This window comes from Micromys minutus (assembly GCF_963924665.1).
Source record: "Micromys minutus genome assembly, chromosome: 28".
Classification (NCBI taxonomy): Eukaryota; Metazoa; Chordata; class Mammalia; order Rodentia; family Muridae; genus Micromys; species Micromys minutus.
In genome coordinates, this window is record NC_137963.1 from 17,895,070 (window position 1) to 17,966,129 (window position 71,060).

At 46.5% G+C, this 71,060-nt stretch overlaps 3 protein-coding genes across 4 annotated transcripts in view; 1 reads left to right on the forward strand and 2 right to left on the reverse strand.

The window, feature by feature from the left end:
- Positions 1-6,863: 6,863 nt before the first annotated feature.
- Positions 6,864-14,048, reverse strand: GNG10 (G protein subunit gamma 10). Its single transcript, XM_080940124.1, has 3 exons — positions 13,948-14,048; positions 9,892-10,023; positions 6,864-7,645 (listed from the first exon to the last, which is right to left on the reverse strand). Exons 1-2 carry the CDS (start codon positions 14,026-14,028, stop codon positions 9,898-9,900), a joined length of 207 nt encoding a protein of 68 aa, XP_080796250.1. The 5' UTR covers positions 14,029-14,048; the 3' UTR covers positions 6,864-7,645; positions 9,892-9,897.
- A 4,476-nt stretch (positions 14,049-18,524) lies between these two features.
- Positions 18,525-40,260, reverse strand: DNAJC25 (DnaJ heat shock protein family (Hsp40) member C25). Its single transcript, XM_080940123.1, has 4 exons — positions 39,881-40,260; positions 25,649-25,801; positions 23,072-23,542; positions 18,525-20,986 (listed from the first exon to the last, which is right to left on the reverse strand). The coding sequence occupies exons 1-4, from the start codon at positions 40,205-40,207 to the stop codon at positions 20,864-20,866; spliced, it is 1,074 nt and encodes a 357-aa protein (XP_080796249.1). The 5' UTR covers positions 40,208-40,260; the 3' UTR covers positions 18,525-20,863.
- Positions 40,261-64,416: 24,156 nt separating this feature from the next.
- Positions 64,417-71,060, forward strand: part of PTGR1 (prostaglandin reductase 1) — a 15,597-nt gene continuing 8,953 nt past the window's right edge. Inside the window, exons 1-6 of one of the 2 annotated variants that reach the window (XM_080940203.1) lie at positions 64,417-64,468; positions 66,265-66,380; positions 67,167-67,212; positions 68,165-68,221; positions 70,101-70,268; positions 70,711-70,828. In XM_080940203.1, the coding sequence (XP_080796329.1) occupies positions 66,275-66,380; positions 67,167-67,212; positions 68,165-68,221; positions 70,101-70,268; positions 70,711-70,828 (495 nt within the window). In that variant the 5' untranslated portion in view covers positions 64,417-64,468; positions 66,265-66,274. Of the gene's footprint in view, positions 64,469-65,535; positions 65,666-66,264; positions 66,381-67,166; positions 67,213-68,164; positions 68,222-70,100; positions 70,269-70,710; positions 70,829-71,060 lie in introns of those variants that run through there. The other variant, XM_080940204.1, reaches the window with a different exon arrangement.

A 71,060-nucleotide genomic window follows, 5' to 3' on the forward strand; every position in this document is an offset into this window, starting at 1 on the left:
TCAGGGCTGGAGAGGTGGCTCAGCAGTTAAGCCTGCTCTTCCAGAGGTCCTGATCCAATTCCCAGCAACCACATGGTGGCTCACAACCATCTGTAATGAGATCCGATGCTCTCTTCTGGCCTGTCTGAAGACAACTACAGTGAACTTATATATAATAAATAAATAAATCTTGAAAAAAAAACCACTCTTTCAAACTAGGAAACATAATGGAATAAGTAAACTAAACAGATATTCTCAGAACAAGACAAACTTGGAAATATTTAGGATAATCAACTTCATTGTTCATTACACAGAGTTGCTATCTAGTAAATAGCGCTCTAAGTCTCTTGGCTGGGCAACAGCTCTGTTTGCCGAGTCCTTGGCGGGAAGCCGGCGCCATGTTTGGGTGCGGCACAAACGGCTCTCTACATTTCCCCCTTCTTTCTTAAATAAAAACATGGCCGATCAACCATCAGGCTCTTGTTGGACCTTTAGGGTTCAAGACCATGATCAGCAATAATTTTGGGTAAGGCACCTTCCTGCGTGCAATGGGAACGAGCCCTGCAGGGTGCAAAGGCTGCCTATGTGTAGGACACCCGATCCTGGTGCAATGCCTCAAAGGCTCAGGGTGCAAGGGCTATCCAGACACAGACCCAACACTTTTCCTTAAGCATACTAAGCCAAACAGAGGGAGAGGTGCCCATTTCGAGTGCAGCAAGAGCTTGTGCTATGACCACTTTGTCACGTTGTTGTTGAGTACAGAGTTTGCACACCATCCAGAGCAGAAACACAGTCTGTCCGCACAAAAGCATGCCAAAAACTACCTGATAAGGCAAAAGTTCTATTTTCCCCTAACTCTGCTATCTCAGTGTCTAAGGGCAAGTACGGTACATCAAAGGTTTTATTGGTGCCAAACAAAGGAGGAAAAAGTTTTGCATTAAGGCAAATGGGCATCGGTTTTGGGAACACCAACAGAATCTTCCAACTCAGTTCCACTTGAATCGTCATGCAGGACAGGCTCATCTGAAGCAGGTGGAACAGCTTCTTGTTCTGGTAGCACTCGACGTGTCAGACGTTCTGGGATCCAAATTGGGCTTTTTTCTTCCTGTGGAAAAACACAAATAGCTCCCCTGGATCATATTAAAATAGGATCCGGGCCTTTCCAATTGCCAGTGAGGACATCTTTCCATTTTACCAACTCTTTAGGTGGCACAGGCCATTGTCCATGGCGCTCAGCAGCTGAATGGCCATGAGCATCCAAATTTTAAAATTTTAAGGTAAGAAGCATAGTAGAAATGGCCATTTTGGGTGTGGGGGGCACCTCTTCAATTCCCCCTTTTTGTTTGTTTAAATAAACCTTTAGGGTGCGATGAGCACGTTCAATGATGCCTTGACCCTGAGGATTATAAGGCAATCCTGTCAGGAGTGAAACTCCCATGTGATGGCAAAATTGCTTGAATTTTGCTGAGGTATAGGCAGGACCATTATCTGTTTTTAACACTTTAGGTATGCCCCATGAACTCCATGCTTCAAGACAATGAGTAATAACATGAGAAGCCTTTTCTCCGGATAAAGGAGAAGCAAAGATAACTCCTGAGCAAGTATCAATGGACACATGTACATATTTTAATTTTCCGAAGGAGGAAACATGGGTGACATCCATTTGCCAATGCCTCTTTTGGGGATATACCCCATATTTATCATTATCTCTTGTGCAGGCAGGGAATAATTATTCATAAGTTTAAGACCTAGTTTTGTTAAAATGTCTCTTCCCCATAGATTAACCGGTAGTGGAAGGACATATGGTGTAAAAGTCCCTTTTTGTCCTTCAGGGGCTTTCCATTTTAATAATTTAGAACTAATAGCAGGACTGGCTTCATAGCCAAGGCCTCGTAAAGACTGGGAAAATTGATTATCTGGCCACTTAGCAGGCCACCACCTAGTAGGTAAGATGCTTTTGTCTGCCCCAGCATCCAAAAGTTCTTTAAAAAGTTTTCTTTTAATCTCCAAATTAAGGTTGGCCAGTATTCAAATCTACTAATAGATATGCTACGTCAGTTCCTGAAGAACTGAAGCCTTTGTTCCCTCTTCTCCCTTTGTTCTCCCTTCTCACCCAGTTTGATGCAAATTGGGCAGAACAATTGGGGAGGATGAGCAATTGAGCAATCTGATCTCCTGGGGAGATGGGAAACAAACCCCTTGGGGAGGAGCACATGATCTTTAGTTGGCCTTTATAATCTTGATCAATCACCCCAGGGTGTTCTACCAAACCTTTAAGGGTGGCAGATAATCTTCCCAAAAGCAGCCCTATTGTATTAGCCGGTAATGGCCCATTAAAGTCACAAGGGATAGGCTGAACTCCCATTTGTGGGGTCAGGACAATTCTGGTGGTGGCACGGAGGTCCAAGGTCCAATCCCGTGGAACCTGGAGTGGCTCTCCGCAGGGGTTCTCCTGCTCCCAGACTACTGGGGAGCTGGTTGCCCCATATATTTGAGGGCCCTGAGGACGGGGGGGGGGGGGGGGGGGGGCCGATGTACGTTTTTTGACGCTTCTAGGGGCCTCCCAGTGATATCTTTTACTGATCTACATTCATTAGCCCAATGCTTCCCTTTCTTACACTTAGGGCACAGGTCAGGAATACTCTTAAGGTTGAATCCAGAGCTCTGACTTTTACACTCTCTCTTTATATGACCAGGCTTCCCACATTGAAAACAAATGACACTCTTCTTAAAAAGACCCAGCTGCCGTTGCCCCTGTAGTATGGCAGCAGCTAAACCTGCATTAGTTAAAGGTCCTCTGATCTCTCTACAGGCTTTAATCCAGGCTTGTAATCCTTTTGCCTTGCAGGGGACAATGGCATTACGACATTCCTTAGTACATTGTTCAAAAATTAGTTGCTCTATCAAGGGCATAGCCTGTTCTTGGTCTCCAAATATTTTTCCTGCTGTCTCCATCATTCGGGCCACAAAATCTGAGAAGGGTTCACTTGGACTCTGAATCATTTTTGTTAGATTTCCTGACACTTCTCCCTTATTAGTGAGCGCTTTCCATGCCTTTACGGCACAAAGCACTATTTGGCCATAGACTTCCACGGGATAGGCGGTTTGATTAACCGCCCACTGTCCCGGTCCCGACAACATCTCGAAATCCCAAGCTGGCTGTCCTGCGGCTGCATTGGCACGAGCCTGGGCCTGACAAGCGTCATGCCACAAGGCTTTCCACTCAATGTATTGTCCCATACTTGGGAGACAAGCTTTGGTAACAAACTGCCAATCAGGAGGAGTCATGGCTATTGTAGTTAATCTCTCTATCAGAGACATGGTAAAATTAGCAGTGACTCTGCCAACTCTTTGACTTGTTTATGTTCTAAAGGGTGATAACTGTGGACATTGTTATTCTCCTCGAACACCGGAAACATTTGCCTGAGGGCATGGCATGTCTCCAGAGTACAAAAGGAGAACTCACACTTCCTCTCTGAATGTGGCGGAGGAACAGAGGTGGCTGCTTTAAGAGCTTCTGGTTGTGCTACAGGAGTCCTCGGTCCGGGCTGAAACTGCTCCGCTTCACATTCTGCTGCCTCTTCCTCTAAATCTTCCTCCACAGATTCAAATAATTCATCCTCTAACTCTTCTTTTGCCAACTCTAAAGCTTTTTGCTCTTTTAGCGGATACAAAGTATCCTCTCTGGGAAACTTGTACTTTGTTTCTCAGGGCACAATCCTCTCTTCTCTGGGCCTTCTTTCCGCCATTGAATTTCTTCCGTTTCTGACTTGTTTTGAACATGCCTCTCGGAGCCTACCTCTTTTACTTTTTTCTTGCACGCTCCCTTTTTTATTAAGCTCCGTTTCTGACCCGCCCTCTTGGTGCTGCGTGATAACTTTCTGTCTAGATAACTTCCACAACAGTAATGTTACAACAGTTACCACAAATGCAAGCAACAACCCTTCTACTTCCGGAGAAAATCCAAGAAGAGACATGCCTAAGTTTTTGGCACGCTCTTTTGGCACCCCGTAAAATCCAAAGAGAGACATGTCTCTTGGAGCTTACCATTTACCTTTTCGCAGTTCTGAATCCACTGAAGCGCTTCCCGGGATGTTCGGCACCACTTGTCGCTTGCCCCACGTCCCGCCGGCAGGAAAAGGCGTGCAACAACAGGATTCTTCTGCGAACAACCTTTATTGTACAACACTCTGAGCAGGGAATCTCCCCGTGGGAGAGAAATGCACTGCTTTTATATGCCCAGGAGATTCGTGTCGCTACCTGATTGGTGCACTCTCCAGTAGCTCATTAGTGTGCCCCGAGAGCGGGCTGTGACGTATGTGGCGCATGCGCTCTAAGTCTCTTGGCTGGGCAACAGCTCTGTTTGCTGAGTCCTCGGTGGGAAGCCGGCGCCATGTTTGGGTGCGGCACGAACGGCTCTCTACAATAAGAGAGTTAAGCTCAGTGGTAGTGATCGCCCACACGGAGCTCAAGGGCCTGCCAAAGTCAAAGAGCACAATCCTTGGCTACACAACTAGTTCGATACCAACCCTGGAATAGACGAAGCTTGTGTCAAAGGGGAAGGAAGGCTAAGGAAACTGGAGCAATGCCCACTAAAGTGTGCTTCAGAGAAAGGCACCACGCAGGGCATGAGGCTTCCATAAACTCACCAGCTGCCGAGCAGCCCTGTTCCCACTTCTTTCCTCCAAGTTCTTCAGTTACTTCTGTTGTTTTGTTTTTCTATCTTCTTCTCATTCTTTCCCTCACACAGAAAGTGCTGTACTCAGCAGTTCCACGAGCTGGCCAGGGGCTGCAAGTCCAGAAGTAAGCGCGGGTCTTTCTAGAGGAAGCCCTGCTGTAATACTGAACTCTCCGTAACCAGCCCACGGTGCATAAAGCTGTGCTGTCACTTTGCTAAGTGACTTTTTTGTCACTAATTACACTTGATAGTGTTAAACTCCTAACCCCATTTTTTCCTATGGCTTATTTTTAAGGAGTGGATAATTTAAGGCTGTTTAAGGTTTTCCATAGCAGTAGCAGAACCCTTCCAAGTCATGCTTTGTATGAACATAACAAATACCAGGATCTTAACACTACAAAAAGGACAATTACAGGACGCCATTTTTATCTGTGCAAACACTCTAATGGAGCATTACCAGACCAAATGGAAGTCAGCAACACTTAAAATCAACCAAACCCATCTGAGTATAAAAACAGATCCATGACAAGGCATGTATTAATATAATTCATTAATATACATTTAAGGAAATGGCATTATAAGCGTTATCTAATTTCCCCTAACATATTTTACAAAGTTCTGCATCTATTTGTTTTTTTAGTTTGCATGCAAGTGAGTTTCAGTATGACATTTTCACAATTTGTTTCGATTTTTAGAAATTATATAAATTCAGCAGCTTCCAAGGAAATCTCACTAACCCAAGAGGTAGGTTTTGCCCTCCATGTTTGAGAGAAAAACAGAACAAGTACTGAATTTCCTCAGATAACTTCTGTTGTGTTTATAAAAAGATTTAAAGGGAGTGGGGCTATGTTCTGTGGAGGTGTGGTGAGGTATGGGGGAAGGGGTTCCTCTGGCTGGCCAATGTTGGGGCATCCCTTACCCCTGAGAGACCAGCCACATAGTCTAGAATAGTTTATTCAGGGCAGGGGGAGGGGAGTTAAGAGGGTAGTAGATGCAGAGAACGGGGGGGGGGGGTCAGTGGGGGGAGAAGAGGAAAGGAGAGGAGAGAAGGGAGGAGAGAAAAAGAGCAGGGGTAGGAAGGCAAGAGCAAGAGGGTGAGGAGGGGGCAAGCAGCCCCTTTTATAGTGCCAGGCATACCTGGCTTTTGCCAGGTAACTGTGGGGTGGAGCTTAGACTGAGATCCCTTCTTTACACTGGTAGATGTCTTACATTAATCCAGCTCAGCAGGCGCCCATCCTTCCTGACACTGGTGCTTCTGATCCATTAGGACAGCAACATTCTGTGCAATGTTTATAGCTTCCCTGAACTACTTTATGCAGTGCTGTCTTAGTCAGGGTTTCTCTTCCTGCACAAGCATCATGGCCAAGAAGCAAGCTGGGGAGGAAAGGGTTTATTCAGCTTACACTTCCACATTGCTGTTCATCACCAAAGGAAGTCAGGACTGGAACCCAAGCAGGTCAGGAAGCAGGAGCTGATGCAGAGGCCATGGAGGGATGTTACTGACTGGTTTGCTTCCCCTGGTTTGCTCAGCCTGCTTTCTTATAGAACCCAGGTCCACCAACCCAGGGATGGCTCCACCCACAATGGACTGGGCCCTCCCCCCCTTGATCACTAGTTGAGAAAATGCCTCACAGCTGGATCTCATGGAGGCCTTTCCTCAACTGAGGCTCCTTTCTCTGTGATAACTCCAGCTTGTGTCAAGTAGACACAGAACCAGCCAGTACAAGTGTTGCTGAAGGAGAAAGTGGATCCAAAGAGGATTTCGTTTGTATGGGAATTTGGAATGCTTACTGAAATTTTTGTTGGGATGAGAACAGAACACGTATAATGCAATGGTAGGAAGCAGGTGTTTGAAGAAACAACAAAATCTATCAGGAAACTTCAGACAAGATTAAACAGACTCTGGAACCCCATTACTGATATCTGAGTGATACTAGGAATTAGGGAGGTCCAGCCAATGGCTTCATTTTCTCCACTTTGTCCGTGGTGGAGTGGTGGATGCCATGCGGGGCTGGGTCGGAGCGGCTGTGGCTGGGAACTGAGGGTTTTCATGTTGTGCTCACACCTACATTTGGAGACATAACAGAATTCTACAGGGATCCCAACCTCAATCCCACCTCTGTACTCACACTCACCAGCAAACAGCATCCACGGAGCCCAAAAGACAACACCAAATACAAACTTCATGGAAAAGGATGAATTAGGCAAAAGTTTTTATTTCCAAGCTTTTCAAAGATTATTACAAACACAAACCTTCCTTCTAAAAATGTCCCCAATTAAATCAAAGGCACATAACCCCCAATAAAATACACGTGACATGAATTCTTTTAGGTCATAATCTCTTCATATTTTGTTTTTAACACAAATTGCAATGTTCTAAGTGTAGGTCACATTTAAACATCTTTAAAGGTATGAGCATACTTTTAAAAGCTACAGACACAATTTTAAGTTGTAAAGTTTAGGAATAAAGAAAGATCTAACTGGCTTCACACAGGAAGGTCAACCTAACAATACATCACTCTTTCCTTCTCCCAATCTTACTGTCCACGTCAGTTCGTTTGCTCATTGGGAAATGAAACAGCTCTCCTTTACAAAATCAGGGTCCCAATTATTCCCCCAATGTTATACTTTGTTTAATTTAGTAACTAAATTTTTATCAAAAACATCTATTAGAGTATAAAATGTTAGGAAAATTACAAATACTCAGGTTTTTTGGAAATACAACATTTCCATCCTGAAAAGCAAATACCCAGTAAACAAAACACGCCTCTATCCCAGGCAGGGCTGCACAGGCTCCATGACGGAACAGATGCTTCCAATAAGTTTGGTAGTGAGGTTAAAACGAAACAAAACGCTGATTTCTGTAGAAATTTTGACCTAGGACCAGGCCACAAAGAAGATGATTTGGCTCTTGAGATCTGCTTTCTAGGGACTTGGCGGTAGTAATCCATCACCATGTGCACACAGGTTCCTCAGAGAGCTTCCTCCCTGTTGAAGAGAGTTCCATTGGTTTTCACTTTAGTAAGATTTTCTTGTAAAGTAACCTTGTCATTTCACAGGACACCAAAAATGCACAACCCAGAAAACATCACATGAATGCAATAGGGTGTGTAAGCACGACCTTGGACAGACAGGGCCCACACAATGCTGGTGAAGGAGAACTGCCCTGTCACAGTTACCCTGCAACCCAGGGTGCCACCTTTGACTACAGAACTGTCTGATAGAACCAGCCCCTCAATTCAATGGGAACAATTTCCTTTTACAAGTTTGTGAAAAAGATGATCACTTACTGTCTAAGTACAAAATCTGAACTATGTTGGTCCTAGGACCTTGTCATCTTTAAAGAAATATGGAGATGTACATGCTGGGCAGCTGGGCTACACTGCTTTGATACAGTCTTCCTGACCTAGCAGACTTCCCTGAGCTCCTCCAGCTTTTATTTCTTTCTACAGTTTTTAGGTTGGTGGGTGGGCAAAAGCTGGACACTGCTGGACTCATACCATTTTCACCAAAGCCTATGCAAGGGCCAAACAGGAAGAGGGGGGTCTGAGTGAGGGCTGCTTCCTCTTGACACCAGAGCAGCCAGAGAAGAAGTAGGGAGTCCACGACCTGGGCTTGCACACTTGGGCTTGCACACTTGGGCTTGCGCACTAGCCTCTTACCCTCTCTCTCCTGCATTCTCGTAAGAATGGATAGGATCTATATTTTTACAATGATTTTGATAAAAAGGATTCTTTGATAAATCCTCCCAGAAATTGAAGTGTTTGGAGCACTACAGCTTATAGACTAGGAGCTGCTGATTATTGTCATAAGCCAAACAGGGCATCTTGACAGCCATGGGGTAGAACCGCCCTTACTCAGAACAACACCAGGAGGCCTTGAAGCTAATCATTTCAAGATCCACTTGCCAAGAAAGCCTGAGGTTCTGACAATCACTTGAAAATATGCCTTGGGTGTGTAAATCCTCCTTTGACATACTAGTTTTTCATGTCAATGGTCATGTAAACAAAATATTTTCCTAAGGCTGGCTTTCCGGGGTGAACAGTTCTAAAAGTGTGTGTGAGGAGCCTGTCTGAGTAACTCACCTTTCCTTCTGAATCTGTTGGGGTACCATCTGGATTAAATCATTTGAAACGTTGGAATGTGGGTCATAGTTTTCACGCCTGTTCATCTGTTTGTCCTGCTGTCTTTATTCTGAGTCTGAGTCACTCTGGGTCTCATTCATAGTCAGCTTTGTGAATTCTTGGTTCTAGAAAGGCCTCTGAGGTTCCTGGTCATGATTCGTTCCTTGCGTTGGCCCCTCACCGACTTTTTTCCTTCTCCCTACTATTACGGTTTCTGAGTGCTGTAAATGCTGACTTGTTAAGATTTTAACTCTTGATGTTGTACTTTTCTATAGAAATGTTTGTAATTTTCATTTTTACCTACTGGGCTAAAACTTTATTCTTATTGACTATAAATCATTAAAAAGTTCTTTTTTAATAGAAATGTAAAATCTCAAAGAAAAACACTCAACCTCATGTCATTCTAATTAATAAATCACCAGAAATGTATTTTCAGTTATCAACTGTTAAAACTTGTTAGCCCTTCACTCTCTCTCTCTCTCTCTCTCTGTCTCTCACACACACACACACACACACACACACACACCAGTAGACCAGTAGATACATTTGATCTTCCATCAAAACAGAGATATGTCCCAGACATTGAGGGCACATGTCTTTAATCCCAGCACTCGGGAGGCAGAGACAGGCGGATCTCTGAATTCGAGGCCAGCCTACAGAGCAAGTTCTAGGACAGCCAGTGTTGCACAGAGAAACCCTGTCTCAAAAAATAAAAAATAAAACAAACAAAACAGGACTATTTATTTAGGGAGCCGCTAGAGAGAAACCATAGCCCAAGACAGACTCAAGTCAGCCAGCTCCTGTCAAGTCCTTAATCTCAAGAGATGCAAGTCAGTTGGTAACACCAAACAGCAGATCACAGAGGGAAGTAAGGTCAAGAAATACTACTGGTCAGCTCAGTTAAAGGGCCCGTGTGCATAAGGTGACAGCGTGTCACAGGCTTGTCTCGGCTAGACCTCTTCCATGTGCAGGGAAGCTACAGCCCAGAAGCGCCCATCAGGCAAGGCAGCAGCAACCTGACAGTCTTTTATAACCTCTGTCGCCCAAATCCTTTGGGAAGCTCCCTGAAGGCTCTATGACCCCGAGATGGCCCAGCGCACCCCAACTCACCAGTCTTCAAAGTAAAGCACAGGACCTGGGCTCCCGGAAGGGGTTGCTTCCAGCTGGGACACCGAGGAGCAGGGCGTCTCTGCACGCATTCTGTATGCAGTATTGCTGAAGCTCCGCGGCTGCCTGAGAGACCTGAGAGGAAGCACGGTGTGAGCCTGCTGCAGCCAGGCACGGCAGCGCGGGACGCCATTGCCGTTACACAAGGCTCTCTGCTAATTCCAGCCACTCTTCCCCACAGCGGAAAACTATACTGTCTACGATACAGGATACTTTTGGATTGCTGCTTTTTTTTTTTTTTTTTAAAGATTTATTTTATATATATGAGTACACCGTAGCTGTCTTTAGACACACCAGAAGAGGGCACCGCATCCTGTTACAGATGGTTGTGAGTCACCACATGATTGCTGGGATTTGAACTCAGGACCTCTGCAAGAGCAGTCAGTGCTTTTAACTGCTGAGCCATCCTCTAGCCCGTTCGGATTGTTTTAACAAAGGAAATACAACTTTAATCCATTTAAAACTCTAGCTTTAAGACCCAATTGGTCAGGCAACGGCTCATTCTCAAGTTCCCAGTACAAATACAAAAAACATGATCCGATGACCTGAATTTGCCTCGTGAACAAGGCTGGAGCTTTGTCCAGTCTGTGCCAAACAAGTGACAGAATTATTCTATGCAGTTCAGAAAGTGCAGCTTGCTGGTTAAGAATGTGGTCTCTGGGGCGGGGGGGGGGGGGGGGGGGGGCCTCAGTGAGAGAATGCTGCCTAGCACAAGGGAGGCCCTGGAGTCAGTCCCTAGGGCAAAACACAGAAACAGCAGTGTTACCGATAATAATCATCATCGTCATAAGTAAAACAGGGCTGTTACGTTTTAGCCTTGGTTTGCATTTCTCCTTCAAAGGTTTATATGTTGAAATTTAATCTCCACTAGGAAGGGTGAAAACTTGTTTATATATTTTTTATATGTGGATGTTTTATCTTCATGTACATCTGTACCCCAAAAGAGGACACTGGATTCTATGAGACTACATTATGGATGGCTGTGAGTCACTGTGTGGGTGCTGGGAATTGAACTCATGACCTCAGGAAGAACTGCCAGTCTTCTTAATCACCGAGCCACTTCTTCAGCTCCAAGAGGGTAGACCTTGGATCTTCCAGAACCATAAGCTAAAATAAACCTTTTAAAAATGTTATTCTGTGGTACTTGGCTATTGGCAACAGGAAACTGACTAATACATATTACATGTATGTTACTTACCATATGTTTACAGTTGCCACCAAGTTTCTGAAAGGCCTTAGGGATTTGCTTTTAGAGCTAGAACTTTTAATTGGTAGTACACAAAATAAAATATAGCCAGACTAATATTTAAGCTAATATTTTTTATCAACTGAAACTTTTGTTTTAACATTAATTATAATTAGAGCCAACAGTTTTATGTAAGTTACTGATTTTCAAAGGAATGCAGAACCAGTTGTGCCCAGGAACTGTGTATCAGGGAACTGGGTGAACTCTACATGTGGGGAGTAGGAGTCTCTCTCAGGAACCCTGGGTAAAGGGGACCAACCAGGGGCTGGAGAGATGGCTCAGTGGTTAGAGCACTGACTGCTCTTCCAGAGGTCCTGAGTTCAATTCCAGCAACCACATGGTGGCTCACAACCATCTGTAATGGGATCTGGTGCCCTCTCTGGTGTGTCTGAAGAAAGTGACAGTGTACTCAAGAGGGGACCAACCAGACCCTAGTATAAAGGACATGGTGATAAAGGAAAGGTGGGAGTACAAAGAGAAACAAGCTGAGGTCAGCCAGGACCCTCAGCAGAGGCAAGGGAGAGACTCTGGGAGGGAGAAAACAAACCTCAATCTCCTGCCCTGGAGGATGGGTTGTCCCACCTGGGTTATCTGACTCTCGACTCCAGAGGATCCCTTGACACCGCAAGTTTTGCAGTCCCTGGGAAGAGATGCTAGAAAGCCAGTACCTGAAGCATCTGTCTCAGTGTGCTAAGAGCATCCAAGACCGAGCCCTGAAATAAAGCTGACTAGATTCTGGAATATGGCTCCCTTGAAGTACTGCCCAAGTTCACCTGACTTTGTGTGTGTGTGTGTGTGTGTGTGTGTGTGAGAGAGAGAGAGAGAGAGAGAGAGTAAGAGTGAGAGAGAGAAAGAGAGAGATCACCCACAATCCTTCCAGGTCTGATGCCCAATGATACCAAACACTTAAACAAGTCTTTTTAATTCCCTGTTTTCTCTTCTCAGCCTTGTCCTCTGCCAGGAGCCTCAGCCAGCACAGCCAAACTGCCTTTGGAAAGTGAGGGACCACAGCATCAATCACCCAGGGTGAAGCTGAGCTCACAATGACCATTAGGTGTCGCTGTCCCCTGTACGTCTTCATCACCAAAGCTGACTTTGCTCAACTCTCTGTTCTGAGTCCAGCCAAAGCCTGGCCTCTGACCTCACCCCTACTTTCTGGCAAACTTCCTGCTCGCCCACCATCAGGATCAAACTCCTTTAGCTTTCTGTCCTCAAAATCCTTGCTGGTCAGGATCTAGCGAGGAAAAAGGAACCACCAGCGGTACAGGCCTCCTATCTGAGTGTCTAGGTTGTGACTGCCCAGGCGGGCGAGCTCTCGGTCCCCCGTCCCACGGGAAAACACAGCTTCCCGTTTCACAAGACTGTAATCCGTAATCCGGCACTCCATACACATCTTCACCTCCTTTCTCCCTGTGCCCGCAGATGTCACCCCAAACCCTTCTGTCTTTCTTCTACATTCACCTTGCCTCCATTTTCCCTTGACAAAATAAAATGACAACATAAACAAATCTTTCCTAGCAACCCAAAACCCTTTTTATTTTCGAAGAAAAAGGGAAGTTATTTTGTTAGAACTGGGTAATTTTTTTTAACCTGTCGGGCCTCTTACAAAAGTCGGCTTCCACTACACACCTTACCGGGGCGTCTCTGCCCTCCCGCCTCTGTCCCTTTACCTCGCAGACCTGGTTATCTGAAACCATTTTGTTTAGTATTAGTTTGTTTACCGCATCCACCGGAATCCTCTATCCTCCGGAGTAGCGCCAGGTCGAGGGTTAAGAAACTGACCAGCACGAATACTAATCCACACCCCGAGAATTACACTAGCTGCCAATCACAGACTGGCTGCGTCTGCAGGCCTTCGTTTTAATTTCATCTCACGGGTGTTTTGCCTGCAATGTCTGTGCACCACGTGTATGCGTGGTGCGGGAGGAGGCCAGAAGAGGTATCAGGTCCCCAAAACTGACATTACAGATGGTTGTGGACAACCGTGTGTGTGTGTGTGTGTGTGTGTGTGTGTGTGTGTGTGCTGGGAATCGAACCCAGGTCCTCCAGAACGGCAGCCAGTGAGCTGAGCCATCTCTCTGGCCTCCCCATCCCTCTTCTGACAATCCTCTCAGCTTCCTCCTTTGAACTGCCCCTGGCAGCACTCTACACGTTCTACTCTTTGTCTACTTCACGCTCGTATATTTCAATGGCCTCCGTCCACGCAGCAAAATTTCTCCTGGATATCTCTGTAAAATCTACAGATCCAAAAAACGTAACCCGCTCCCCCAACTCTCCCTCCCGACCCCCCCAGCGTGGCGGGGGTGGGGGCGGCTGAAGAAGGCCCAGCATCCTCCTCACACCAGCTCATTCGGTGGCCTCTCCCCCCCCTCTAAGCAGCATCCCCCCCCACCCCATCCCCCACCCCCACCCCATCCCCCAACCCCTACCCCACCCCATCCCCCATCCCATTCCCCACCCCCCACCCCCGGAGCCCGGTTGGCAGTGTCCAGGCCGCCAGCGAGTCCCCAGCCTGCTGTGGACACGCCCACGGAGCCCTCCGACCTGGTCCCTGGGACGAGCGGCGTCGCCGGAAGCACCCGTGGGGCCTCCAGCGCTGGCCCGGGGATCGGGCCTGGAGCCACCGCGCATCCACGCGCGGCTCGCGAGCACCCGGGGCCCCGGCGCGCGCCCGGCCCCGCAGCCGCCACTTCGGCCGGGCCGCCCCACCGGCGGCGACGCTGGCCCCGGGGTCCGGCTGGGCAGACGCTCACCTTGATCCTCTCCACGCCGGCCTCCAGCTTCAGCTGCTCCACCAGGCGCTGCAGGGCGCTCACGCTGGCCCCGGCAGACATGGCGGCTGAGGCGGCGGGGCCGGCTGGGCGGAACCGAGGCCGGGCCGGGTGCCGCCCCGGGGCGGGGAAGCCGCGCGCCCGCCCCGCTGTCCCCGCGCTGGGGTCGCGAGCTGCCCGGTGGCGCCTGCGCGGCGAAGGGAGGGGGACTTCCAGGAGAGCAATACCGAAGGAAATCACGGCTCTCTCACCGCTATGGCTATTGTTCCCCGTCTTCTCCCGAGTGTGTTTTTAGTGTGCACATTACAAAACTGAGATCCTTACGGAAAAACTTGAGGGTTTGGGGAAGGTTGTTTTTGCTTGTTACACTTACTATGCAATGACTATTTCGCCATCTTTGGACACCATCGTATCTCTCAGCCCTCAATAAACTGGGTAATGTATAAGGACAATATAGGAGGGCTTGCTAAACTTCAAAGCCCAGAGACTTTAAAGCATTGGTTTAATTACTTAAAAATATCCTCAAGGCTCAAATTCTCATCTGGTTCAACTCTGAGGGTCGGTCACATCTTCAAGGTCTGTGGGGAGAAAAATCCATGCTTTCTTTTAGCCCTGTCTAGACACGGTGGAGGGAGTCCGCATGGGTTTCCCTGGCTTATATTGAATACCAGTCTTCCCTTAAACCAATTGCTACTTTAAGTGCTGAAGTACCCAGTTTCCCGGCTGCTAAGTTTTCTCTGGACCTAAGAACCCCCCAGGACAAAATCATTCACAAAACACCCCACAGCCAGTTTCCGTTCAGTGAGTTAAAAGATAATGTGGGCTGGAAGATCTCTCTCTCTCCCTCCCACTCTCTCTACATGTTTGTGTCTTCTTTCTCCCCTTCATTACACATCCCCCCCCCAAAAAAAAAGGTTTTCTGGGTAGCCCTGGCAGTGGTGGAACGCACTCTGTAGACCAGGCTGACTCCAAACACATCTGCCTGCCTTTGCTGGAATTAAGGCCAGCAATGATCTTTCATTTAAAAAAGATCAAATAGGTGTAAGCATTTTAAACTTTTCCTAGTCTGCCTTATGATTCGCAGTAATAATTTTCCGGAAGACGGTGTCTGTTTTTGTATTACTGTTGTTATATAACCTACATTGCTGTTCTGTATCTAGGGCGGTGATTCCCAAAATTCTTTTCTTTCTTTAAAGATTTATTTATTTGTATGAGTACATTGCAGCCGTCTTCAGACACACCAGAAGAGGGCATCAGATCCCATTACAGATGGTTGTGAGCCACCTCGTGGTTACTGGGATTTGAACTCAGGACCTCTGGAAGAACAGTCAGCGCTCTAACCACTGAGCCATCCCTCCAGCCTGGTTCCCACAATCTTAATGCTTCGATCTTTTAATACAGTTCCTCATGCTGTGGTGGCCACCAAGCATAAATTATTTTCACTGCTATTTCACAACTGTAACTTTGCTACTGTTATGAATCAGTGTAAAAATCTGTGTTTTCTGATGATCTTAGGTGACCCTTATGAAAAAGGTCATTTGACCACCAAAGGGGTAGTGACCCAAAGGTTGAGAACCTCTGATCTAAAAGCTAAAAAAAATGGCATCTTTTAAATACTTTGATATTGAAGTTTCTTATAGTCTATAGTTTTTAAAACATGCTTGCCTGGGCTTTGTTGCATACATGTAACAGAAAGTTACCACGTTTTGACAATTAGACAACTATAATTCATCCAGACATGGCTTAGTCATAGGGAGACCATGTTTAATTCCATACTCTATGGCTGCCAGATCTGAGGTTCACATGTGATTCCCACAGGACTTTCTTGTGTCTACCCTCTCTCAACAGTGCAGTTGGTTTGTTTTTGACACAGGGTCTGTAGCTCTAGCTACCCTGGTACTCAATATCTGGACAAGGCAGGCCTCAAACTCTGAGATATGCCTGCCCCTGTACCGTGTGTTGGGATCGGTGGCACATGCCACCACACCTGGCCCCAGAAATCCCGTTTGCAACATGGGCTGTTTGTTAACAAAGCAGGCTTCCATTCCACCAGTGTTTCTAAGGTCTGAGTGTTAAACACTTGCTGTCCTCCGAAACCCTCACTTCTGAAATAAACCCCAAGGATACAAAGATATTTCTAAACATAAATGCAACAGAACTGGTTAGTTCTCTAAGCCCCCCCCCCCCATAATGTTTAAAGAATTTTCTGTGCCAACCAGTGTTTGGATTCCAGGCAGGAGGCTGATGCATGTTATAAGGCTACAATTTATTACTATTATTTTTTATTCTTTTCTTATACATTACATCCCAGCCACAGTTGTCCCTCCATCCACTCCTCCCAGGCTCATCTCCCCACCCCCTTCTCTCCCAGATCAACCTCTCCTGACCAAACACAGCTTAACAAGTTACAATGAGACTAGATACAAACTCTCACATCAAGGCTAGACAAAGCAACAGTGCAGGAAAAAAAGATCCAAGAATAGGCAAGAGGGTCAGACAACAGGTGATCCTGTCAGGAGTTCCACAAACCGTAACATACTTGCGAGGACATAGCCTACACCATGCAGGCTCCACGGCCACTGCTTCAGTCTCTGTGAGCCCCTATGAGCTCTGTTTAGTTGATTCTGTGAGCCCTGTTCTCCAGCTGTCCTTTCCCCCCTGGTTCCTACAATTCCTTCCTTGACTTCTGCAGGTTTCCTATGCTCCAAGGGGAGAAACCCTATGGAGCTCTCCGGGTTTTTGTTTTGGGTCTCTTCAACTGTTCTCATCGGCTGCCGGAAGAAACCTGTCTGCTAACAGCTGGCTAGACTCTGATCAGTAAGTATAGCACAATGCCATTAACACTCATTTTCTCTTAGGTTCCTGGTCATCTAGCAGTGTCAGGCAATGAGCCAGAAATTAGATCAGTCATTGGCTGGCCACTCCTACAGTTCTGCACCCCTACTGCCCTCCCACAGCTTGCAGGCAAGAATAGGGGTTGTAGGTTGCAGGTTTCGTAGCTGAGCGTCCCATTCCCATGACTGGAAGTTGCCAGGTTACAGAAGTCGGCCGTTGGTTCAGGTTCCGCATCCTCTATTAGAAGTCCTCAATGGGGTCACCCTTATAGAATGCTGGAAATTTCTACTGCACTGTCTCACATCGCGCCCCACCCCCCATCCCAAACGCCCTCCAATTCCAGTTGTCTCTCACCACCACAATCCTTCCTGTTACCATTCCCACCTGCAAAATCTAATTCCCTTTCCCAGGGAGATTCATGGGGCCCCCTTGAGTCCTTGTCACTTAGCCTTTCTGGGCCTGTGGACGGCAGCATATCATTTACTTAACAGCTAACACCCACTTACTAGCCCGTGCCATGTTTGTCTTGAGGTCTGGGCTACCCACTCAGGATGGCCTTTGCTCTCGCTCAGTTCATTCGCCCACACATTTCACGGTCCTGGTTTTTTGTTTGTTTGCTTGGTTTTAAACTGAGTAATACTCCATTATGTAAATGTGCCACATTTCTCTATCCCTTCTTCAGATGAGGGGCACCTAGGTTACTCCTCCTTCTGGCTATTGTGAATAAAGCTGCTATGAGCAGTTGAACAAGTAGTAAGATGGGACATCCTTTGGGTGTATGCCCAAGAGTGGGCACTGTGTCTTGAGGTAGCTCAGTTCCCAGTCTTCTGAAGAGTCACCATATTGATTTCCACAGTGGCTGTGTAAGTTTTTAACTGGTTTTGGCTTGTTGGTGTCTGGTTTCTTGAGTTCTTAATATAGTCTGGGTATTAGTCCTCTTTAAGATGGAGGGATGGCTCGGATCTTTTCCCAGTCTGTGGGTGGCCGCTTTGTCCTATTGACAACGAATGTCCTTCGCCTTATGAAAGGTTTTCGGTTCCATGAGGTGCCATTTATTAATGGTTGACCTTAGTGCCTGAGCTATGGGTGTTCTGTCCAGGAAGTGGTCTGTGAGAATATGCATTCTCCATTTTCTCTTCTATCAGTTCAGTGCATCTGGCTTTATGTTGAGGTCTTGGATCCACCTGGACTTCAGTTTTGTGCAGGGTGATAAATAGGGACCTATTCACATTTCTTCTAAGACATCCAGTAAAACCAGCACCATTTGTTGAAGGTGTCTTCCCCCACCCCCACTGTCTCTTTCTGGCTTCTTTACCAAAAATGAGTTGTCCACAGGTGTGGATTTATGCTTAGGTCTTCAATTCCATTGATCAATGTGCCTGTTGATCAATGTCTATTTTATGCCAATACCACGCCATTTTTATTACTGTAGCTCTGTACTAGAGCCTGAAATCAGGGATGGTGAGACCTCTAAAGGTTCTGTTATTGTTTAGAATCATGTTAGCTATCCTGGGTTTGTTGTTTTTCCATATGAAACTGAGTATCGTCTTTCAAGGTCTGTAAAGGACTATGTGGGGATTTTGATGGGGACTGCATTAATCTGTGGATTGCTTTCAGTGGGACGGCCATTTTTACTATGTTGATCTTACTGAACCATGAACGGATGCAACTGAATGAAACTGGAGAACTGATAACACACCAATGAAGAAAGGACATAGCAGAGCTGTAAGGAAGACATTTATATGAATAAAACCCACAGGGTAATTTTGAAGACGTCATTTACACGAATCGATGAGAAGCAGGCAGCAATGAACAGTTGTGCTCTGATAGCCCACCCCGCCTCCCTGCACTGATGGGATGGGGGCCTCGAGTCCTCTTGGGTCTCTAAAATGAAGAGATCTTGTTTGGTGGAAGAGTGCGGTGAAGGGCGGCGATTACTGCAAGCACCAGCCTTTCCTTCATCCTGAGCATCTGAAGCGCAGTGAACAGAGGGAGGGACCCGCCGTCTTTCTGTAAGAGCTCACTTTGATTCATGCAATGACTGCCCAAGTTCCCACACAAGCAGCCTTCAGTGGACAATTCTAGAAATACAATACAGAAATGAAAAAGACAGACTAGAGTACCCAAAGACAGAGTCCTCCTCAGATGGGCATCGTCCTTTCTCTTCTCCCTACAGAAGTGAGCAGTCAGTCTTCATAGTCAACCGGATGACTGCAAACAGAACAGAGCCTCATTGAGGTTGGCCTGTGGGCATGTCTGGGGAATCATCTCGATGGTTAAGTGATGCAGGAAGCCCCAGCCAACTGCAGGCAGCACCATTCCCTAGCAAGGAAATGCTGAACAACATGAGAGGCAAAGATACATGTTTTCTCCTTGCTCTTGTGGGTATGACACTACAAGCTGCTTGAGTTGCAGCCTTTCACCAGAAGGGTGGCCTGTAACCTGGAACTCTAAGCCACAGAATCATTTTCCTCCCTCTTCTGCTCTCTGTCAGGATGTTTGTCAGAGTACAGGCCATCAGAAACTTTTGGAAAATGTTGAGGTACACTAGTAGTGGTATTGCTTTCTGGTCCTTATATGACATAAGTTTGTTCTTAGATAATAATGACCAACAGGTGCTAACTGTATGATTCTCCACAACCATAAAGAATAATAAAAACACAAACATTTCCAACTCAAGTTTACAGAACTCTGTATTATTTCAGAAGCACAGAGCTGCAATAGAATTTGAGAGTTTGGTCAAATTCTATTTTTGTAATTAGCAACTGAAATTCGCTCACATTAAAATAGCTGACCTTAAGTCTTTTGGTTAATTGGCAAGGATGGAGTCACACATGTGATCTGGACTGAGCCTTGTGTGCCTGTGTGTGCGCAGATACATAAGTGTATGGGTACATGTGGGGCCAGGGGACAGGCTTCGCTTCATTTTCAGGTGCTCTCAACCTTGTTTTCTGAGACAGGTTGCTTGAGTATGCCGCTATTAACATATTGCCCGGCATATTTTACATGAGACGGTGGTGGGGATGGGGGCAGAGTCAGTCCCCATTGTTTGCAAGAGAGCACTTTACCAACCAAGTTAGCCAGTCCCTGGGCTGAGCTTCTAAAAGGACCAATTTACTTCACTTAGAAACAAATCCTGCACACCTACTATGCTACACTCATCTTTTAAAGTACATACCTTTGCACATCCTACCAGGCAGCATAAAGATACACTTGTACCTAGAGGGCAAGAGCGGCTCAGCCAGGCCTGTCTTAGTTCTAGCTAAAATGCATGTAAAGGCCCTCATGTGTGTTACAGCTTAACCACAGGTGATTCAGGGAGGGAGGGAGGGAGAGAGGCAGCAGAATGGCTGTATAAACGACCTTCTCACAAGGTCCCCTCTGCAGAAATACTTGAGAAAACAGTTGAGTCCATAAGGAGACTGTAACTGAGAACATCCCACAAGGACATGATGTAACCCACTCTCCCGGAGAGTTTCTGCTCTTATCGAGATTACAATCACTGGCTGGGAGCTGCAGAGGTTCTAGAAGACTCTCCTAGAGAATACGCTGAGTGTGCTGGAACCTGTAAGGACTACAGTAAGGACGATGTGGTACTGAATGGCTCTCCTGGAGAAACTGTGTCCAGAAAGACACAAGAACCTAATCAAGTGCTGTTGTCATTTTTTTTGTTGTTTTGTAAAAATAGAGACCAGGAAAGGAGAAAAACGTAGCATTATGACAACATAAGGAAACACTCTTGAAGAAGAAACACTTCACACGGAAGTTTTAAGTGGTATCTAATAAATTTCATGTCAAATTTAACTAAACATATAAAAATTTTAAATGGTAACTAATAAGTCCCCATGTCAAATCTTTTTTTAAACAAAATTCACAAATAGATTATAAAAATTGAACCATCATAAATGTCTTCTGTATAAAGTTTTAAGGGAAAGTTGAAATTTCTACATTATTCTGTTTAATCATGTACTTGTGAGTCACTGCCAAGAGCAGCAGGCACATTTCCCGAATAACTGGGACGCAGTGATGTCACAATTAGAGTTTGGCAGAGCACCCATCATCCTCAGTCATCCACAAAGGTCAACCGTCCCGGCCCTTCGTTCTTCATCCACCTGCGGTAGCGCTTCCACCGAGGGTCGTTTGCCAGTTTTTTCTTTAATTCTTCCTCTTGTTCCTGCTTGTAGACCTGTGAGCACACACAACACCAAATGACTATGAGACACAGGGAAACCTGTACTGCTTTTATGGCACCTCTAGTTTACAGGCAGAAATGTAGGTGAGCGCGTTGACCTGCTTCCTGGAGCCCGACTCAAACGCTAAGAGCTACAACTTCTCTGTTTGCTTTTTTGTGATGGGAGTCTTGCAATGTAGCCCAGGCTGGCCTGGAGCTTGCTGAGTAATTCAAACTAACTTTGAACTCACAATCCTGTCTCAGCCCTTCCAATGTCTAGGATTATACACAGGCAAGTACCAATTGGACCTGGCTTCAATTAGTACTTTTTTCCCTAACCAATGAATAAATTGAATGTAGGAACACACACACACACACACACACACACACACACACACACATTTGCCTCCAAATTGAATTCAAATCTACTTTTCAAAGAGATCAGGTATTTTTTCCTTTAAAGTTACCAAAGAAGGTTGTATAAATCACATAGATAAAGAATCAAGAATTTCTAGTATTTCTTTAAGCTTTAGTCACCAAAGCTAAATGAAAACTTCTTATAGCCAGTTTTATAGCCACATTATTTCTTTAAAATTGCTTTCAAATAATTTATTTTTCAAATAGAACCTCATAATATAATAATTCAGCTCAATACAATAATCTGAAAAGACATGGTTTAAAGCAGAAACCTTTCAAGAAGCCATGCTTGTGTGTGCATGTGTGGATGGTGGTGATTGTGTGTGTGCTTATAAATATGGGTGTGCACACATGGGAGTGAGCAGAGACTGATGGCTGTGTCTTTTCTCCATCACTTCCAGCTTTTAAAAAAGGCTCTCTCACCGAGCCCAGAGCTCATAGATGGGGTTGGCCGGCCAGCCAATGAGCATCTGGGATCTGTCTCCACAGAATCTAGTTTTTCATGTGGTTTCTTAGAGCGCAAGTTGAAGCAGTCAGGTTTGCGAGGTGGGGACCTGACCGCAGAGCTTACCCATTCCCTCCAATAGTTCTAAGCGATAAATAACTGTACATTACCTCCTCGTGTTAGATCATTTATACACAGGAATGTTATTTACTTGCAAACATCTGGCAAGTCCTACTAATTTACTCTCAATAAAAATCTATTCCAGGTGGCTGGAGAGGTGGCTCAGTGGTTAGGAGCACTGACTGCTCTTCCAGGGGTCCTGAGTTCAATTCTCAGCAACCACATGGTGGCTCACAACCATCTGTAATGGGATCTGATGCCCTCTTCTGGTGTGTCTGAAGACAGCAACAGGGTACTCATATACATAAAATGTTTTTTATTAATCTACTTTGAATATCACATACAGAATGAGTTGACTACAAAAGCATCTTAGATGTCTGAAGAGTCTCTCCTGCGTTCGGTGTTTATATCCTTACATTAGCCAATCACTGTCTCCAGAACACAGGGCAGTGAGATTACGGGGCTGTCAGCACTGTGGTTGGATGGCTGACACCTCTGAAGAACTTCTGCAGCTGCTAACAGTGAGAAAGAACACTTCATAAAAAACGTCCCAGGTTGAAAGGCATTACACTGTTGATTTAAATAAAAAAGAAATAACATTCCAAAGTGTAATAGTACTATTCAGAAGAATCTATGATTATTTTGAAATAAACAATTATTTTAACAAAATTTCCTTTTATTTCTGTTTTCTTTTTTAGAAAGAAAAAATTTAATCAGCACAAAGAACAGAAATCATCAAAGCCACCCGTGCCCACGTCATCCATACAGTCTGAGAGTTAAGACTACTCAGCTGTCACCAGGATTAGCTGACTAGAGTGTTTTAAGTACAGCTTTAAAAAGGAAAAACAAAAAAAAAAAAAACAAACTTAAGTTAGATAGCCATTGTCTCACTATAAAAAGAAGCTGCACATCTTTAACTCCCGAGCTCTGGAGTGGTTCATGAGCTGCGTGTACAAGAGACCGCCTCTGAGGGCGGCTGCGTGTGCAAGAGACCGCCTCTGAGGGCGGCTGCGTGTGCAAGAGACCGCCTCTGAGGGCGGCTGCGTGTGCAAGAGACCGCCTCTGAGGGCGGCTGCGTGTGCAAGAGACCGCCTCTGAGGGCGGCTGCTGGCGCTCACCTCATAATTCTCCTTTATCCAAAGCTCCCTCTTGAGGAACATTTCCTTCTGATGGTCCTCCAGGCTGTCGAACTGAGGCTGGGACATCTTCATGGACTTCCGGATGAGGTAGAGCCTCTCTTCCTCCCCGTACTCCCTGCCTTTGATGTTGAAGTTGTAGACCCACCAGCAGTACCAGGCTATGTAGGAACAGAGGTGAACGGGGGCGAGGAGGACTTGAAACAGGAGCAGGTCCCGAACTTGAGGTTTCTGGTAGCCCCCCTTTATGTCTATCTTGCTTTTTATAATGTTCTTTATAATGTTCTCCTCCTCGTCCCGGATTTCCTCTTTGGACTTCTTGTTTTTCCCCTTTTCTTTGGCTTTTCTGAGCAGCCCCTGCTCTTTGGCGATTTCTGTTGCCTGGATGCGGTACTTGGGCACTGTGGCTAAGTAGCTGATTGCTTTATTGTAGCTATTCCACCAACTGAAATACTAGACAGAAAACAAATGAAAGCAAGTCACTTTATTAGCAATGTGCATCAAAAGAAAGCAACAGCAGAAATCCCTGTGAATGAAGCGGGATCTCGGCCAGGCGTGCTGACTACTGCTGAAACCCAGCACTTGGCACGGGAGGCAGAGGGTCAGGAGCTGGAGACCAAGCAGGGCAAGGGTGAAACCCTGTCTCAGAACACCAGTGACAGCGTGACCTGGAAGATCTTCATTAGCAGCACATCTCCCTTCCCTTTGCTTACCAGAGCAAGATTAAACTGTATAGTAGCTAGTGAGATATTTGTTCTAAATTACACAGGGAGTGACCTCCGTCAACTAGACTTCCCTAAGCCATCGGAATGCTTACCATATTCGGAAAACAGAGACTCAAGTATATTTGAATTCTACTCATCCGTCTCTCACGCCGCACGCGAATGCTTCCGTTCCTACAGGAGTAACAACCAGAAACAGCAGGAAGAAGGGGAGGGCAATGCTACAAACGCTGGCAAGTTGAAACATACCACACCTTGGTGTTTAATAAGAATTTTTCTTATATAAACTGAATGTTTAAGAATTAACCTAGAGAAGCAATCTCCAGGGCTACAGAGAAAGCTCAAAGGTTAAGAACACAGGAATCTCCTCAAAGAGCACCTTGGTTTCTTTTCCAGCTGTAGAGGTGTCTGGGTACTGTATGGAAGCAGTGCCTGTCAATAAAAAGCTGATGGCCTATCAGTAACAGGCAGGAAGTAGGAGGTGGAAGTTGAGAGAGAGAGAGAGAGAGAGAGAGAGAGAGAGAGAGAGGGAGAGGGAGGGGGAGGGGGAGGGGGAGGGGGAGAGGGAGAGGGAGAGGGAGACTGGAACGCTGGGAGAAGAACCGGAAGATTCAACACCCACACTCAGAGAAAGTTGGACGTATGAAACTGAGGAGGGGGAACAGCTGTGTGGCAGACATACAGTGGTATAAATGGGTTAACTGAGCTAGGAGCTAGTTAGAGAGTAAACCTAGACGTTAATAATTAATAAGTCTTCATGTCATTATTCAGGAACTGAGGCAGATTCACACAACCACCTGGAACTCCAGTGCGGGAAATATGACACCCTCTTCTGGCCTCCAAAGACACTAGACACAGCAGTGGTCACACACCTGCATACGTGCAGGCAAACACAGATACACATAAAATAAAAATAAAGCTTTTTTAAAATTAAAAGTCATGCTCAACCTTGCCGATGAGCTCTTTTCCTCCAGACGAGCACATAGCAGGCTGGTTTAATGACAGGGAAGACATCGCTCCAGGCTGAACTCCTGTGCTAGTTTCAAACCACACAAAGACTGCGTGTATCTCTTTGAATCTGAGCAGTTCATGAGAGATCACTGGAGTCCTATAAAAGTGTATGATATGATCTGGCTGTTATGTGGTAGCCAAATACTCTCAGCAGGGAGAAGAGAAAAAATGTTTTTGTTTGTCTGGCTTGTTTTTTTTTTTTTTTTTTCTTTTGGTAGCTATGCAATATTTGAGGTGCTGTGAATGGAAGTCCCTCTGAATAAAGTCCCTGTAACTCCAAGTGTTCGATGGCACCGTTTGGGAGGGTCTGAAACATGGAGAATGTGGAGCTTGTCCAGAGGAGGCACAAGCCTGGGGGAGGGCTCCGCTTCCTCCTCAGTCCATCTGCTCCCATGCCTTCCTCACTGATGGACTGACTCCCCCGGAACTGTAGGCCACTCTTTCTTCTCTGTCATGACAGCTGATCACAGCAATAGGAAAACAACTGGTAGGCTAGTCATCACTAGTAACTTAGACTTCCTGGTGACAAGGGCTCCCCTGCTAAGGGTCTGGGAGAGGGTGTGCTCACACATATTTGTATGAAAAGACCCATCACATAATACAGCACCGTGCATAATGAATACATACAATGAAAAAATCCTATTAGTACTGGGTGTTAGAATAAATGGGTATTTTTCAATAAGTAACGAGTGAGTAAAAAAATGAGTAAGGAAATGAATCTTAGCTGGAAAACAATTTACAAGTTATATTTATAATACAGATTTAATGGCACCAGGCAACAAAAGTGTATTTATACACAGAACTATATGTGTGCATGAATACATACCTGAAACATTGAGATGGCGCACACGCTGACCAGGATCACCACCCTGACATCCACTTTCGGGGCTAGGCGCCTGCTGTAGTAGTGGTAGTAATGGCTGTAGTACTCCTCGGGGTGATCCAGCATGTAGTCATAGTCCCTCCGAGTGTCTTCGTCCTGTAAAGGGAGGCACTCTGTTTCATACGACAGCTCATCAACAGCCTCAGTTTGCAACCTGTTAACTTTGAATTTCATCATCATGAAAGATATAAATAAAATATCAAATCGAAAAGCTTCCCAATACTCTCAGAGGCATGTATACTAACCTTATGTGAGGTATACAGACAGAATAAAAACATTCCCCAAATTCTTTAGAATAATTAGTATTCTTGGAAAAACCAACACTCTGACAACAGCTAACCTTCAGCTAATGCTATAGTACAATACAAAGTTCCTGTAACTTAAGGGCATTCTGACACTTACTCATACACCACAGAAAGGAAATATGGCTCATCTCCTATTTATATTCACAATCAGGTTCCAGCTTTGTCTAGAAAGTTTTCTGCTGAAAGCAATGACTAAGATAGAAAAGCAGGTAAAGCCAGTCAGGGCCTAACCATCTCAAGGAACACTGAGACATCTCTGAGACAACACAAAAGTCAACATCTAGATTTGTGACCTTGAGTTTCTCTGAGCTTCATTCTTTCCTTGTCAAAGAGATACTACCTGTCCAATCTCTTCCATGGCTGTTCTGCCATCAGAGGGCACTGCTCTGTCCCTTACAGATGTGTCCCTACAGCGACACAGCCGCTTCATATAGATTCTGTCCAAAGAATTCTGAAATGTTTTAGGGATGTATGTACTTTGTTTTGTTTATGATGTGTGTGGGTATGCATGCACACACATGTGTGTGTGAGTACAGGCATGTGAGTACCACAGCACAGGTGTGGCTGTCAGGACAGTGTCCAGTGGCAGTCCTTACTTGCCAACCTCATTTCAGACAGACTCTTCGTGTTGCTGCCGTGTACATTAAGCAAGATGACCTGCATGTTTGCAGGGATTCTTCCGTCTCTCCCTTCCGCCTCGCTGCAGACGCCTGGGTTTACAGACGCACAGTACCACCCACACCCTGCCTCCGTGGGCTCTGGGGATCTTAACTCGGGCCCTCACACAGGGCAAACACTGTAACTCCCTCAGCATCTCCCATCACAGTAAACACTTCTTAAAAGTATCTTTTATTTTCTTATGTAGTCAATATCTAACAGATAAACATTTTATTGAGCATCTAAGATTCAGTTTTGTCTCAAAAAAAAACCTAATTTTCAACTTTTCCCATTTTACAAAAAGTAAAAGTCTTTGTTTTTTGTATGAAGTGCAGTAGAAACCACTGCACACCTAACAATAATAACCTAAGAGGTGCCCTTCTAGCTAACCTGTTCATCCCTCGAGCCATGCCTTCTGAGCAACAGACTCTTCAAAATTTAACCTAGTGCCTTGTCACTGTGGCCAGATGCCATGGGTCTGTTTAGGGCTTGCTTCCTCTTGAGTCCTGCAATGTCTGTCTTCTTATAATTAAAATAACAAGCTGGCTAATGATAAAACCTTCCCTGTGTTTACTAAAATTATCATGTGTTACTTTCTATTAAAAACTCTGAACCTGGGGCTGGGGAGATGGCTCGGTGGTTAGAGCCACTGCCTGCTCTTCCTGAGGTCCTGAGTGCAATTCCCAGCACCCACATGGTGACTCACAACATCTGTAGTGGGATCTGATGCCCTCTCCTGGCCCGCAGATAGAGCATTCATGTATATTAAATAAATCAAAATAAATCTTAAAAAAATACCTCAGAACTTTAGTAAGAGTGCTCAATAAAAGCTGTCCCACATTTATCATACTTTTCACTAGCATAGGAACGCTAGCATTGAGCAGTCACGGGTACTGTTAAACACTGCACACCACATGTGAACTGTTTGTTTCATATAAGCAGGAGTGGGCTCGGGCTGACCCGGTCTTAAAACTCACGTACGGACACCACTGTGTCAAAAGGGTTTTCTCATGACAGTCTCGGCCATCGATGCACCTGCTCCTTGCCAAGCCAGCACCGGAGTCCAGAGCCTCACCTGAGGGGCCACCTCCTCAGAGGTCACACCGGCAGCTCTGAGCACTGGAGCCCACATCTCTTCAAGTGTCTCACTTGATAACTGAAGATACCCTTTTAGAATCTCCCTCTTTTCCCACCATGTTTTTGGTTCTGGTTGCTAGTTTTATAGAAATGTCCTCATTAGACCTGAAACTTGATTTCAACCCAAGCTTCCAATCTTGACAGATAGTTTATGAACTATATTCAAGCAAGATTCTTTGTGCTCCAACTGTATTGCTTGTAATTTTGAAACTAAATGCCACACTGAAATCAGATTGGCCACCCTCTGCCAGATCTCTGAGGCCTCTGTCTAGCTGATGTGTTGCACTCCTAGTTGAAGCACACAGAAAGGTCTTTAAACCGGTATATGGATACCAACGTGTGTGACTCTTCACTCTTTTCTCCCCGGCTCTAAGTGCATCACGGTCCATGGAACACAGATGCTGCTCCTGCTGAATGAAGCCTTACATCCAGACCTTCCCCACGGTCACCATCTTCTTATGACTTCAGGTACTGGACTCCTCAGAGAGCGTGGTGGCTAAAACTCCAGCAGCGACTCCACACTTACCCAGTATCCACCTCTCCGCAAAGAACCCAGGTCTATTCCGAGCTTCCTAAGTCCTGACACTACACAACACTACGAAAGGTCACAGCGCCAAACCAAACTTCTCTTAGGATGGTTTCTTTTTCTAAGGGGCATCAGAACTGCGTGTGCCCGTTCTGGTTTCCAGAGAGGAAAACGCCGGCCGCCACCTCTGTGCTGTCTCATTTTCCCATTCTACTTAACTCTCCCTGTAGAACCTTTCTGTTCTTCTACGAAACAAAAATGATCTTCGAGCGAAAGCATTCATGCAATTTTTAAAAATAATTGCAAGTTGGTACAAAGTCCTCTCAACAGAAAGAGGTAAAAACCCAATCTTTCAGTAAACTACGAAGTTTAAGACACGCAGCTACCAAGAACAAGTAGGCAAAGACAGGCAAGGCGTATCCTTCTTTAGGGGCCATACTAGAGAACTATGGTACATTATTAGAGACCGCTTTCCCCATAAACCGTCTTAGAAAGCAAGTTCCTAGCTTTGCATATGAACGCTCCCCATGGTCAGATTTAAACGTCCTTGCATGCAACAAGGCTCCACAGCAGCCCAAGCCTGCCTGCCCAGTTCCTGCCGCAGCAGACACACAGCAGTCTCTGCTTTGGTGTCTCGTCCAATGCCATGTGCTTTCCCTTGTCTCTGAACATTTAACACTCTCGGTTAAAGCCTATTTCTTTTTTAACCTTACGAGCTACTAAAAGTCATGAATGGTGCTGCCTCAAACAGCTTTTTGTGAAGATGACTAAGCCCAGGCCCTCCAGCATGCTAGGCAAGTGTCCTACCGCTGAGCTACACTCCCTTACCCCGGAACACTCACAGCGAGTACCTAATTATTATAGCACTTATCACACTGTAGTCATTGGGGGTTTTCTCAGCCTTGGAGGAGAATTTCTTAGGAGGTAAGTAGGGTGGCTCATTCCTCTCTACAGGCCCAGGGCCTAGCTCAGTGCCTGGCAGTCAGTGTGTCATCTCCAAACTGAGTATGGTGGTTTAAGTTCTCCCCTTGCATCTCTCTCCCACCGCACAGGTCTGCAGCTCAGCAGCGAGGCTGGATGGGTGTTACATCGCACAATGTCAGCCTGACAGAAAGACTGCTTGGCTTTACCGCTTATGAAAAAACGCTACTGTGGCTAAAACACGTGGAACAGTTTAATGTCTTACCTTTCAATAAGGTAGTACTTTTTCTTTCAGCAATAGTGTGCATCTTAAGGTCCCAGGGTCAGGAGATTCCAACTTCTTTCCAAAATCAAAACCTTTATACTCGTTTCTTCCTGTCCTGAGCCTCGACAAGCAGGCAACACACTCCTTGTTCTAATGTCTACAGAGGCAAGTGGTGCTTCTGCTGCTGTCCGTCCATCCCCAATCCTCTTGGGCAAATGCAGGAGGACTGGAACAAACCACCAATATCTAGATCAAAAGTGAGCACAGGAAACCCACAAGCAAAGCAGCAGCGAGCCTTCCTCCTCTCACGAAAGACACCGCCCCCGCCCCGGAGAAAACCAGCGCATCCATGGCTCACATAAGGTATGCACCGTTTACCTTTAATAAACATGAATTGCAATGTAAGATACTGCACACAGTTTTACATCAGAATGTTCTATTATACAGAACAGGGAAAGCATTTTCTGATGGTAAAGGCCAGGAATCAAGAACATATGAAAATGTAGTTATATTTTGTTCATTCTTAAAAATACATATTAATCTTATTAACACGGCACACATCCATGTGTTCTCTCTCTCTCCCCTCTCTCTCTCTCCTCTCTCTCTCTCTCACACACACACACACACACACACACACACACAAGCACATGATGATGCTTCAAAAATAAAACTCGTTCCCTTACATCTTTTTCCAGGTTATTACATCCTGCTAAGGAGTAGAAAAATTGACTGCTATTAGCTGTGTTTTCTTTCCTGTTCCCTGCCCCTAGTCAGTCACAAGTGCAACTATCTTAGCTGTCTTCTCATTCTAATGTCTCTACAGAAACCATGATCCAAATGTAACAAACAACTACAATTCAACAAGCTCAAACAAGTCTGTGCTTCGCTAATGGTACCAGTGTACTCCACCTGAGCTTCTAATCTTCCTCCTCAGAAAATCAGAACACAAGGGATCAGCCCTGAGCTAATCACAGGGAATGAAGACACCAGCAAGCCACAGCCTTAGCCTCAGGGACCCTCTTTTTTCAAGGGCTACCAAACAAAGGACTGAGGAATTCTCCTCCAGTCCAGAGAAAATGAGGTTCACAGAATCAATGAAGTGAGGTGGAACTGGGTCTTAAAAGTGGGTAAGGGGCTGGTGAGATGGCTCAGTGGTTAAGAGCACCAACTGCTCTTCTAGGAGTCCTGAGTTCAATTCCCAGCACCCACATGGTGGCTCACAACCATCTCTAATGAGATCTGATGCCCTCTTCTGGAGTGTCTGAAGACAGCAACAGTGGACTCACATAAAATTAAAAAAAAATTTTTTTAACATGTGGGTAAGAAGTGTTGGAACCTACTGCAAGATCAGAAGCAAGAGCTTCAGAGTACTGTGCCTCTGAACAGCAGACAGACCCAGATTAAGTAATAAGATATTTAGGAAGCAGTAGCAAAGAAGCAGAAAGTACGACTAGTTAGTTATTGTCTGTGATGTTCAAAAGCGAAATGCTTCAAAGGATGAGGACACTGCATGAAGAATAATTGTTTATTTTCAGGACATTTCTGCTGTATTATTCTGGAAAAAAAAAAGCAACAACAAGAAAAAAAGATCGATAAGGAATAGCTTTGGTGATTAAACAGAATATACAACAATCAAAGGAGCCCAGTATAGTAGCACACACTTTAATCCCAGCACTCAGGAGGCTGAGGCAGGTGGATCTCTGTGAGCTTGAGGCCAGCCTGGACTACACACTGAGTTCCAGGACAGCAGGGCTGTTCAGAGAGAACCTGTCTTAAAAAAAAAAAAAAAAAAAAAAAAAAAAAAAAAGTCCAACCAAAACAAACCAGAAAAAAAAAAAAAAAAAAAAAAAAAAAAAAAATCAAAGGAGATACCGAACATGATATTGAAGTTTTTAATTAGATGTAATATGTGACCCGTATAAGAATGAAGGACTAGAAAGCAAGTCTGGAGAGTAGGGGAAATGGAGGGGAAATGACTGGGTGTACTTGTACTCTCTGGAGCCTCCAGGATTGGTCATTTACTACTTTGCAGAGATATGGTTTGCCTGAGAATAACCTCCTTTAAATGTCTAGATAGAAGTAACTGGTGAAAACCTGGTGATAATGCTAATATTTGTGTTCTCAGTAAGGAAAATGGTATCCCGCAACTGATTACTACCTTATCAGCACATCAGCAATCTCTATCAGACTTAAAATGAACCCGTGTGAAATGCATCATTCTCTTTTAAAGTTAGTCTTAAAGATAGCAAAACCACCTGTGCTCAGATAAGATGCTGCTGAAAAGCCAAGCTGGCAAAACAGGCAGGGGTGGAGCCAACAGCTTACAAGTCAGTCAGCAATGTAGCTGAGTCTCCTCAGAGGAGCTCCAGGGCCAGGGGGATGCGCACCACAACCACAGAACACAGAAGGTGTGGGCATGCGGGGCTTCTCCTGATGCTCTGGGTGTGGAAACAAGGGAGGAACGAGCCAGCAAGCTCGCTAGACTAACTCTCTTAAATAACTTGCTGCAGTCAGTAAGAGACCTAAAGAGTGTACCAGGTGGTGGTGGCAGACTCCTTTAATCCCACCACTCAGGAAGCAAAAGTAGATCTCTGTGAGTTCAAGACCAGCCTGGTCTACACAGCGAGTTCCAGGACAGCCAGGATCACACAGAGACCCAGACTCAAAACAAAACAACACAACACAACAAAAACTGCAAAATGATTAAGGAAGGAACCTAATATCAACATCAACCCTTGGCTTCCACATCACTCAGACAAGTGTGCACACACAACACACGTGTACATCCACATGTTGCTACTGGTGCACCTGTTCACATGCACACACACCCCAAAACCCAAAGGACTTAAAAACAGAAAAGAATACACAAAGACAGAAGCCTAAGAAGTAAAGCTCTCAGCATACGATGGAAAGTACTTGAACATTTACTAGGATGGGTCAGTGTATAATTCCGTGCCTAGCCTGCCCAAAGCCTTTAGTTTAATTTGCAGCACCAAAAGGTAATTAATAATAAAACATCAGATTGGAAAAAACGAAGTAAAGATTATAAAAACTGGCTACGAAGAGCCAAGTGCAGCGGTGTCTGCAATCCCAGCCGTCCTGACTCTGAAGACTAAGACAGGAGGCGAAGCCAGACACGGGTGGTTTGGCAAGACTCTAAAAAAGTAGAGTGAGGTGGAATAGATTTATTGAGCATTGCAAAATATAGGAGCTAAGGACTAAGCCAGCCTCTGCTGTAAATATTTTCTAATTCCATTAACACACAAAGATACAAACTGATGCTCAACTCCTGGAGAATAGTTTCCCCGACAACAAAAGCCATGAGCCAAGGAGCAGAAGATGAGAGCCCTGTGCAGTAGCTACAGTGAAGCCGGGCAGTTAACCCAGCCCCTTGATCCCAGTGAGCAATGTCTGCCTGCGCCTGCAGGTTGGTGGTCCCTAACACATCTCCGAACTTCCCTGGGAGCTGCTCTCGGAAATAAGTGGAATATTGTGTTATTTATCTTAAAACCTGCTGTAACTACTCAAAATATCAAGAATGCTCAAAACACAAGGCTTGATTCCCTAGCACCTGAGGAGATGGCTCTCAGTGGGGAAAGAGCAAACCAGACACTACACACACACACACACACACACACACACACACACACACAAAACGACGACAACAGACAGTAAGGAGAAACAGGCTCAGAAAGAAGTTCAAGGCCATCCTCTTCAGCTATGCAATGACTATTTCAAAGTGGGGAGAGGGGAGTAGGCCATTCACCATCTAAGCCTAAGCCGAGTCTAAGTCTTCTGAAGCATTTTCCTCCCATGGATAGTCTACAGGTCTAGAAGGTAGAATCTAGAAATAGATCTAGGAAAAGACGTTTACAAAAAATTCAGTATAGGTCTTGGCACTCTTCCTTGATCCCAGAACTTCCTCATGATAAATCTGCATGAGCTCTGTTGAAATGCCAACTGCTGGGGCTGGGAACAGAGACCAGTAGTGGAATGCTTGCCTAGTACACATGAGGTCCTGGGTTCAGCCTGAGCAACTGCAGTTAGTCTGTCAACTCGTCAGCTCTTGACTAGAACTATACCACATTAGGAATTTGGGGTTGATCAAGTGTTTTGATTAGCTGCTGACAACATCACACACAGATAATCACAGAACTAAGCATATGGTACACAGATCTGACACAGTGGGCAATAGCAACCTGAATTAAGGGATCAGTAAGAGAAGTTCTGTTGTGGTTTCAGAACTGAAAGTAAACGTAGCATAATGCTATCTCGCCTTTCTGAACCTGCAGGAATTCACCAACCACATCACACCTTGCGGCTAACCGCAGGCAGGGCCTCACAGTCTCTAGAGTGTTGCTGGTACTTATGCAGACATGGGAAATTAAAACCACCTTCAGTCTACGATCTACAGCAGTGATGCTCACCGGTGGGTCTGGACTCTGCTGGGGTCACACATCAGACACGTGTCAGATATTTACATCACAATACTTAACAGTAGCAACATTTCAGTTATGAAGTAGCAAAGAAATTATTTTCTGGTTGGGGTGACCACAAAATGAAGAACCGTATTAAAGGGTGGAAGAGCTGTACTGTCTAGAAAACAAAGGAAAAGTGTACAGTGCAAACATTTATTTTGAGGCAGGGTCTCAGGCAGCCCAGGCTAGCCTGAAAGTTCTTGTGTAATCAAGGATGACCTTGAACTGCTGACCTTCCTGTCTCTTAACTTCCCAGGTTTTTACTGTGTTAGAGATCAAAGCCAAGGGCCTCATGCAGGTGTACATGCAGGTTGTCTACCAACTGAGCTGCAGCCCAAACCCCAGACAGACATTTCACCACCCCTCCAGATATTATGCATCTAAGTTTGGCTGAATCCCTGAATGAAGAACCCATGGGCACAGACAGCTGGTTATACCAAATCCCAAGAATCACTGATTAAAATCTTCATGACTGGGGATGGAGACAGAGCTCAGCAGTTAAGAGCACTGACTGATCTTCCAGAGGTCCCGAGTTCAATTCCCAGCAACCACATGGTGGCTCACAACCATCTGAAATAGGATCTGATGCCCTCTTCTGGTGTGTCTGAAGACAGCTACGGTGTACTTATACAAATGAAAAATTAACTTAAAAAAAATCTTCTGACTGTAAAGATTTGAAATGTTAAAAAGTGTAGTCAACTTTCTCTAGAACAGTCTCTGGGGGAAAAAGTACCTCACTCCTAGAACCTTGAACACTTTACACTCTGTTACCCAAGTTTTCCACTGTCAACCGTGGTGACGTTCTTTAGATCGAGCTAAAAGGGTACACTTGTTTGTCTCTAATCCCCCGAGAATAATTGCTTCCTTCTCATACTGAAATATGAACCGTGGTATATGACTTAAGTACAGTATGACCACAGTGAGTACCTGTCTCCCTATTCTCAATAAAAGCTTAAAGTCGAGCTCGCCCTGGAACCTCAAATCTATAATCTCAGCTACTTGGAAGACTAAGAAAGATCTGTCTGCTGTGCAGTGAGTTCAAGGCCAGCCTGAGTAACTTAGAAGACTATTGCATCAAAATTAACCTTTTTTTAAAAATTAAAATGGAAAAACAGAGATGGGTGTGTGTCATGGAACAGCCTGGAAAACCAACTGGAGGGAGGCCTAGCCAAAAGGATAAGGAGTTCAAGGTCACTCTCAGCTACAAAGAGCGTTTGAGGCTAGCCAGCCTAGGCTATATAAAACCGTGACTCCAAACCAAATCTAAATAAATAAACGAACATGTAAATAAACAGTCCAGACTGTTTTTACATGTGGCTCAGCCTTTAATCAGAAAGCAGAGTCTCGGTGAGTTCAAGGCCATTCTGGTCTGCACAAAGTTCCAGGATAGATCAATAAAACAGTGAGACCTTATCTGGAAAACAGAAAGAAAAGGTTCTGGGTATCCAGCTCAACTGCAGAGTGCCCGTCTGGCATATACAAAATTCAGCTCTTGGTGTGAAAACAAAACAAAGAAACAGGGAGAGAGCTGTACCTTCCACTGCCCCGTCTCTTCCCCAGCACCTTGTCAGCTCAGGATAGGACGGAGTCATAAGTAAGTCATCGCACAGGGCAGGGAGCACAAAATCCTGCCGTCAAACTCTGTAAGTGCTAGGAGCTCTGCCGCCTCGGTCACAGGTAAAAACAAAAACAGGCACTGTTCTTGCAAAGGCAGGTCTAATAATCTCTTTACACGCCTCTAACTTATCTGACAACCTCCACGCCAGCAACACTCCTGTGACCTTTCCTGTGTTCTTGTGACACTTGGGACGTCCTCAGAGCTACTGTTCACTGCTCACCGATCACCACTGCTCTAACTCAATCTCTTCTAGCTGCTCCTACGTCTGCTTACTCTGTGCTAGTTCCTGGTTTCCATCCAGTTTTTACCCACACTCAGTTATCCTTCCTCTCGTTTTAAAGCCCTAGAAACATTCAAAGTAGAAAGCACGGGTTTCCTCTCATGCCGGAAGCTTCACTCGCAGCTGTCCGGTCCATACTATTTGTACCGTTCTACAATCAGTTTGAGCGAAACAGCAAAGCAGGCTGCACGTAAGCACACCCTATCCAAACTCCTTCCACAGGAGAGCCTAATTAATATTCACTATCTGATGTGCCAGACATTGTGCTAGGTCCTATGGGCACGTTTGGTGCAAGAGAGGGCTCCTTAAATTTACACCCAGTGTGATAAGTGCTATAATCACAGCAGGGCACTCGGCCAGTGTTCCACCTCAGCAGACTCGGCCCTAACTGAGCGGGTCCACTTACTTCCAAAAGCACGAGACCAGCTTGCATTAGCTTCATTCATACAGCACATGAGGTCACAACTGTCCGGAGTCACACTGTGACCCAGAACTGCAAAGGACTTGCTACCAGGAACCGAGCAGAATCTTGCCGTAGCCTCTGCACACGACCTCTGCCCCCATCACCCACCCCTCCTCTGGGTTTTCCTCAGTCTCCTCACGCACAGGCGGGCTCGTCTGCTGATAAATCAGTAATGACCAAGTGTCTTACCCGATTGTCTCATTAACTGTACTTAAATCCCGCCGCTGTACTGATTTTTAATGCAAAAATATAGTAGGAAAAAAAACCAAAGCTCACCCTGCTTTTTCAAAGGGGCATTTACATGAACAAAGAACCCCAGAATCACAAGTTCACTGACATCTTAACACAGATGCAGTTCCCATGGCGCAGATGCACCTACGCTCAACAATTAGGGACAGGCTTCTGTGTGCCATTTTCTATCCTAGAACCCAGAGCGTCTGGAACTGTCTCCCCACCAGTCTACCTGACCAGTCCCCACCAGTCTACCTGGTCAGTTCCCACCAGTCTACCTGACCAGTCCCCACCAGTCTACCTGACCAGTTCCCACCAGTCTACCTGACCAGTTCCCACCAGTCTACCTGGCCAGTTCCCACCAGTCTACCTGACCAGTTCCCACCAGTCTACCTGGCCAGTTCCCACCAGTCTACCTGACCAGTCCTACCAGTCTACCTGACCAGTCCCCACCAGTCTACCTGGTCAGTCCCCACCAGTCTACCTGATCAGTTCCCACCAGTCTACCTGACCAGTTCCCACCAGTCTACCTGACCAGTTCCCACCAGTCTACCTGGCCAGTTCCCACCAGTCTACCTGACCAGTTCCCACCAGTCTACCTGGCCAGTTCCCACCAGTCTACCTGACCAGTCCTACCAGTCTACCTGACCAGTCCCCACCAGTCTACCTGGTCAGTCCCCACCAGTCTACCTGATCAGTTCCCACCAGTCTACCTGACTAGTTCCCACCAGTCTACCTGACTAGTTCCTACCAGTCTACCTGACCAGTTCCCACCAGTCTACCTGACCAGTTCCCACCAGTCTACTTGACCAGTTCCCACCAGTCTACCTGGCCAGTTCCCACCAGTCTACCTGACCAGTCCCCACCAGTCTACCTGACCAGTTCCCACCAGTCTACTTGACCAGTTCCCACCAGTCTACCTGGCCAGTTCCCACCAGTCTACCTGACCAGTTCCCACCAGTCTACTTGACCAGTTCCCACCAGTCTACCTGGCCAGTTCCCACTAGTCTACCTGACCAGTTCCCACCAGTCTAGCTGGCCAGTTCCTAGCAGAGCCCGTCTAGATTTCTTACCCCCACACATCCTTGTCCCACACTAAGGACATGACACAAACAGCACTGACTATGTCTGTATCGCCTCAGTGGGGTAACAGGGAGATGAGCCGCTCCTCCAAACTGGACAGCATCTTTCTTAAACCTCGGCCTTACTCAGAAATGGTATTCTCAGGGAACTCAGTTCTCCGTTATGACAGAAACATACGTTGGGGAACCTATTGTCTTCCACGCCCTGGCTTTTGGAGCTCTTGTGCAGGTGAAGGCGGCGTAACCAGCAGAGCAGGTCCTGCCGTGCTCCATTGAGAGGCTGAAGCTACGTTCATATCTCAGTTCTAAATAGGAATTGTCAGAGTTCTGCTGCATCTTGTGGGAAGTGCAGCTTGTGAGCTGGAGGGAGAACACCCCCCAGGACCTTGCTCCACAAGCGCCAATGCGTTTTCTACCTCCCTGCGAGGATGTGTTTGGAGCTACTACAAACACCTGGTCAGAGTCAAGAAAAATGTTACTTTCTCTAGGTGTTCTAGTTTGTCTGGTTTTGGGTGGGATGGGTTGGTGGGGGTAGTATTTATTTATTTGTTTGTTTATTTGGAGACGAGGCTTCTCTCTGTGGCCCAGCTATCCAGGAACTTGCTTTGTAGACCAGGCTGGCCTCAAACTGAGATCCACCTGCCTCTGGCTCCCAAGTGCTAGGGATTAAAGGAGAGCACCACCGGGCCGACAAAACACTAACTTTAAAACTGCCCACAAGCCCCTTGTTCTTGAGTGGACACACTGTTTTACCTAGCTTTTTATTTGCTAAGAAATCAGTTCTAGACTTCAGGGTAGAAGCCCTTAGAAGCAACCACCCAGAACAATCAGATTAGGCCTTGGAAACAGTGTCTCCAAGAAATTAGCAAAACTATTTTGAGCCCTAGGAGTCCTTCCGTTGAGACTGTCACCTGCTGTCACTACACTTTGGTCCGGGCACTTGTTCTCAACGTTTTTAAGAGCAGGCTCACCATTCCCACGCCAAACCTACCCACCCATCTCCTGCCTCACAAAACCTAGGAGAAGGCAACAGTTGCTAGTGCTCCCCTCCGTCCTGGAAGCTCTGCAAAGCTCCTAGTGCGCCTCGAGGCCTTTTGAATGTCAGCAGCACAGTACCACACATTCCTCAGCAAACAGTTCGGGGTTCATGCGCTGGGCTACTCCGGATGGAGCAAGTTCTTTCTGTTTTTTCTGAATCCTGTTCTCTCTTTCCTCTTATGGGAACTAAGCCCTCTAAGTTCAGCCCTTTTCTAAAAGCTCCCCCATACCTCAGTGGAGTGCCAATAAACTCTGTACTATCACTGGCAGGTGAGAATTTAGTGTGTGAGGCACACTCCAAGTGTCAAACTGCTCTAAGCCTGAAAGAAAAGGAATTTGACTCGGAATTTTCAACTCTTGTAAAGCTAATCTAATCCGGAGGATTAATCCACCGTTAACGATAATACAGATATCCAAAATAGTTACTAAGGGAAGCAGGAAAACAACAACCACCAAAAAAAAAAAAAAACACAGCTGTGATGGGAACACGCCTAGGTGCCCCTGCAGTCTCCTGATGGGGCTCTTGAAACAGAAATACCTCCGTCAAGCGTGACTTATAACAGGTGATTTCTTACATATACTGCAGTAATCAAAGAAAATGGTGCCAGGTGAAATCTCCCTACATCACTGCACGCAATAAAACCTCTGTCAAATCATTAAACACGTCCAAAAATTTGTTTCCTACTAATAATTCTCAATCTTCTGCCCCCAAGTCATTAAATGGATATTAAGAAACAACTATCCAAGGTCACTTGGGGGATGTCAGAGCCAAAAGTCATAGTCCAATCTTCGGACTGAAAGCTTCTGCACTGTCAAGTTGGCACGATCGGTTAATATTCAGTATTTCAGACCTTTCTGTCCTATCCCAGATCCACCGACAACCACCGTTTCCCGAGCATGCACCTCAAATTATCAGGATGCTTTAACACCAAAAATAAGTGCAGGGCTTTGCATAACAACTGTCCAAAAAGAGAACTGGCTGTCCTCCAGAAGTGTCCACGAGGAAGTGGCCATGCTGGTTAATGGGCCGAGGTGGCTCTTTCTCATAGCCACGTGGGAAACGTGGACGTCCAAAAGGTCCAGGCAGCGGCGGTGTGCTGGGGTCACAGAGGACCTGATCACCCAGCTGGGAGACCCAAATCCCCGGCCACCCAACTGCGCCCGCGAGCCTCACCTTGAGCGTCTCGTAGGCGGTCGCCACTAGCAGGAAAGCCTCGGCGCTCGGCGGCGCGCTCCCGGGGCCGTCCCCGGGCTCGGGCCGGTAGCGATCGGGGTGGTAGCGCCGGGCCAGCTGCCGGTAGGCCCGCGCGATCTCCGCCTTGCTGGCCGAGCGGCTCACGCCCAGCACCTCGTAGCAGTCGCGGGTGCCGCAGTACAGCCCTTCCACCAGGGCCTCGGCGGGCCGCGCCAGCAGCGGGGCCAGCAGCAGCGGCGCCAGCAGCAGCCATGGGCGCTGGCCGGCAGCCCCGGGGCCCCCGAGCGAAGCGAGCCGCGCCGCCATCCCCGCCTCGCTCGCCGCTCTGCCAGCACAGCGGCCGCCGCAGCTCTTCTCGGCGCCGGGCTCGGCCCCGCGGCCCGGTCCACGTCAGCAGGCCGCGCCTGTGCGCAGGCGCAGGGGGCGGGGCGCTGCAGCCACTTCCGCGTCCGCGCGTTGCTAGGGGAGAAGGACACCGTAGCCTCGGGCGGCTTCCTGTGTGGCTCAGGGATCTGTTCTGAGGCGGAGATGGGTGTCTGAGAGTCGGAGGCTCTCCTAGCCGTACAGTCCACACGCAAGAATGACCACACGCCACCTTCTCGACCTTGCGACTTTATCCGCTGCTTAGAAATTCTGGGCTCTGGCATCCCGTCTCCAGGCCTGGACACCATCTTCCCTCTAACCCAAACTGAAGATGAATTTGGACAATTGCACCGCCTCTCTCCCAGGAACCCTGAAAGTCTCCCTGTGTCTCTGCTTATTTATATTTTAGAGCAAACAATTATTTGCCTGGAGGATGCAAAACGCTTTGTAGCATCCCCGTTCAGTCCACAAAAGTGTCCGTAACACCATTCTCCCTAATCGTGACTATCAAAATACAGCTTAGGTCTTGCAAATGCCTCCAGGGAAATGAGGTGGGGAGGGGAGATGCTCCACTAAGTTTGAATTTCAGATAAACAATAGTTTCTAAATGTATAAATTATTTGTTGCTGTGATCAAATACCTGCAAGCAGCAACTTAAAAGAGGAAGGGTTTGTTTGGGCGTAGCCATCTAGGGAATACAATGATGTAGAAGACAAAGTTTTTAGGGGCTCTGAGACTTTTCCAAAACACCCCATTTTTAGAATGTAAGACCCTAAAGACACAGGAATGGTTAAAGTCACACTCAAAGACCTTCCAGTCATCCCAAGGCTATGAGATCCTGCCTGTGCCTGACAAAAACAGTGGCCCAGAGTAATTCTCAGAAAAACCACAGAATATACTGACCGATAGCCACCTGCCCTCTAGAAAGCCCTAGATAGGGTCCTGACACATGTCATAGTTAGCTCATGCTCTGATCACCCAATTCTGAGAAACAAGGACAAAAGCCCTCAAAGTATGGAAATACATAAACAAGGTTCTGAAAATGTAAAAACAAAGCTTTAGTGGACAGGTCAGGCTATACTGACCAAGCTGAGTTAAGACAAAACAAAAATGACTGCTTTAGGAACAGCTCCCCTACCCCTCCCTGTACTGAATTCCAAGGAGAATGCAAATTGTCAACAACCTCACTGCCAAAGTTTCTCCCCCCTTCCTCTCCTCTTTCTGAGAATTATACTGCTGACCAATGGTGAAACAGTAGTTCACCCCCCTCACAAAAAAGTATAGAAGATGTGTGCTTTTTGAGTTTGGGGTTGACTCTCCCTCCAAAGATGAGCAACTCCATGTACATGGAATTATAAACCTCTTGTTATTACAGTGGTCTGTTATCTAATTGAGCTAAGACTCCTGGGGGTCTTACAACAGCCCTTGAACAGAAGTTGGCAACAAAGTAGCTAGTTACTCGTTAATCAGAATAAAGAAATAAAAAGGGTGCCCAGTTTATTTTCTCCCTTTGATCTGAGCCAACACCTCACTGCATACGTAGGTGGTGTCCATGTTCTTCTAACCTCAGTGAAACCCTTCTGGAAATAGCCTCACATACACTCAGAGATGCGTTTCCATGGTGATTCTAAATCCAGTCGGGTTAATAATAAAGATCAACTATGACCAATATATCCCAGGTGTCTAACTTTGTAGTTTCCCAGGTCTATGACTGGGAACTGACTAACATCTGTATTTGAAACCTATCAATTGGGATTGGTCTGCACAGCAAGTGAAGATTTGCTAGACAATGTTAGATATTCAGAAGGAATACAATTAAAATTGTCTGATATCAACATAAACCTCAATTATTTCATTTCAAATCAGTTCCAAGTGAGCCAAATGCGAGTACCCTTTCCAAGATGGGATGTTTGTATTAATAGTCATATTTGCAGATGTGAAGAACACTCACACTGTGGTGGTTTGAATAAGAATGGTTGCCAGAGGCTCAAATATTTGGATGCTTAGTTGCCAGGGAGAAGGACTCTTGATAAGCTTTAGAGACTTGAAAGGTATGGTCTTGTTGGAGGATGTGTGTCTTTGGAGGTAGGCATTGAGTTTTTCAAAAGCAATTCTCTCTCTCCCTCTCCTCCCCCCTCTCTTTCTCTCTCCCTCTCCTCCCCCCTCTCTTTCTCCCTCTCCTCCCCTGTCTCTTTCTCCCTCTCCTCCCCTGTCTCTTTCTCTCTCCCTCTCCTCCCCCTCTCTTTCTCTCTCCCTCTCTCTCCTCCTCCCCCTCTCCCCCTTCTCCTCATCCCCTCTTCTCCTACCTCTCTCCCTCTTAACCTCCCCCTTACCTTTCCCTCCCCCTTACCCTCCTCCTTACCCTTGTACCCTCCCCTTCCCCTTCTTACTCTCCCTCTCTTAGCCTCCTCCTCCTCCCCCTCCTCTCTCAGCCTGTAGATGGGTATAATGCTCAGATACTTCCATGCCTGCTGCCATGATAACAAGAAACTAAGCCTGTGAGACTGTAAGCAAGACTCAGCTAATGCCTTCATCTAGAAGAGTTGCCTTGGTCACAGTATCTCTTCAGCTACAGAACAGTGACTAAGACACACAAGTAATTCACACCACCCCAGGAAGCCTCAGAATTAAAAATGTTTCAAGGTGTAACCAGATGGTGGTGGCGCACCCTTAATTTCAGCACTAAGAGAGGCAGGGGTATGCAGATCTGAGTTTGACTACTCAGTGATCTACACAGTTTCAAGACAGCCAGGACTACACAGAGAAATCCTGTCTCAAAAAAAAAAAAAAAAAAAAAAAATTAGGGCTGGAGATATGACTTAGTGGTTAAGAGCACTGGCTGCTCTTCCAGAGGTCCTGAGTTCAATTCCCAGCAGCCACATGTGAAAGAAAGAAAGAGGGGGAAAGAGTTAATATGTATTTCTCTCCTATTGTTCCTGAAACCCATCCACTTAAGAAAGAGAAAGTTCTACAGTTTCCCTCGCATCCAGTATTTGTACCAATTAACTCACTAATCACCACAGAAAGTCGTTTTTCTGACTCCCCCTCTGGCATGAACTCTTGGAATAAGCAGACAAATAATAGTTCACACAACCCTTCCCTATATGTCTATATTCTGTACCCACTAGAATATGACTTCTTGCTTGTTGCCATTAGAGAGTCGCGGAGAAATATTGCTGGGCAGAGATTTTGGAAGAGGAGTGTTCCTGGTTCTGTTTTCCCCCAGCTTGTTCCAACGCACCCAACAGACAGCATGCTGGTTCCCAAACTGTCCACCAGGGGGTGGTATCACTCCAGCACAATCTCACACATGTCTTAGGCCTAAAGTCCATAGCTTCAGTGGTTTATATTTGCCCTCACCGTCCTCAGAATTTATGAATGAAATACTTTTCTAATGCCAACAGAGTCAGATTTATTAAAGGAGAAATTCAAAATCGACCCAATGTCTACACCTAGAAAATTTTCTATCAAGTTGAAAGCATTGATTTTTGTTTGTTTGTTTGTTTTTAGCTAACTCTGTCAGGTATCAAGAGAAAAAGATACTGGAAAAAGATCTCCTAATCTCAATTAAGTCAGATTTGCTGACGGTTTTCTGAAATCTGCCCTGACTGTGAATCACTATATCCTTCTGAAACAGCAGAAGCTCTGAACATGGAAAGAGATGTGAATCCGTACAAACGACAAACTAAAGGTACCAGGAGGTCATATACGATAGATTATATGATTTTAAAAAATGATTACGAAGTAGTTAAGAATATGTGATAAAATCCACATCACTGACAGCAAACGATTCTGCTTTTCAGCCATGTCTGCTGGGTCCTTGCCAGTTCCCTCGCTTATCAAGAAAATTGTACTGGGCTGGTGAGAGGGAGGGTCAGTGAGTAGCTGTACTTGCTACCAAACCTAGCAACCTCTCTGATCCCTGAGATCCACACGTGGAAGGAAAGACTTCCACAGGAATGCTGTGGAATACACATGTTCATGTGCATGTGTACATGCTTGCACACACACACACACACACTATATATATATATATATATATATATATATATATATATATATATATATATATAATTTAATTTTTTTTTCATTCCTAGAAGACCCTGTGCCCTCAAAGTCTTTGGCTCTGATCCCATGTCTAATTGAATGCAAGCAACCTGAACCACAGACATAAAGTATAAACTGTCACCGTTGTCAAAATGAACATTTCAGTGAGACAAAGAGAGAGACAAGGACAAGAGTGTGAGGAGAGGCTGTGACACCGAGGCTCGGTGCCACACAGCTCAAGCTGAAAGACAAGCTCCGTGGGGCCTCCTAGTGCACCCTGTGACTGAGCGAAGGGAAAGAGGGTCAAGTGGGAACCACCAGAAATGACCACTGAAATATCAGCACAAAACAAAACATTGCCGTCTGAGGTGAAGATGTTTACAAGGATCATATGCCTGAAAACACTGAGTGGAAAGAAAGACCCAGGGTTAGAAGCAGTTCAAGGCTGAGCAGCCAACTGGGAAGATTGGGGGTGGATCCTGGTGCCCAGACACCCAGCTTAGTAAAGAAATACCTCTCTCTCTCTCTACCTCTCTCTCTGTGTGTGTGTGTGCAGGAGAAGGCCCAGAAAAGGGCATCAGATCTCAACGAAGCTGAAGTGGGAGGCACTTAGGGGCCATTCCACACGATGCTGAACTCAGTGTCTCTGCAAGAGCAAGTGCTCCTAATTGATGATCCATTCATTTTAAAAAGCTAAATTCAACCAATGACCTAACTCCTGGAGTGCAAGTCACAAAGTAAAACCACAAATAATATGAAAAAGGAAACCAAGGTAACGTGAGTGCCTGAAAGTTACTAATTCCCACAGTAACAGTCAGCCCCTGTGCAGAACTTCCTACTTGAAGGGTACGCAAATAAAATTGTGTTCATGGAGTAAGGTAAGCATTTGAACATAATACAAAAGTTTTCGTTTTCTACATAAATTAAATTAGTCTGTGTATTTGTTGTTCTGACTAAATTAAATTAGTCTTGTGGCTATGTTGCCCTGGTTGGTCTGGAACTTGTTATATAGACCAGGCTGGCCTTAAGCTCACAAAAATCTTCCTGTCTCTACCACCCCAGTGCTGGGATTAAAGGCATGTGCTTGTCTTCTTTAAGTGGTGTGAAAAGAAACTTCTTCAACATACTGTTAGATCTACAAAGTGAACTTTAGGGTCTCCAGGCAGTCCAGGAAACATGTCGGTGGCCATTCTTTCTAAAGCTCTGGCTCCCATTTGGGGTAAGAGGGAGTTAAATTCAACAGAAGTTTCTCCCATAGTTCCTGAGCAACCTGCCAAAACTGTGCTTGGAGGAAGCACTCAGATAATAAGTCTGGACAAGTGTCTGTGCCTATCTACACTGCCCTGCCCTTGAGTGACAACACCTATCTCACATAGCCCCGCCCATGAGTGGCCACTCCTATCCCACACAGCCCCGCCCATGAGTGGCCCCTCCTATCCCACACAGCCCCACCCATGAACTCTGCCCTGTGCATTCTTACTCATTCTCTGGTTATCACCTGGCATAAGTAGGTACCTGTGGATCGGGTTCTTTCTCTCCTAGGGTCTACTATAGATTCCCAGCTCGTCTGGTTTCTGGAACCCAGGCTGTCTTGTTCTGTGTATTAGCCCTGCATCCTCTGTGTCCTCTTCTTCCCATCCACTGCGGCTGCCTTTCTGACCACAAGCCTTAAGAGAATAATAATGAAATCTGAGTTAGGAATTCCGTTCTGAGATGTAGATTGTCCCGCAGCAGTTTGTATTTTGATGTTAATTCTACTTCCTCAAGAAGTCACTACTCTGGTGACTTCATCAGAACCTTCCCATTTTAATTAGTAAAATAAAGGTGAGAGCCTGTGATTGGATGGGGGAAGAGATGAGGAGAGAGGGGTCAGATGTGAGGGGAAGGGAGAGTGAGGAGAGGAACGGACCAATATGGAGATCGGGAAGGATGAGCTGGGTCCAGGTGGACTTAATTGGCATTAGGTAGCTATAAACAATTTAAGGATTCTTATAGGTCTTTTATATAGAAGGGCAGTTGGTATCTTTGTCTATTTGATGTAATCTTATTGTATAGAGGGTTTGTGGATTGAGAGTTTGATATATAAACCTGTATAAAAAGCTATCGGGCCTTAGAGTCACGTTTGTGTTGGGAATTGGGGTAAAGAAACACACCAGGGCAGTAATTCCACCCGGGGCAGAAGCACCAGGGCAGGCAGAGTAAACTCCCAGGGAAGGGAGCGCTTCGGAGATTACGGCTTGGGGACCAAGTGACAGAGTCCGTCTGTCCGGCTCCATACTAGAAGCAGGCGCCGGTGGGAGACTGCAGGGCCGATAAAGAGCTAAGCCAATTCCATCTTTAATATTTACTGCAACAATGAGATACCTTCTTCATGTATCCCCGCTTTAATTCTTTTCCCCTGCAGTTTCCTTAGGGAAAGGACCTCATAGATTTAGAATCATTCAGGTTTGTGCCTGAAATATCCAAGCTCAAACCTTCCAATGGCCCACAGTTCTAATTGTACAGCCCCATCTGTTTCTACCATATCATGGAGTTTCTGTATGTAGTCACTACAGACCAGGCTGGCCTTGAACTCAGAGGTCTTCCTGCCTCTGCCTCCCCAGTGCTAGGATTTAAGATGAGCATCAATACACTCCTACGCCCCTCTAGCTGTTTTTGTCTTTGGGGTTCTGATTTGTCCCGAGATAACATTGATCAATTCTTTAGCCCCTTCACCAGTTTCTACAGTGGAGTCATCCCGATATTTAGAAATCTTTTTCGGTGATTTTGCTAAGTATCAAGGAATCATAGCAGGGGTTCTATTACGTAACACAAGGTTATAGTCTCCTCTCTCTAAAAGGATTGTTAGGCTTATTTATTTTATGTGTGTTGAGGTTAGAGGACAGCCTGCAGGAATCAGTTTTCTCCTTATACCCATGGTTCACAGGGGTCCAACCCAGGCTGACAGGCTTGGCGGCAAGTTCCTTTACCCACTGAGCCACCTCAGCCGTCCTGTCCTCCCTTGTGGGTGTAAAATAGGGAAATCCAGGTTCTCTTAGAGTAGTTAATTTCCTTCTTTGATGCCTTGGATCAGCCAATACCCTTTTCTTAAGAAACATCATCTTTGACTCCATATTCCGGTTTTAGCAAGCTTTCCTTGGCAACCGTGGCTCTTTCTTTTCTTACATGAAGTGTGGCCCATTCTTTTGGAGGCGGGAAATACTCCATTTTATTGTGTAGGGTCCCTTAGCTTCGTGCAGGATCAAAGCCAATTCTTGCTTTGTCTTTGCCAAGATTTTCTAAATTCTATTAAGATGTGAGCAAATCTGTTCTGGGGCTGGAGGAGCTGAATGTGCTAAGTGACCTCTGAGCGTAAGTCTTCTGTGTGTCCGTCCTGGGCTGGCACCGGGTAGACAGCTAACAAGTAACTGTTGGAATTCTGTAAACCCCACCCCTCAATTACCTGGCAGTAGCCAGGTATGCTCCGCCCCAGTGACCTGACACTATAAAAGGGGCTGCTTGCCCTCTCTCTCAGCCTCTCTTGGTCTCTCTTGCCTCCTGGCTCTCTTGCTCTCCCACCCCTATCCCTCCTCTTCCCCTTCCCTTCCCCCCTCTCTCTCCACACGAGCTCATGGCCGGCCTCTACTCCTCTCTCTCTCTCTCTCTCTCTCTCTCTCTCTCTCTCTCTCTCTCTGCCTCTACCACCCTCTTAACTCTCCCATGACCTGAATAAACTCTATTCTGTACTATACCGTTGTGTGGATGGTCCCTCAGGGGGAAGGGATTCCCAACATGGACCCCCCCCCAGGCCTCGCCGCACCTCCATGGGCCATATGCCCCCCACTCTCTTCATCCTTCCCCTATCAGTAACAAAACAATTACAAACTGTAGAGAGGTTTGAGGAGGAATAGGGAAGTGTGGGAAGGATTCACAGGATTGACAGTTAAGATAAAAGCCAAAAGGGTAAAATTAAACCAATCGGACAAAGAGAACAAATATTCTGGGCCGGACAAGGTGCTCATGATTCTGACATTTTAAAGACTGTCTAAAGACTTAAAACCCTCACTGCCGAGTTAAGTAGCCACGTTGTGACTGAAATGAGCTAGGATGCTGTGAAAACACTCCCTTGCGGAGACTACCCAAAAAGCCAAGGACACAAAGCTCCTTAAGGAAGGGAGTCTCCCGACTTGGTTTGCATGTTAAAAGTTTCTTTGTCATTGCCCTCTGGCTACTAGAAGGAGGAAAGATGAAGAAGAGGTGGATGGGAGAGAAAATGACTGTGGCTTGGACCACACAAAGGCCCTGGGGAATACTGGTGGTCAGTAAGGACTACCTGGAGGAGACAGTGCAGCCCTTGACAATGATCTGACAGTGCCAAGAGGGGAAAAAAATCACAAACTGACTTTAAGGAACTTAGGGCCTCAGTTTCTGAAACTTGGAAAACCCAGAGTGAAAGAGAGATAAGCTTAAGGCTTCTCACATAGCATCAGATAAGTACACTGGCTCAAACAAGCAAGAGGTTCATTGGCCTGACATTAACTTTTCAGAATTAATATTAGGATTTCATGATGCTACCCATGTCTCAGGATCCTTCTAAATAAACGTTATTACAGCCTATGAACTTCATAATCACAACTGGGTGCTGTACCTCCATATATTCCCCATGGACGGAAAAAAAAATGCACACTGTAATAAAACCTTCGCCCCAAATCCCTACCTAATAACTTCTATTTATCTCTGATTGTTGGGATTCTGTAAACTCCACCCCTCAGTTACCTAGCAACAGCCAGGTATACCCCACCCCTCAATTACCCAGCAGTGGCCAGGTATGCTCCGCCCCAGTGACCTGACACTATAAAAGGAGCTGCTTGACCCCTCCTCTCTCTCTTGGCCTCTCCTGCCCTTGTGCTCTTGCAGCCTCCCTCTTTCCTTCCCTTCCCTCCTCTCTCCCACGTGCTCATGGCCAGCCTCTACTCCTCTACTTCTCTCTCTCTGCCTCTACCACCCTCTTAACTCTCCCATGACCTGAATAAACTCTATTCCGTACTATACTGTTGTGTGGCTGGTCCCTCAGGGAAGGGATTCCCAACATGGACCCCTCAGAGGCATCTCCCTTGCCCTCAGGCCTCGCCGCACCTCCATGGGCCATATGCCCCCCCACTCTCTTCATCCTTCCCCTAACATTGGTGCCGTGACTCGGATCGTTAACCTTTCACAACATTGGTGCCCTGTGACTTTTCCTTTCATTCGTGCCCCGTCATCTTTTCCTTACATTGGTGCCCCGTGTGAGGATGTTAGATTTCCTCACGACCAGATATCTCTTTCCTTTCATTCTGTGACTTTTAACAACCTTGGATTGGTGCCAGCAAGCCTCAAGAAAATACAGGTTCGCATCCCGACGCTCACTAGCTCAAGACCCGGTAAGCTCCCTCCCCACATCGGTCAGAGTAAGCATCCAAGAGGTCCCAGGGAAGTGTTCCTGAACTACCACTGAGGACAGATGCTTTTACTGACCTTCATTCTAGGACTTTTTCCCTTGAGACTCCCCTCCTCTTTTTACTAGACCCAGGCCAGGCCTGGATCTCATTCTAGAGCACCGCCTCCAAGGAGCGCTGCCTCCGCTTTAACCCGATATCCGACTCTCACCCATGGGCCGCCTCCATGGAGCACAGCCTCCGAGTTTTGCGCCCTCATGGCAGCTATACCTACCCTCACCCATGAGATTGTTTTCGCCGCCTTTGTCCCTATTTCCTGGGATGCTTTAGCTTAATTTACAGTGATCAGAAAGCAATAAACTGCACTCCCTTTCTAGCTATCTGTTCTGTGTGAAGGTCTGGCCCTGCTCCTAGCCTCTGCTTGAGACTGTTTGCTAGATCTAGCTGTTCCCATCCCACGTGTGCTTTCTCCATCCTGGTCTCTGTCCCAGACTCTTTGTCTGCTGGGACCCAGTGGGCAGGCATCTGGTCCTGCGGAAGGCTCAGCCTTGGTTGCTTGGGCCTGCGGCAGGAATCCGGAGCTAGTAGAGCCAGGTGGGCTTCCTGAAAGGAGCAGCAGCCAGCAACATGGCTCCCGCAGGAGCTTCAGAGCAGGCTGGTGTGCTGTGGGCCTAGTGCCCCAGGCTCCGGCCTCTCCCTAGGGGCAGCGAGTAGAAGGGTGGCGATTGGGTTTCTGCAGGGACCCTGGCCCTGCTGGCAGTCCCTAGGGAAACCATGAAAGCAGGCCTCCTAGTAAGCAGTCGCCTGCCTAGCAGATCACACACGTGGTCCCAAGACCTGCCATGGCATGGCGGCAGCACAGGTACTCCCCGCCCACCGAGGGGCACATGTGAGTCTGCCTGTCTCGTGCATGTTTTGTTTCCCTTTATTACTTTCAATCGTATTCTGCCTGCTAGATTAAAAGTTTTGTTTATTCTAAGCCAGATTTCTGACTGCATTGACAGCTACGGTAACTGCAGTTTAACAACTAAAAAAAAAAACAGATTTCTATTTTCTAACAAGTAGCTCAGATATATGGTTACTTTCTTAAGTAAGCTCTGGTTCCATTAATGCTTCATGTTTCCTCTTGCTAAACTTCCTTTTCCACTACATGTAATTCTTGCTCTTTCTGCTCCATAAAGGCTCATCTTAAAAATGTTTATGTTACTAACTCATGTTGTTATCTCTTATAAACTGATAAGCTACAATCAGATCTACCTCAAAATAGACCAAATAAGACTCCACCCAGATAAGTACATCTGCCTAAAGCTCACTACCTATTCTAAAAGGTGGGATTCCTCTAGATTTCAAATGTGGGTTTCAAATGTACATCTAAAATTTTTTTTGCTTTACTGAGATAGTTAAGCCAAACCTGCACAGGGACCTAGATTTTCTCGTGACCAGTCCTTGCCGACCACCCCGGCCCACCCCATCGGGCTCGGCATAACCTTGGCTGCATGGCTGGCGCTGCGGTTGCCTATTCTCTTAATGGACGCCACTGCCTCGAGTTCCCGTACTGTCTCTTGTTATGCTGACTGCCGCAGTGACCGTCTCCCACCGCCATCTCCCTGCCGCCGCTGCTGCTACCACTGCCGCCGTCATGTGCCACAACTGCCTCCCCGTCTGCCACCATGGCTGATCTGCCAACAGCTGCCCGACTCACAGACTTCCAACACGTGAGTTGTCACCATTACTGAAGCTGTAGACACTTGCTGGCCACTGCTCCACCATGTGTGCCAGTAGCTCTCACCACGTGGGCTGCTGAGATAGATTAGCCACACACCACATGGTTTCACTTTTCCTGATACCAGATCATGGCTAAGATTCCCGCACAAACATCGGCAAATTGGTAGGGATTGTCACTCCAGTTGGCGGAGAGAATCCCCGATTTCCCAAAAAAGGCCTGGCCAGCTTTTTCGGGCAAAGAGGGTTACTTCTCTATAGCCACAGTTTTGAGACAGACATTGACCATTGAGAAGCTCGTCGGGAGTGCCCTTCACTCTTTTTCCCTTCCCCCAGGGCTCTAGCAGCTGGTTCACTCAGCCGAAGTCCAGGCCTGGCGAGGGCACTCTCTGCCAGATCCAGGATCTGGCGAAGCCACCAGGAGTCCGAGTGACGACTCGCGACCCCTGCGCATAGGCGAAACTTTTCTACCGAGTTTCATCCACTGGGACGCTGGATTGGATGGCTCTGTAGCCCCTCCCTGTACCTTCCCAATGGACAACTCAATGTCTCAAAACGGGTCACCAGGCTCCCCACTGGGATGTCTCCTAAAAAATTCCAAATCTCTAACACTGACACCTCAGCAAAAGACATCTAAATTGGTACACCTCTACAACAATGTTTGGACTCAGTATCCACTAGATAATGACTCAAAATGGCACCCTAGACTCATTAATTTTATGAGACCTTCACTCATACTGCCAAAGATCTGGTAAATGGAAAGAGGTTCCCTGTGTAAAGGCATTTATCTATCTCCGCTCTAATCCTTCTCTGTGTTCTTGTAATCCCACCCACCTCCTTTTAACAATGAGGCAATAAGGCAGATGACACCACAGCTCTCGATCCAGCCAACGAGCCATCGCCGCAAAATCCAAACCTCTACCTCAGCTTCTATTCATGTTATTCTAAGCTTTTCAAAACTCCCCTCCACAGCCAGACTCACATGTGGACGTGGACACGCCACCCGGCCTCCAGCACCACTGCCGGTGCCCCTTTCCTCCCTTTCTGTCCTCTTCTGCACCGCAATCTTATAGTCTGATGTTCCATGCTTTACTATGAGACTCACTAATAATTTACTTCCTGAGGAAAGCCAGCGAGTTTGGGAGCAGAAAAAATGCATGCAGACGAGATCCATCAAACAGATAGACACTAACTTAGATCCTAAAAACCCAAAAGGTAAACAACTTCTAATGACCTATTTCTTTTCCCAGAACTACCCCGACATAAGAGACTAGCTTAAAAGCTTGAGAGGGGACCCCTAACTCCACAGGCAGAAGTCTTGGTGCTGGCCTTTAAAGTGTACCATGGGAAAGGTAAAAAGGCTCACAAATACCATATGCTGGCAAAGGCTTCCCGACCAGCCCCAGCCACTGCTACACCACCGGGCCCCTGCTACAGATGTGGTCAATAGGTCATTGGGTAAAAGCTTGCTCCAGCCCTCACAAGCCAAGAGGCCGTGTCCTAAGTATGATCCAGAGGAACACTGGGCTGTTGATTGCCCTGTGTCACGCAAGACAGAGGGACATCACGCCCAAATAATCCTCCAGCCTTCTAGGCTTGGCTATGGACAACTGAAAAGGTCCAGGCTCCCTTGACCTGACCACTGCCATCGCGAACAGGAAGCCACGGGTAGCTATCATGGTATGTGAGCAGCCCATCTCCTTCCTCTTGGGCACTGGGGCCACTTACTCGGTCCTGACGGAGTTTTGGGGACCTACTTCTCCCTCCCATTTTCCTATTGTCGGGTAAGAAGACACCTTACCTTCCTCACCAGATTCCAGCACTTACTTACATTTTTAGGAGTGCACCTCTCAGTCATTCCTTTTGGTAGTGCCAACATGTCCTGTCCCTTTATTAGAGAAGAGATCTAGCTAAGTTGGGAGCCTCTATTTCCTTTGCTCCCCCCATTTGCCTGAACCCAAGCTTGCTAGCAACCCCTCTGCTTCTATCCAGTCAACCTATTAACACAAACATGTTTCCTTTACCAGTTTATCAGGTAGACCCCCGAGTCTGTTGCTAAACACTCTTCTGTTGTCATCTAATTACTAGACCCTACCAGGACCCTTTTAAGGTGATTCTTGAGACACCTGCAGCTCTTTTACTACATACAAGATCCATGAGATCCCAGGTGGGAGACAGAAGTTGTTGGTAAGCTCTACTGTAAAAAACTAGCCAGAGTCCCTCCTGTAAGTACTATCAACATTCAGCTGCCCTGACTCTGATGTTGCCATGACTCCACACCTTTCCCCTATCCCTCTTCATGGCATGGCAAGTCGTTTTAAAATATCCGGGACACATTATAGTAATTTGCTCCAAACCTTATCAATCTTCTGTCTACTTCAACAACAGACAAAAAATTTCTAATCAAACTATTAATTAGTTCCTGTTACAGGACTACCAGCCATTGTCCATAGAGGAGCCTGATGTGAACATTTGCCAGGTGGATCCCGATGGTGAAAGCCAGCTGCACCCCCTTACGACGCCCCAAGACAGCAGGAAGTAGCCAATGAGACTCGACGCCCCTATTCCCCTTTCACCATCGGCCTCCCCCTCCCCTTTTTTCTCTTTTTTAGAATGAGAAAAGGGGAGGAATGGCAGCATTAGGACTGCTCCTGAAAAATCTTTCTTCCAAACCAAATGTACTTAATCTCTACCTATAATGTATACATATGTGTGTTCCAGCATCTTGTCAAGTCCAGGTGTTTATTACATCTAGAACAGCTCCAGAGAAGCAACCTACAGATGCTTCAGTCTTCTCTCTCAGACACAGACGCTTCAACTGGACCTGTTACTTCTGACCTATCCTCAGATGGTTCCACAGACCCTGGACAACAAGGAAACAATCAACTCTTAAGACTGGACAAACATCCCTACCCCCACTTTTCTGGCCTCTCTAAACATCGCCCCAAACCAGCATGAAGCAGTCAAAGAGATCACAACGACCCTATTCCTGGTCCACCATCGCCTCTAATTTTTCTTTTTTAATTAAACAAAAATGGGGGAATGTTGGGATTCTGTAAACTCCACCCCTCAGTTACCTAGCAACAGCCAGGTATACCCCACCCCTCAATTACCCAGCAGTGGCCAGGTATGCTCCGCCCCAGTGACCTGACACTATAAAAGGAGCTGCTTGACCCCTCCTCTCTCTCTTGGCCTCTCCTGCCCTTGTGCTCTTGCAGCCTCCCTCTTTCCTTCCCTTCCCTCCTCTCTCCCACGTGCTCATGGCCAGCCTCTACTCCTCTACTTCTCTCTCTCTGCCTCTACCACCCTCTTAACTCTCCCATGACCTGAATAAACTCTATTCCGTACTATACTGTTGTGTGGCTGGTCCCTCAGGGAAGGGATTCCCAACATGGACCCCTCAGAGGCATCTCCCTTGCCCTCAGGCCTCGCCGCACCTCCATGGGCCATATGCCCCCCCACTCTCTTCATCCTTCCCCTAACATTGGTGCCGTGACTCGGATCGTTAACCTTTCACAACATTGGTGCCCTGTGACTTTTCCTTTCATTCGTGCCCCGTCGTCTTTTCCTTACACTGATAGTTTCTAACAACAAGGGAACTTGGTTAGGCACACTGCTACTGCACCAGGCTTCTTACTGGCAAGGAAGCAAGCAAGAATGCATCTGCACTGAGGCTTAAGTCAGAAACCCAATTCCATGTCAAGTTGGAGATGACAGGCAGAAAAACCCTTGAGCACGTGAACTCATAGAACTTGGATTTTTAAAGTGGGGAGTTTCCGTATATAGGTAGTATTTCTTGTGTTTTTTTTTTTTTTTTTTTTTTTTTTTTTTTCAAACATTCTGGTTAACCCCAAAGGGATTGGTTCCGAAGTTAGATTAAGACACAGTCCTTTCAGGAGAGCTGCTGCCTGTTACCAGTGACAGAAAGATGAATGTGGATGCAAGGAAGTTTGTCCTCTCCATCATTAAAAGATGCGATTCTTGATCCACGGCTTCGATGTGCTCATGAAGCGCAAGGTCAGCTGCTGAGAGCTGAAGTGAAAGCAGAACCCAGGCTAGCCCAGTGTGAGAAAGTATGTTGAGGAATTCTTGCATGCCCCTGCATTGTGATTAGAGGAACACCTGGCGGTCCAGGCTGTGTGGCTTGCTCCAAAACTATTCAGCTGCCCATAGTGTGGAGGAGGGAGGTGTGGAGGAGGGAGGTGTGGAGGAGGGAGGAGGGAGGTGTGGAGGAGGGAGGTGTGGAGGAGGGAGGAGGGGTGGTGTGGAGGAGGGAGGAGGGGAGGTGTGGAGTAGAGAGGAGGGGTGGTGTGGAGGAGGGGAGGTGTGGAGGAGGGGAGGTGTGGAGGAGGGAGGAGGGGTGGTGTGGAGGAGGGGTGGTGTGGAGGAGGGGAGGTGTGGAGGAGGGAGGAGGGGTGTTGTGGAGGAGGGAGGAGGGGAGGTGTGGAGGAGGGGTGTTGTGGAGGAGGGGAGGTGTGGAGGAGGGAGGGGTGGAGGAGGGGAGGTGTGGAGGTAGAGGCTGCTTCATTGCTGCTTAGAGGATTAGCAGAGAGAAAGGAAAACACCTTATACATTGTGACAGTTGAGCTTTATGATGTCTGGGAGGCCAACTCCTATCAGCTGCTGCTCTTCTGGAGAGCTGCTGTCCCCAATGCCTGGCAGGAGAAGGGAGGCAGCATCACCGACCTCACAGTTCAGGCTCCAGTCAAACCCAGTCTCCGACAGGGGGACTCAGCGAGGAACCATTTCTTCTTTAAAGCCTTTCAGACCGATCAGAGAACATTAGATTAATTTGACGACTCACCGTCCTGAGCAAAGCTTTTTAGCAGGTTTCATTATCAGAAAAAAAAATCTCACTCTGCCCCTTACGAACGGAACCTGGAGGGGCCGACACCGCAGGGTGTTTGAGGCACAGGATTTACCTTTCACTGCAGACGGTGAGAGATGCAGATGCAAAGGAGGCAGTTTATGGTGAAGTTTGCCATCAGAGATGGACCAGAAGATGACGCTAATGCCAAGCAGAGCCCCAGATGTGGGTTCAGAAGGCCACCCAGGGACTGAACCTGGAAGATTCGTATTCAAAGACACGAGAGGGAAGGTAAGGGCATGCAAGGTCATTTAACTTATACATGCATATATACCTCACACCTAGGTCATGAAGCAGGGTCTACACTTCCCTGTAAGCTTTAACTTTTCTTTTTTAAAAAAGATGTATTATATTTAAGCACACTGTAGCTGGCACCAGACACACCACCAGAAGAGGGCATCGGATCCCATGTTTGTGAGCCACCGTGTGGTTGCTGGGATTTGAACTCAGGACCTCTGGAAGTACAGTCTGTGCTCCCAACCACTGAGCCATCTCTCCAGCACCAGCTTTAACTTTTCAAAACTTACTTTTAATATGGGTTCTCAACCACTTTAACCTTACTTCTAGCCTACCACTCACCAGAGGCAGTGGAAAAGAAAAGTTATTCGGATATGGGGGGGGTGGGGGGGAGTGGACCTTAGAAATTGTTCTTTGGAGCAAATCCCTTCTGTATGGCCAGGAGGTCAGCAGTTCAGTTCACAGGATTCAGCAGGGGCAGCTTGATCCACCCCCATATACTTCATGAATATACCAGCAGTCCAGTTCAGTATGTTGGGATAGCAAACACAGATCTCAGAGGCAGCACAACCTAGCAGAAACAGCCAGGCCTCAGCTAAACTGGTAGGAGTCAGCAGGAGTAATTAGGACCAGCGGGCACACCAGAAGGTCTCTGTCATGCCTCTCTTAAGGAAGCAAGATCATCAAAGAGAGCAGACCAAATGTTGCAAAGCTAACCGTGCAAGCAAGCCCCCATCACTACTCATTGGGTCCTGTTTACACTTCCTCCTAACGTACGTGTCCGTGAGTCTTGCCTCAGCACGTGAGTCTGTCTTAGCAAAACTCCACCTGAGCTTGTATCAGCTGACGTCACTCTGCCAATCAGCCAGAGTCCTTGGAATCGGCCAGAAGCCGCCAGAGCGCCACCAAAAGTTTTTTGGGATGTTTCTCTCTATGGAGTCATGACAAACAGAGCTCAGCTACACGTTGTAAGGCGTACCAACCACCAACACATGGGTGTCATCGGGGAAAAATTCTTTGTCACGTGTCCTTTCATGTGCTTGCTTTAGCAATACATTCTTCCACCTGTGTCTGCTTCAGGAAAACGCTCTTTCACATGTTTGCCCCAGCAAAACACTATCCGACACAACTGCCTTTCCAAAGAGCCCTTAGGTGTCCGTTTCCTGTCTCCCCTTCTGTGATCCAGGAATCTGCAAATCCTCAAATACACTGAAACCCTGATACAACCACAGAGACATTTCCGAGGTGATAGGTCTTGAGATTGAAGCCTCCTGGTTGGGGTTAGTGCCCTTACAAAAGAAGCTCCAGGGACTTTCTTCCCTCTCCAGTAGGACACCAAACAGCATCCCTGGAACTGCTATGTAGATCAGGCTGGCCTGGAACTCCGCGTCCTTTATTGTTTTTCTGTTTTTTAGTGTGTATGACTGTTTTGTCTACCAAAGACATCAAATCCCCTGGAACTGGAGTAACTTAATTGTGAGCCACCCTGTTAGTTTAACTTTTGACCCTCAGAGAACAGAAGTGGATTTCTATTTCCTTTTGTCTCATTCACTCGTTCTTTTCTGTTGAGAACACTCAAAAATCTCTCCAGTAGTTTGGCTCTGAGGCCATTCATAGTTTGCTGGCTCCCCTGAGCCACAGTCTCCACAGCCGGTGCCCAGACCCCAGCTGCGCTTTCAGCCGAGTCTGATGTAGCTAATCCCATGCCCCCCTCCCACAGTAACATTTACATTCATTTTCTAGAGATTTATTTATTATATATAAAGTACACTGTAGCTGTCGTCAGACACACCAGAGGAGAGTGTCTCATTACAGATGGTGGCTCACAACCATGTGTTTTGCTGGGATTTGAACTCAGGACCATCATGGAAGAGCAGTCAGTGTTCTTAACCACTGAGCCATTTCTCCAGCCCCTGTTGTCCCGTTTCTTTGGCCTCTTTTTTAGAACAGTCTCTCTATGTCTCCCATGACCTTGACACCTTGAAAGACTAAAACACACGCTGTTGTTCTGTAGGGTTTTGAACATGAGTTTGCCTGCTTTCTCCCCAAGTTCTAATCCCAAGCTATGCATTTCTGACAGGATTCCGTGTTTTATTGGACCACGTACTCTCTCGAGACCGGCTATCAGAAAGCATAAGATAATACCTGTTTGTCTCGTTTTACCAGTTGGACTTGGGCCACTTCTCTGCCAAGACTTTCCCACTGTAAAGTTACCTTTGTCCCCTTAATCAGCTGTGAAGAGATGGTCACTATGCACAGTACAACTACATCTTCCCCCACCAGCCTTTCACCTGCGTGTTCTAGCTCAAGGTTCTTCCTGAGTCCCTCCCTTCCCCCTCCCCAGACAGAGATAGTTTTTCTCTATAACAACCCTGGCTGTCCTGGAACTTGCTCTGTAGACCAGTAGCCCTGCTGCCGCCGCCACCAGACCACCTGAATCAATTATTAACATAAGAGTCGAAAAATTGTGCCATTTCAGTTCTATCCCCCCCCCCCCCCCCCCGCTACCCTCAGTGCCTTAGGGAGATCATTTCCTTACATCAGGATTACTAAAATGGTGATTTATGGATTAGCATGTCTTTATTGTTGGGTTACAGGGGTACTGACTGGTTGCTCTGATGTTCAAACTTTCTTTTTTTTTTTAAAGATGTATTTGTTTTATATATGAGTACACTGTAGCTTCAGACACACCAGAAGAGGGCATTGGATCCCATTACAGATGGTTGTGAGCCACCATGTGGGTGCTGGGAACCGAACTCAGGACCTGTGGAAGGGCAGTCCCTTAACCACTGAGCCATCTCTCCAGCCCTCAAACTGTCTTATATTTGGTCAATGGAAGCTCCCAGAAAGCCTCTGTGTCCTCCTGACAGACACCATTCCTTTTCTTTCCTTTTTGACATGTTTTTTTCCCCACACACTTTACTTGCCACACCCTCCCTCACGGATAAAGATGTTTTGGGTTCCTCTTGGCCTTTTGGGGCCCCAGTCCAAGTGGGGCAGTAAGAGTACCTGCTACAGAGTTATAAAACTCTAGGCAAGGGTTAGAATGCTCGGAGAAGAACCCAGAAGGGGGAAACCAGAGAGCCACTCCTCTCATCCTCAGCTGAGTCTCACAAAAGAAATAGCCTTGCTCACAGAAACTTCCAGAAATCCTGTGTGACCTTCCTTCAGTGTGCTCTTTCCTATAAGAGGAGTATAATGCCCAGGGGACAGTGTCAGCTCCAGGAAAGACTAAGCAGGTTTCCAGTTAGCCCTGGAATTTACACACTCTCTAGTCTGTTCTGCTTTTTTCCCAAGGCTCTGGAGAAGATAACAGTAGTGAAGACTAGAAATACTGGACACCAAGGGCTACTCTGGTGCAAGATTCACAGCTGATGTCACACCACCTGCTTCTTGCACTGAAACATCGCAAGAGGCTCTCCAGATGTGCTATCCCTCCTGCAACTATAAAAATAACTTCACACATTGGTTTTGAAGGTTTTAACTCTGTGTGTGTGTGTGTAAGCACTCAAATGTGCAAGGCCAGAAGTGTACAAGGGACCAGAAGAGGGTATCGATTTCCCTGGAGCTGGATTTCAGGTGGCTGTGAGTTGAAACAAACTCCGGTCCTCTGGGAAAAATCAATGCGTGGTGTTAACTGCTGAGTCATGTCTCCAGCCCTAAGAACTGCCTATATCTAGTTTCACAACGTCTCACCAGACCATCAAAATATGGAGGTCGTCAAGAAGAAAGGGTGACACACCTGTGAAATTTCTAAATAGATCACCACAGAAGAATACTCACAAGGAATTCCTACCACATCGATATTTACTTTATCACGGGTGCTCCGCATAGTGTGTTTCCTGGGTTATTTTAATGTTTTAAGTTGCTCCCCGGGTCACCAGATCAGAGCAGATGGCTGAATTTCCTTAGAGCAAAGCAAAGGAAACCTTTCCTCTCCATCCTTTGCTCCCTATTCAAGGTCCGTGAATTATGTATTCACCATGACTTAGCAAAATCAATCACCACGACTTAGTATATCAATCACCATGATTTAGCACACTCGCCCTGACATCTAGGCAGTCATGCAGACTGACTAAGTCAAAGCGATTACCAAGCTATGGTTTGGACTTGGCACAGTTCATGGTTCTTTCTATGGCTGGAGACTGAATCATGCTCTCATACACAGTGATTAATTAATTCCTCCACCACTGAGCTACACCCTCGCTAAATCTCATTCCTTTGTGCTCTTTCCAGCTAGTGAGTGTTGGAGGTACCTTGTGTTGTGGGCACTTTGTTTTTAGATTTCTCACTTGGAAAGTGTCTTCCTCACTGACTGTTTTATTAGCTCTTTCAATAACCCCAACCACAGTGTTTCTAAACCAGACCGTTAAAGCTACTTGTTACTGATTAGGAGGTGTGGCCTTGTTGAAGGAGGCGCACTACCTGGAGTGGGCTTTGAACGTTCAAAAGGAAGTCACAAGAGTGGCTCCTCCACGCTTCCGGCAGGAAGGACAAAGAGAAAAATCACCGTGCCCATTGAATGTGTTTCTGTGTGTTTTACCAATAAACAGCTTTCTTAAAGGTTCTACCCCGCTCACTAGGCTTCTGCAAACTTTAGAACTGTAACCCAAGCCCAGCTATGAAGACTGAGACAGTCATTTACCTGAGCGTCTCTACACTAACGGGTACGGTATGCATGTGGTCCAGAAAGGACAGAGAGGAGGTGCTGAAAGTGACATGTCTGCCACTGGACTTAGCAAGAAGGAATGGCGCTTACTGCGGACTCTGTGTTCATGCTCGCACAGGCTGCTGCTCCAGCTGTTGCCAGAGAATAGAGGAAGCCCTAACCAACCACCCATGCCTTAAATGGGAAAGGCATGTTGTAATCAGATGTCGCCCTGAGGGCCAACTAGCAGAGAAATGAAGCAACAGGTTGACTGTGTCCATGGGAATCCTTCCTTGTCTTCTGATAAGATGAGATGGGGTGTGTTGTGGTCTCTGAACAGCTCCCGTATGATTGTGGACCTCGGGGCCAAAGGTTGAGGTTTTTCATAGCCACCGGTGTTGACAGCACATTACCATAGCTCAGATGCTCATTTCTCTCCCTTTTCTCTCAACTTGTGTTACCACAGTTATGACATGTGCCCGTTGTGTGTATGTGCACACGTGTGTGTGCACTGTGGGTATGTGCAGTGGTGTGTGTGTGTGCACTGTGGGTATGTGCAGTGGTGTGTGTGTGTGCACTGTGGGTATGTGCAGTGGTGTGTGTGTGTGCACTGTGGGTATGTGCAGTGGTGTGTGTGTGTGTGCACTGTGGTTATGTGCCTGTGTGGTGTCTGTATATGTGTGTGCATGTGTGTCTGCTTGTGGTGTATGTGTGTGTGCACATGTGTGCATGAGCTGTGGGTGTGTGCACGTGGTGTGTGTGGGTTTTGTGTTCTCCCTTTCTTCTTGCCCTTTTTTCTTTGTTTCTTTTAGCCTTCATTTTTTTCCCCTCTGTTCTTTGTTATTTGTTTCTTTGCTCCCATTTCTCTGCCTCTGTCTCTCTGTCTCTGTTTTTCTCTCTTTTGGACAGAGTCTCATGGAGTCCAGACTGGCCTCAAACTCTTCCCCCTTTGGGCTGATGATCTCAAAGACACAGCACTGTAGTAGGAAAGGAAGAAACAAAATGAGGCACAAAATTCAACATTATCCATGTACATTAAACAACACCTCCATGTTCATGTTACAGAAGAACAGGCAGTCTTGGGTATTGCTCACTTGGTAAATGTGCATGCCTGAGGCTCTGGGTGCCATGTAACTGGGTATGGTGGTACACGCTCTTAAATCCTGCACTAGGAAGGTGGGGGCATACATGAAGTATTCAACTTAAAACGTTGAGACCTCCTTCTTGCCTTACTGATGGCCTCCCTCTCCTGTGTCCTCACTTGGCCCTGTCCCCACTTGCCAGTCCCTGGTGTCTTCCTGTGAAGACTCCAGTCACAGTGAATTGGAGTCCCACCTGATGTCTGTGTCTAACATAAGCTACTCCCTTTAAGGGCCTCCTCAGACAGGCAGTAGTAGAATCTACCTAATTCCCTGATACAGATAGGTGACGCATGTGAAGTCATTTAATTTTTTCTTCTAATGATCCTTTCTCCAAATGTGTCACGATTTTGAGCTAAGATGGGGTGGGACTTCAGCATATGGAGGGGGACAGAATTCAGTCCTTACCAGAGAGTATGCATAAAGTGTGGATTTTAGATTGTGGGGTATAACCTAGCAATCAAAAGGTGTTCTGGAGTCGATGCCTGTGGAGATAAAGGCGTTAGGATAATGTAGGTCTCCATTCAAGGGTGCATTATAGCATTGTGATCATGGACAGCCATGGAGAAGCAACCTCAGCATTGAGGAATTAGTGGTTGTATATCTCAATTAGGGAATAATACAATACAATACACAAACAATAAACTATATCTATATCTGTCTATTTGGAAGATGGCCGTGACTTTAAATCAGACCACCCCCTGCCCCGAGGCTGGGGACACAGCTCCCTGGCAGAGTACAGGCTGAACATCTGTGGGGCCTGGGGTTCAAGCAAATGAACACGTAAGTAAATAAAGAAACAGAAGGACTCCAGCTGGTTAAGAACCAGGAAAGTCCTTTATAAGTATTCCTGAATCATCAGAGAAAAGGAATGAAAAGCAGTCAGCAGAGTAACAACCTCGGATTCGAAGAAGGGGTGATAAAGATTAAAGAGCTGAAACGTTTTTGCACTATGGCACGCCTTATGGAGATTAGCCTAAGGCTTGGGGATTGAATACAGTGTGGGTTGCCAGCAAAGAAGGCAAACCACTCCCCGAGACCCAGCATGCCTTGTGCCACAGGTTGGTCCTAACGTGAGACACAAACAAAGATGGAAAATAAGAGGGACACGAAGGGAGAGGAAAAAAAAAAAAACCTGGGTTGGTTTCCTACTGGGGATCAGAAACTCCAAGAGAAATTGTCAAAGTTGCCTATAGATTGTGTCCCCCCCCACCCCCCCAGGCCATCACCTTAACCAAGGTTGTTTGACGGATATTTGTGACTTTGAGTTTTAAAAACAGAACTGAGTGCTCCATCTGCCCTGAACCTGAGCAACGTTCCTCAGGAACCCTCAACGTTTCCTGCACAGTAGGGCAGTCTTCAGGAGAGTAAACCAGCTTGCACCTCACCCCTCCAATAGTCATGCTGAAGTGCACATTACATTCTTTGAGCGATGTGACTTAGGCTTTGCCCAGGGGGTGTAGGTTTCCAAATGCCCCGCGTTAAATCTAAAGCAAGTGTTACCGTTAATAAACTAGCCAATGTTGGGACTTAACCTGAAAGGAATTCTTGATCTGGGGACACCAGGCTGGTGTGAGCTAAAGCACCACAGGCTGCCTCTCCCCACCGCCACAACTACGCGTTAACCCTTTTTTTTTTTTTTTACAAAATATATATTTTTTAGAGGCCACGACTGCACACCTTCTTTGTTAAGGCTCCAGAGAACGGAGCACCGGCCCCTCTCTCCCAGGAACATGAGGTAGTGACAAGCAGCAGCAGCTGACCAGGGGTGGTAGGATTTTGCCTGAATGAACTGGGTAGTTTCTTGTTTTCTTTGCTCCTGATGTGAACATACATTGTGTACTTAAGTTAAAAAGGAAAAAAATATATATTTACGCGCGCGGGTAATATATATTTATTTATAATATATATATTTACGCGCACACACACACACACACACACACACACACACACCTCGCAATGTCGCAACGTCGCTTCCCTGCCCTGTGTGGGCAGAAACTCCAAAGCTTCCAGAAGCTGCTCCTCCCTGGAGCAGCCCCGCCCTCTCCGACCGCCCAGTATAAGTCCAGTCTTGGGCGGTTTGCGAAGCAGTCAGAGCGGCCTCCGGGGAAGGAGTTTCTGGGAGATTACGTAAGTAGACACACTACTTTTTGTTTTTTTTTTTTTTTTTGAGCCCTCTCCTCTCCCTCTCCTCCCCTCTAACACCTTCTTCCTCCCCGCCGAGCATCCAGAAGGCCGGGATCCCTCGCGGTCCTGCACGTTCGCGGAGAGCCCGAGACCCGCCCAGGAACCGGGCAGAGTCGGCCTCAGCCCCGTAGTTGGTGCAGCGGGACTGCGGGCACCCACGAAGGGCTGAGCGTGTGCAGGATTGCTAAACCGACCCAACCGAGGAGACTGGGGTGGGGATTTGCGCATGCGCGGTTAAAAGCCAGACTTGCGGGTCAGGCCACGCACCCTCAGGACCCCTTGCAAGGTGGTCCTCCCAGACTCGTGGGGAGTTCAGAAGGACCAGGCGCTGCCTTTTTGGAAAAGGAGACGGAATTATGTAGAGTCTTAAAACAAAAATGGAAATCCGCCTCTGATGCAGATGATTCCGCGGGTGAAGGTGCTTATCACACAAGTCCCACAACTCTCCGGGCTCTCGGTGACACGCATGCATCCTCACCCACACACCCGCATCTTGTACCCGCGAACTAATCCGAACAATAAACTAGATTCCAGCTGAGCGAGCTTGCCTGTTATCTCGGCATGCCCCAAGACAGCTTCTGCTACGTAGTGTGTTCAAGGCCAGCCTGGGCTACACAGGCCAGGCTCTGAAACCAGAAAAATAAGTTGAACTCAGAAGTATTGGGTAAATGATAGTTATTAGAGGCTGAGAAGGGTTAGAATTATTAGCGAAAGGGCACAGAATCAGGAGTGCGACTCTTGTTAACAATAAGGATTAGTTCAAAACAGGCAGATTATTTATGTCACATAAAATGGGAGTGAAAGAAGGCGACAGGTGTATTAGGCACTCTATAATGCATGCACTGTGTCCTATCAAGGTAATTTAATTTTTTTTGGGGGGGGGTCAGTTAAAAAATCTTACTTTTGAAGGGGGCTGGGGTGGCGTGGAGGCTGGAGAGACGACTCAGATGTTAAGAGCACTTACGCTTGTAAAGGGTTCGGTTCCGACCATCAGCACGACACGATGGTTCACTGGAAGCAATTGTGAGATTGATCACTTAGACCACAGCACAAAGAGCAAGAACAAGACCTACGAAGGGCTGCGCTTTGGATTGGCTCTCCACCCTCCATCCAGGGTGACAGGGACACGTGAACTAACTGGTTAGTTTTGATTTCTTATCTGAAGAATTCACAGGGGTCCTAGGGCTGTGGGCTCTGTCTCAAACCCTTGAAAGCTCGGAGCAGCATTGTTTATCTGTTGGTTTTGCCTGGAGCCGAGTTTAAACCAAATCATTGCTTTCCGCCTTGGAGTCAAAACCAGAGAACGTTAGATGGAGTCGCGGCGCCCCCTAGAGGCCACGAGGTCCATGCTTCCGTAGGGGGGAAAATTGTGGATTTTGGTTCTCTGTATTTGAAGTTTTTCCTGACGATTCACTGCAGGAGAGGCGAGAAACTGCCAGACTTGTCTGTTAGTTGCCTAGTGTCCTAGAGAAATTCCAGTACGACCTGGACAGAAATTTCCAGGTTATATTTTCTTTGCCTTGAGAATTTGTTTTAGCCTGTGTTGGTTTCCACACACCTGAGTATTAACAGGACAATGAGATCAGACCCGTGAAGTGCTTAGCATAATGCCAGAAAGTTCTAGATGGATGCAGTAAAAGGTCAGTGTGGTAGATGATAAAAGTGCTGTGTTTTCTGGCTTCAGTGCCAAGCCTAGGGGCTGTAAAATGGTCTTTGAGTACGTGTTTTCCATGTTCTAGGTGCATCAGGATGGTACAGGCCAAGAGCTGGGCCCTGAAGAAGCACTTTGAAGGCTTCCCTAATGACAGTAACTTCGAGCTGAGGACAACTGAGCTCCCATCCTTAAATAATGGCGGTAAGGAAGACCTAGGCAGGGGCTGCCACGGTTAGCTATCTGGGAAGAGGAACCCCTACTGAGGAAAATGGCTCTGTCTGTAGGCGAGTCTTTAGACATTTTCTGTAGAACATTGTTGAAGAACGGTTCGTGGAGGCAGTGCCGTCCCTGGATGGATGGTGTTGTGTAAGAAAGCTGACTGAATAAGTCCTTGAGCAAGCCAGTAAGCGGCCTCTGCTTCAACTCCTGCCTCCTGGTTCCTTCCTGGAGTTCCTGCCTTGATGCCCCTTTATAATGGACTGTGATCAGGGCATGTCGGGGGACATAATCCCCTTCCTTCCCAAGCTGGTTGGGATCATGGTCTTTATCACAGCAGGAGAAAGCCCAACTAAGACCACCACATGAACACTGTCATGGTGGTTGCTAATGTGGCCTTGGGTGAGCTACTTACCTCCACCTTAAACAGGCTAGACCAATAGTCAAAAAGAGCAAACAAATGGATCCATCTAACATTACACAAGTAGCAAAATCATCATCACCATCATCACCATCATCACCATCATCAGCTGTGCTGGGCCCAGTGGGAAAGCTCAGGTGGGGAGCTAGAGGCGAAGTTCATGGTGAGCGTTTCTCTTACATGCACAAGGCTCTGGAATCCATCCGTGCCATGGCAAAATCAATTATGAACAGTACCTTCTGCCCCTAAGCAGAAGGAGCAGGCCCGTTTATTCAGAGTGCCAGAACATTGTAGCCAACAGTCAACAGGTCTCGAGTCTCTAACCGCTTCTGGAACGTTTTATTTTGTAGAGGTCCTGCTGGAAGCCCTGTTCCTCTCTGTGGATCCTTACATGAGGTACTATTTCCCTCCTCGGCTTCTTAGCTTCTATGTTGGTCCATGTTTGGAAGCACCTCAGCTTGTCTTTAAAGACAGGCCTTGAGTAAAAGGCCAGGCTTGCCCGTCTCTCTCTCTGGATTGTACCAAGATCAGAGTCATGTCTGCTCACCTTCTATAGGCAAAGGTCGGCTCTGCGTGGCATGCCTCCCCTTGCTCAGGGAAGTTGCTTCCAGAATTAATGTGGGGGGAGGGGGGAGAAGGGCTGAAAGCTAGGCCCCCTAATTTGCCATTTCCTACCGCCAGAATTGAGCAGAGGTTACCAGGACTAAAACCAGCATTTCTCGTCTTCTGTTTACCACTATATATATTTTTAAATTGCATGGTCTATAGTCGACTCAAACTTATGACTCAGAAAACACTGAGGGCCAGGAAGGAAATAAATGCCCGTCAATGATACCTCAGCGATTTTTTTTTTTTACCCAAGTGAGTAATGCAGCCACCATATAGCATTATTTTTTTTCCATAGCTTGTTGGCAAAGATTCAACTCTTGGTTGAAAAATACCATTTGAACAATGTTAACTAGCAAATGGGCAGGTGCCTCATACCTTGAGAAGCCGAGGCAGGAAGACCACAAGTTAAGACTAATCATCGGGAGACACCAGTGCATGAAACAAAATGTTAGTTGCCATCCCTTTGGGGTTTGTTAATGTTGGGGTAACACTGTTTTGCACTGTATTTTGAATGCCACTGACAGACATTCACCTCCAAACAAACGTAGTGTTAGGACTCTCACATTCATTCACAGAATGTACATTTTAGGGTCCAAGGCAGAAACACACAGTTGTGCTGCCCGGGGAAATAGGGTATAGTTTCTGTACACAGAGTCCCAGCCTTTTGCCACTGGTTACATAATGAAGCTGTTTTCTTCCAGCTGGTCTCGCACGCTAAGGATGGATTTTTCTTTTTCAGAGTTGCAGCAAAAAGACTAAAGGAGGGCGACAGGATGATGGGGGAGCAAGTGGCGAGGTTAGTATCGGCACGAGTCCTGCCGTTCGGGTCAATGTCTCCTCTAGGTCCTGCCGCGCCTGCGTCTGTCCACCTGCTGCCCACTGCGGCGCCTTCTCCGGCCTGTGGAAAACCATTTCTTAACTGGGAGAGAAGGACGAATGAGGTGGTCGTGACCAATTACGCGGGTGAAATGACCTAAAGGGGGGAATGGCTCGTTGGGCTCTTAGCTCCCGAGGGTTTGGTATGTGGCCCTTGCCTCTGTTTATTCTGAAGGAGTACAGCAGCAGGAGTCTGTCGCAGAGTCTTAGCTCCAGGCAGAAAGGAAGAGAGAAGGCAGTGTACAGATATGGGTATCGATAGATGCATAGATAGAGAGAGAGCACTGTGCTAGCTGGCTTTCATCGCTGTGCTCTTTTATTCCGTCTGAGCTCTCCATCTATGGCAGCCTGCGCTGCCTACATTCAAGGTGGCTCCCGCATCAGTTAATCCCCTTGAAGGACGTACCCAGAGGTATGTGACTCTTGTCCTAGGTGGCTCTCAACCAGGAGAGTTGATGACACAAGCTATCCTAGATGCAGAACCGTCGTTTCAGCCCCTGCCAGCCTTGCTTTCAGTGACGTCGATGAGGCTCTATGTATTTATTCATAACCATTGTAAAAAGTCAAATACATTGAAATTTGGAAATGGAAAGGTTTCCCTCTGAGCCAGTGGTTAATGCATTATTTCAAACCCCATTAAGTACAGGCATTTATGTGTTTTTGATATGCCTGCCAGCAAACTAGCTTTCCTCAGTAACTAACATAATTTGTTGTCCATGCATAAATATACCATTTATACGTATTAAAAGCTAAAGATTATTCCATTACTAAAACTACTACTGATAATGGCTATATTCAAAGTTTTCCACTACTAGTAATACCTAATGAAACTTGCATCTCTCTCTTTCTGTGTTGTGCGTGTTTGTGTGTGTGTGTGTATGTGTGTGTTATTTGATCACAAATTTGTCCCAAGCCTATTTCTCTTCTTGGTACAATTTATGAAAGCTCACTGTATTCCTTACTATGTAGCCTTACTCACTATTCTATGAGGAGACACATTCTAGTCTTCTAATTTTTATTACATCTTTCTGACAAAAAAAAAAAAACAAAACAAAACAAAAAAAAAAACTAAAACCATCTCCTTCCGTTTTCTTCCTAAAATTATTTTAATCAAATAGGTTACTATAAAGTCATTAATTCATCTAAACAGCATTCATTCACGAAAGTTCATCTCTTTGTTGGTCTTCATGAGTGGGGTGACACCTAAGAATCACTAAACTATGCAGTGGTGGCAGGAAAGGCCTATGAGCTGCAAGAAGCTATCCTGGAAAGAAGTTTCTGGGGCCACGCTTCTCCAGAATAGACCCATGGCAGCCATGCAAAATGGTGGGTCATCTCCAGGAAACGCACTTGCTTGCTATAGTCTTTCCTAGATGGCTTTTTATCACTTTTATATATTTTTTTAAATTAAAAATTCTCAGTGGCTTAATTTTTATGTTAGAATAATTTTTCTCCTCTAGTGCAGAGTTTCCTCCCCACCTGCCCGACCTGTCAGCAGCCTTCTGTAACGTTTTATGTTTCTTGCTAATCAAGGAGATGAACACATACTTGTGTTGGCAGAGGATGGAGGGCCCTTGCTCCGAAGAAGGGATGTGGGCGGGGCCAGGGATAGATGTTCAACCGATTGTGAAGGTTCTTCTCTGAAGGCTCTCACAATGGCTAAAAATTAAGGGAAGATTCCCCGGGGTGCCAATCAGATTGTTAATCTCTTGTGTCCTCTTGTGAACATTCCCGATACAGACTCCTGATTCCCATAAATGGGAAAAGGTAATGTGTCTTACTATATTTTTATCTTTCAGAGTTGTGGAAAGTAAAAACCCAGCCTTCCCAACAGGAACAATTGTAGTGGCTTTGTTAGGTTGGACATCACATTCCATTTCTGATGGGAATGGACTGAGGAAGCTCCCTGCAGAGTGGCCGGACAAGTTACCCCTGTCTTTGGCTTTGGGGACAGTTGGCATGCCAGGGTAAGTGTCGAGGGTGGGTTTTGTGTGTCAGGATGTCCAACACTGTAACTTAATAAACAAGGAGAGATGTGAGGCAAAGACTGATGAGAGGAAAATGGTAGAAAAAAAGAAAGGAAGGAGCTCAAACTGAGAGGCTGTTAGTGGATAAATAAAGCATTATATATAAAAGAATACTGTATGACCCTTAAAGAAGGAAATCTTGGCATTTATGATAATGTAGATGAACCTGTGGGGGACATTAAGTGGAGTAAGACAGGTACAGAGAGACAGACACCACATGGTCTCATTTTCGTCTTGTGTCAGCTTCTGCCTGGGACCAGAAATTTTCATGGAGGGAAGGTTTCTGCTGGGTCATGGTTTCTCAGGAGGGAAGGTTTCTGCCCAGTCATGGGCGGGGGAGGGGGAGGGCACTATTCATGAGTCCTCATTGTTCTTTCCTTAGGCTCACTGCCTACTTTGGCCTGCTTGACATCTGTGGCGTGAAGGGTGGAGAGACAGTGCTGGTCAATGCGGCAGCCGGAGCAGTGGGCTCTGTTGTGGGGCAGATCGCTAAGCTCAAGGTAGGTGTCTTCCTCCAGTCACGTGTGTCAAGACCCACAGTGTGCACTGAGGACAGCAGTGTCTGCAGAGGGCGTGCGGCTAGCTTGCTGCGGCTTGTTTCGAAGTTAGAGGACTGATGAACAGGTCAGCAGTGGGCCCAGCTAGACTGCCAAGTAGTAGCACTATTTATTTTTCTATTATTGTTGTTGTTGTTGTTGTTGTTGTTATACTGGTCGTAGCAGCAGAAGTGTT

Coding starts and splice junctions, on each gene's coding strand:
- DNAJC25 (XM_080940123.1), bottom strand. CDS start 40,207: ATGGCGGCGCGGCTCGCTTCGCTCGGGGGCCCCGGGGCTGCCGGCCAG. Junction 25,802..39,880: donor CCGCCTACGAGACGCTCAAG/GTGAGGCTCGCG, acceptor CTCCCTTTACAG/GACGAAGACACTCGGAGGGA. Junction 23,543..25,648: donor GCGCCATCTCAATGTTTCAG/GTATGTATTCAT, acceptor TTTTCTGTCTAG/TATTTCAGTTGGTGGAATAG.
- GNG10 (XM_080940124.1), bottom strand. CDS start 14,028: ATGTCTGCCGGGGCCAGCGTGAGCGCCCTGCAGCGCCTGGTGGAGCAG. Junction 10,024..13,947: donor CCGGCGTGGAGAGGATCAAG/GTGAGCGTCTGC, acceptor GCTTCCTCTCAG/GTCTCTCAGGCAGCCGCGGA.